Source organism: Ostrea edulis, chromosome 7, assembly GCF_947568905.1.
Source record: "Ostrea edulis chromosome 7, xbOstEdul1.1, whole genome shotgun sequence".
Taxonomy (NCBI): Eukaryota; Metazoa; Mollusca; class Bivalvia; order Ostreida; family Ostreidae; genus Ostrea; species Ostrea edulis.
In genome coordinates this window covers 56,242,247-56,304,387 of record NC_079170.1, presented here as the reverse complement: position 1 = coordinate 56,304,387, position 62,141 = coordinate 56,242,247, and the positions used below count along the sequence as shown (strand labels likewise).

The 62,141-nt window shown below is 35.0% G+C and overlaps 2 protein-coding genes across 2 annotated transcripts; one reads left to right on the top strand and one right to left on the bottom strand.

The window, feature by feature from the left end:
* Nucleotides 1–5,211: 5,211 nt before the first annotated feature.
* On the bottom strand, nucleotides 5,212–37,985 carry LOC125653351 (actin-related protein 2/3 complex subunit 4). The gene is made up of 5 exons (XM_048882799.2): nucleotides 37,631–37,985; nucleotides 33,930–34,048; nucleotides 29,510–29,621; nucleotides 6,058–6,153; nucleotides 5,212–5,955 (listed from the first exon to the last, which is right to left on the bottom strand). Exons 1-5 carry the CDS (start codon nucleotides 37,769–37,771, stop codon nucleotides 5,779–5,781), a joined length of 645 nt encoding a protein of 214 aa, XP_048738756.1. The 5' UTR covers nucleotides 37,772–37,985; the 3' UTR covers nucleotides 5,212–5,778.
* Nucleotides 37,986–38,033: 48 nt separating this feature from the next.
* LOC125653355 (RNA-binding protein spenito-like) lies at nucleotides 38,034–44,955 on the top strand. Its single transcript, XM_056144782.1, has 2 exons — nucleotides 38,034–44,369; nucleotides 44,483–44,955. The coding sequence occupies exon 1, from the start codon at nucleotides 39,011–39,013 to the stop codon at nucleotides 41,159–41,161; it is 2,151 nt and encodes a 716-aa protein (XP_056000757.1). The 5' UTR covers nucleotides 38,034–39,010; the 3' UTR covers nucleotides 41,162–44,369; nucleotides 44,483–44,955.
* Nucleotides 44,956–62,141: the final 17,186 nt, after the last annotated feature.

Sequence of the window (62,141 nt, the reverse complement as noted above, 5' to 3'; positions counted from 1 at the left end):
ACATTGCTGGATCCAGTAAGTGCTCTACCAAGCCCCTATCTTTGCTCCTCACGAAAATGTTAACAGCTGTGAAGGAGAAACTTCAAACTTACTGTGCGACTACATATGCCAGAAGTGGTGTAAATCAAATGTGGATTCTAAAAAATTCTAAAGAACTTTTAGTAAACTTGAAATCACAGAATTTCCCCCAAATCAATAGCATTAAAACCTATGACTGTTCAACACTATACACGACCATTCCTCACGATAAATTAAAGACTAGACTTTTTGACATCATAGACAGTTGCTTCTTCAACAAAAACGGGAAATGGAAATATTCATATCAGTGATCAGTCATTCAAAAACTTACTTTGTTAAACACCACTCTGATTCCACGCACAAGTACTCTGAAGTTGAAATAAAAAATATGCTAGAGTTCCTCATTGACAATATCTTTGTGGTCTTTGGTGATCAGGTCTTCCAACAGGTCTGTTGGAATTCCCATGGGCACGAATTGTGCTCCTTTGTTAGCTGACCTGTTTTTATATTCATATGAAGCAGAATTTATTCAAAAACTTCTACGTGAGAAGAAAAAATCTCTCGCTGTGACCTTCAATTCGACTTTTAGATATATCGATGACGTTTTGTCTATTAACAATGCTGGCTTTCATTCATATGTCGATTTGATATATCCCTGTGAGCTCGAAATAAAGGACACCACAGAGTCGTCCACTTCTGCTTCATACTTAGATATTTTATTGAAAGTAGACATTAACGGCAAACTGACAACTCAACTGTATGACAAACGGGATGATTTCAGCTTCTCCATCGTCAACTTCCCACATTTATGTAGCAATATTCCATTATCACCTGCATATGGTGTTTATGTATCTCAATTGATTCGATATGCAAGAGCTTGTTCTGGGTATAGTCAGTTTTTAAATCGAGGTAAGCTACTGACAAACAAGTTGATGGTACAGGGATTTCAACAGTCTCGATTGGAGTCAGCATTTCGCAAATTTTATGGTCGTTATAACGATCTAGTTCGTCAATACAACCTCGCATTGGGTCAAATGCTGTCTGACGTGTTTCATACCAATTGTTAAGCCATTCTTGGCACACTGATTTTGACTGCGGATAACTCCGTTTACCTGATCGGGATATGGGGCTCACGGCGGGTGTGACCGGTCGACAGGGGATGCTTACTCCTCCTAGGCACCTGATCCCACCTCTGGTGTGTCCAGGGGTCTGTGTTTGCCCAACTATCTATTTTGTATTGCTTGTAGGAGTTATGAGATTGATCACTGTTCGTTATCTTCACCTTGCATACAGTCATAAGCAAGTAAAACAATTTCAGTGTTTTATTTCTGGTTTAAGGTGGACTTTTGCAACAGTTTGCAATTTTTTATGCCCATTACGTTACATCTACTATATACTCTATATAAACACGATGATGTTTATGCTTATCAAATAAAGATACTATCAACATATTGATATCTTTATTGAGTAATTTGGGTAAACACAAGTATAAATTGACATTGTATAGCAGAATATTTGTAAAAAAAAAAATGATATTCAAGAAAAAGGTATTTATGTAGGCGAAATTGCATACCAAGTGCGCTATACCCCTTTGACTAGTGCACAAGGAAATAATGTTAATGTGATGGGACTCTTTCCCAATACTCAAAGACGGAAACGCAGTCATGGACATCGTTCATATATGTCCACATCATATTCGCACAAACTCTACTTTGTTCCATTGAGAGTTTTACATACGTTATTTCGAGAAGCTACAGCTAGTCTATACTTGGATTTTTCAACACCTGAATATAGACTGAAAGTTCTATATGATTATGGATGTTGCCAATCACAGGCTTTTTAAACCAACAGGGGTCATGGATGATATTCCTTCCAAATCATGCCGCCAGTTCCGTAAGCTAAAATTTACAAACAAAGGAATAGATACCGTCAACCTAAGCAACATTCTTCGTTATAAAAAAGTCCAGTCGTGTATTCCAACTTATTTCAGGTTCAAGTCTACACCCAGTATTTCCTACAAATATACTACTACTATTGCATCCAAACCTTTTAATTATAAACAAAGTTTGCATTGCCTAGATATAGACCATCTTATACTTAATCCACTTATGTGTTCTTGTTCTTCATCTTCTTTCAACTATAGTCCAGCTGGACAATAATTACTGGTGATGTTGATATAGTTGAAAACGAGGACCTCGAATCACTTATTCTAAAAGGTCCTAAATACAGAGAACCTCGGACTTTCAATTGGCGACAGAACTTCATTTCTATTATGAATGCTGTCGAGGATTATGCCAGACGATGGGCTAAATACGAAAAAGAACTTGATACATTGTCAGAATGGATCAAAAGTATAAGAGGAATATTACAATCCCGCATTAAACATATGAAAACAAAAGTACGTACCATCTATCCTTCTGTGTTTAGTACACCAGAGGCGATAAAAGAATTAGATAGGTTACATGAGGAATATGTTTTGGTTCCAACTGACAAATTTTGTAACAACATTGTCTTTGTTTGTAAGGCTCGTTATTACAACTGTATTTTAAACGAACTTTAATTCCACTTTTGGTAATCGTACTTATACTCCAACTGCTCTTTCAAAAGATGAAATTCTTCAAAACCATGCCTCATTTAGTATCCCAGTCATTGGGTCGGATGAATATGAGTTACCGTACCTATACTGGATTCCTAAACTTCATAAAAACCCTTACAAAGATACATTGCTGGATCCGATTAATGTTCTACCAAGCCCCTATCTATGCTACTCACGAAAATATTAACAGCTGTGAAGGAGAAACTTCAAGCGTACTGTGCGACTACATATGCCAGAAATGGTGTAAATCAAATGTGGATTCTAAAAAATTCCAAAGAACTTTTAGTAAACTTGAAATCACAAAACTTTTTTGAAATCAACATCAAAACCTATGACTTTTCAACTCTTTACATGACCATTTCTCACGATGAATTAAAGACTAGACTTTTTGACATCATAGACAGTTGCTTCTTCAACAAAAACGGAAAACGCAAATATTTCTATCTAGTAATCAGTCACCCACAAAATTACTTTGTTAAACGCCACTCTATTCCACGCACAAGTACTCCGAGGTTGAAATATAAAACATGCTGGAGTTCCTCATTGACAATATCTTCGTGGTCTTTGGTGATCAGGTCTTCCAACAGTCTGTTGGAATCCCCATGGGCATGAATTGTGCTCCTTTTTGTTAGCTGACCTGTTCTTGTATTCCTATGAAGCAGAATCCATTCAAAAACTTTTATGTGAAAAGAAAAAATCTCTTGCTGTGGCCTTCAATTCGACATTTAGATATATCGACGATTAACAATAATTTTCATTCATATGTCGATTCAATATATCCCAGTGAACTCGAAATAAAAGACACCACTTCTGTTTCATACTTTATATTTTATTGAAAGTAGATATTAATGGCAAAGTAACAACTCAACTTTATGACAAACGGGATGATTTCAACTTCTCCATCGTCAACTTCCCATATTTATGTAGCAATATTCCATTATCACCTGCATATGGTGTTTACATTTCTCAACTGATTCAATACGCAAGAGCTTGTTCTGCTATAGTCAGTTTTTAAATACGGGTACCATCAATGCCGATTTTAAACTCTCGATTCCCGACCGGTGCCCAATCATGAATAGGCTTAATGTTCGGCAAGTTCATCCATCTTCTTTCTGAAAATCAATTGACAGCCACAAATACACCCATGTTGCTGATGCTGCACCATGCCTGTTTAATTTTATTTTCGACCAATTATAAAAGCCCATGCATAATTGGCTCCATGCCACAACACCAATCATATCCTCCATCTCGAGCCCATATTTTGAATGGTGACTGATGTCAAGATATAGTGTGAGGTAACAAATTAAGAACCCTTGACTTGTGGAGATGGTTTTAAAATAACACATAAACACTACATACCAAGTTTGGCCCCCGCCCTGGAGTCAGAACCTCTACCCCATGGATCATGAAATTTACAATTTTGGTAGAGACCTTCCTGCCCTACATCACTATGCATTTAGATTTTCTTTCAGATGTGTGGTTGTAGAGAAGATTTTTGACAATTGGTCAATTTTTGTCCTGCCCCCAAGGACCCAGGGTGAGGAATACTACATTTTGTAATTTGTCACCCTTGTACCAAAGATGCTTCATACCAACTTTGAAAAGAATTGGAATGGCAGTTATCAAGAAGTTAAATATGTTGAATTGTTAACACATTTAATCACTGACCATTTTAGCCCCACCCTAATACGTTCAAACCCCTATATCTGGAAATCATCAAATTTTACAATTTCTGTGAAGGACTACCTGCTCCTTCTAAATATCCATTCAGTTTCAGTTTATTATCATTATGAATAGCACTACAAAGGATGTTATTTAAATATTTTACACATAAACATATATTATATATACCAATTTTGGCCCCACCCTGGAGTCAGAACAGCTACTCTGGGGATCATGAAATTTACAATTTTGGTAGAGGCCTTCCTGCTCTACATCACTATGCATTTAGTTTTTCTTACAGATGTGCAGTTGTAGAGAAGAAGATTATGAAAATTGGTCAATTTTTAAAAAGTTTTTGTCCCACCCCTATGACCCCCCCCCCCCCCCCCCGCCGGGGGGGGGGGGGGGGTTGAGAGTCCTGAAATTAAAAATTTATGCCCCCTTATCCCAAAGATGCTACATTACCAAATTTAAAAAGAATTGGAATGTTAGCTATCAAGATGTTAAAAATGTTCAATTGTTATGCACAATGATAGCCACTGACCAACTGCAATAGGTCACCCAGTTTATTCCGGTGACCTAAAAATAGATCAAGATGGTTGTTTCAACATTGATATGGTGTGCTTTTTTACAGTCATACATATTGGAAAATTTGCTGGCAACAAATTTCATAAAATAACATTGAATATATTCTTTCTCTTTCCCCTCGAAATTCCAGTGAAAATTATGTGTCATGTTATGAAGTATGACATTTTCATCATACAGATCTTTGATGCAAAGCATGCCAGCCTTAATTCAATATTCTGAGTTTCCCTTTGTTGATCTCGTGTATTGTGAGGCACAACATATATTTTCGTATACACACAGTGAATACAAATATTAAAATCCAAGGTAATCAGAACCAACTTCCTTCAATAAAATAAATCAGACATAGCTAATCTCATAACAAAATAAATTTAATACAGTATCTTTTTCATACCAGATATCCTATGAATTATTGCAAAATGACAAGGATAAAAATGATTATTCACCCCACTAAGTGCCCCTTTATTTAATATATAACAAATACAATCCCTTACTGTTATCATACGAAATGTTTATCAATAACACCCACAGTATGGTTATCTGAGAATCAAGCAACAAGACAATGAATCTGGATGTGTTGCTTGAAGTATCTCGGAACTATGACCACCTCAAGACCTCAATTTGTTCCTCTCAGCTAATTCTGATTTACACTAAAATTGGTAAAATTAAAACTACTAGTCTAGTACTTGAGGTTTAAAGACTGGGAACATGTTTCCAAGAAAAAAGGCAGCAGATGGAATATCACAATAGGTCAACTGAGTGAATCGGGTGTTCTAAAAATGTATCCCTTTCTAAAATACCCCCGCTCTTAAATTTTCCAAGCACTCTTGGCACTTACTAGGATGAATATGGTAATTATTCACATTTTGTGCTATACATACATATATGCATAAAATATAGATGCACAGGATTAGAGTTTAGAAACGCTTAAGGAATTCTTCTGCACTGATTCGGGCTCTCGAATTCACTGCTAATTTCATAGCACTAATTTCTTTGTCTATTTCCTCCATGAAATGAATGATAAAATCAACAAGCTTGTGTTTGTACATCTGCTCTGTGTGCGTATTTGTGATGAGAAAGCTTATGTCATATCCCTGAAAAATCAACAGAACACATTTCTTAAAATTCATCACGAAACTTAACCATTCTTTCAGTCAATGTTACTTTATACAGTTCATATTTTGTTTTAGCATTACCTCTACAGGTTTTCTTCGAAGCACTGTGAAATGTTCAGCTCTCATCATCATGAACCGCATGAATTTGTGACATAAAATCTTTTCAATATCATCTGCCTGTAAATATAAACATTTATAAAATTACTAAATTGATCAAAATTCTAAACAAGAGGCCCACAGGCCATAATAGTAACTAGAGTATCACACACTACTGGGGTAAATCCTTTCATGTATGTATGAAGTGTTGCATATTGATGATGCAAACTGGTGCAATGAGTACATTTTTCAAACATGGATAGAGAGAACTTAAGATTTTGTGATCGGTCAATACACATCATCAGGTAATAAGCCACCTTTCTGCAATGAATAAGCTTCTAATGTCTTTTTATTACAATGTTGAAGTCTAGAAGCAAAGTGAGAGAGAAGGATAGGAAATGGACATGTAGACAGACAGACATGGTGATTTCTACATACCACCCAAATCTATTGCTATCAATTTTATTTGAATGCTATATAGTCGGGAGTCAAGAATTTTTAAAAAAAAAAAAGACAATCCCCCCCCCCCAACACACACACAAAATGATCAATATAGCTTTATCCTTGGGTACTGAATTTAACTCTTGCAGTTTTTGGTGGAAGTATAACAATGCAGTCTATCTCTGTGCTAAATGTTTAGTTTAGTTGTTTGGTGTCCTGGGGCTCATTTCATAACACATCGCTCACCTGAGTCACCTTGGCCTTGCTGTTGTGATTTTTAATAAAAGATTTATCAATCTTTATTCCCAAGAAAAATTTTGACCCCATACTGTTGTCCTAACAGATCATAATTAACATAAATGAAAATGAATTCACATAATACAGATGCCTCAACACCAATATGACTAACATGATCTTGCTGTTCTGGATAAGACCAAGGTCACAGATCATGGTATGATATGACAGCTCAACATTAAAGAGGTTCGCACCTGAGATTTGGAGTAATGTAAATTTTTTGCGAATTTTTTTTTTTGATTTCTACATTAAAGGAGAATTAGGAAATTAAAAAGAAAAACTGGGGTCGTAATGCTTGTTATTGAGCTACACACTCAAAGTCAATAAAAGCGTGCAATCGATGTCGCCGGCACTTTATTAGAAATTAAGCTATATCAAATCATATATTTTGTGTGCTATACATTCATGGACCCATAGCCTCCCTAGGCATGGTATACTTTTTATTTCCCCCTTTACTTATAAACTTGGTAGGAAGCGTAGATACCCTAATTTTGTAACATACGTGACTGTCGCCGACTCAATTTTTAAAACTGAACAAGCAAATATAAAAATCTGAGAGCATGTTTTTTAATTTTCTTTGCGTTAATATCATTTGTATTTCCTAAATTTTCATTCAATAAAAGTTTAACACCTTTTGCGTATGATTTTAAGCAGTGGTGTATATATTACTCCATGTTGCCAGATTATAGGGTCAATTAAACACCCAATGCATGGACAAAGATTTCGTATTATCTTTATGTTTTTTTTATCTATTTTGGCGCTAAAATATTAAAAAAGTTTGGGAAAATATTCATCAAGCGATATTTGGATGTGGCATTGAGAAGAAGTTATCATTATTCTCAAAATTTTGCATTTCGATTTTAGAAATGTAACATACGATACAATAAACTTTTTATGAAAACGTATTTGCAGAGCAAATGTTATCCCTTTTGTGAAAATCTCGTAGTGTACAGAGAATGAAAATATAAACATTTCTTTTGCAGAAGTCATTGGTTGGTCTGAAATTTGACAAACGTGTCAAGATGTAACATTCGTTACCGAGAAATTGATTAAAGGGAATGATATAACAATTTCCCGCGTATTTTTGCTCTCTGTCTGCATGATGTGGTATACGACATGAACGTCTACTATGAACATTTGAGTTTGAAAGTCAATACATGTTAAACTTTGAGAATTAGGATTAATTTTCTCTTACGGTAAGTACTGTTACAACAACTGCAATGTTTGATATACAATATTGATTAAGCAGATGGAATGTTTTGGTCTGAATTTGTTCTTCTGATATCAAAGAATGTGTATCGTATTCCAAATATCTCGAAATTCCACTGGTGTAAGAATTACATTGAGTAGAACGCTGGTAAGATACGTTACTCAAAGTAACGTATGTTACTTAATGAAATGATTGCATGATTAGACATCAAATATTGAACTACATCATAATTGACAAAATATCATCATTAACGATATGTTTATTGAATATCAACTATGTTATGAAGAAACAAATGTGTTATTGTTCCCGTATTCACTAGCATATACAGATATCCTTTGCAAGAAATACAGGCCATGCTTTTCTCTGCTACTATCTTATTTATGATACAATAATTTGTAACTATATGCAACTCTACATTTATCAATTTTCTAAACTTCAGCATCTTTTCATAATATATCTTAGAAATGAAGGGGTTAATCTCTGATGATTGTTTTATGCAATCTTATAGAGAAATCATTTAAAAATATTTTATTTGAGTGTAACGTATGTTACCAGAAATTCCATTACATAATATTATTCTAATTGTTTTTAATTTTTTATTTATTTTTTCAGAAATGGCGCTTGTGAGAGCAGAAGTACAGAATAACTACCATAAAAAAAAAAGTATTAAAATATAAGAACCATGAAAAAATGTTTTAGAAATAATATTATATGCTCCCTGTGTGGCAATACTGAAAAGGTAGAATGTCTGTATAGACAGTGAAAATAAAGGTTTAACTACCGGTCAAAGGCTACCATAATGATACATGTAAGTTGATCTCTCAAAATACTTATAAGCAACTGGTCATTTGAGTAATTTAGTATGACCTTTGACCTTCTGACTTGAAATCCAATGGAGGTCATCTATTCATAAGGGGGCACCACCCTTACCAAAATGTAAAGTTTGCTGCAAATTTGCCGCAAGTTTGCGGCAAACAAATCAGTGTGCCAGAGCTGTTTGCCAGAGGTGTGCAGCTAATGCCGCTAGCGGCATACAGTGTGCCACTAGCAGCACACAGTGTGCCACTAGTGGCGCAGTGTGCCAGAAGTGCACCACAAATTTTCCTAAATGAAACAGTGTGCCAGAAGTGCACCACTTTTTCTTTGGTATTCAGAATCAAAACTGTGTGCCAGAAGTGCACCACAACTTTTTCTTTGGTATTCAGAATCAAAACTGTGTGCCAGAAGTGCACCACAACTTTTTCTTTGGTATTCAGAATCGTATGCCAGAAGTTCACAACTTTTTTCTTAAAATTTTAGAACTGAAACAGCAAGGGCACCAAAGTTCACGACTTTTCTTGAATATTTAGAATAAAAGAGCCATTTCAATATATCCATCACAACATTTTCTATAATAGAACATATATGCAACATTTCTTGCGTACCCCTTCCATCTTCTTGTCTTAATGGGAATTAGCGGTCATTTTGTCACCAAATATTGAATTCAATGAAAGTTTCCCTATAATAGTTATTATATATTAAAGTAATAATTACACTTGTATTTAATTATTTCAAACACCTTTTAACCTCTTGAAAATGAATATGTGATTTTGGTGATTGAATATTATTGTCTTGCAAGACAGTATAATTATTCTCTAGTTACCTTTGCATGCTGTCAGCAAAATGTAAATGCTGTTTTTGTTTTTATTTGAGAAATGATTTGATTTGGGTGCAGTGAATACATCTTCCGTATATATTTCTTTACATTAAAAGCGGTTATCTAACGTAGTTTTATTAGGGTTAATTCTCTTGTTTTTGTACATAATAAAAAATAAATGTTCTTATTAGTCATCAATATGTATTTCAATATCATCGAGAGATTTTGAGAAGAAAAAAAGAAAATGGTTGTCATCACTTTCACAACTAATGCCCCTTTAAAATAAGATGTAAGTGCACAGGTATCTGAATTTTAATCTAATTAGAAAAAAAAAGTGAAGAAAAAATATCTATATCTAAATAAATGGAGAGAGAGAGAGCGAGAGAGAGAGAGAGAGAGAGAGAGAGAGAGAGAGGGAGAGAGATTTTTTTTCTTTTCTTTATATTTACATGTATATCTGAACATTGATTACAATTCAGATACTGGGTTTGTGAGTTGAAATTAATCAAATGAGAGTGGTAAAAATTCACCTTTATATCGTATAATTTATCCAGGTACGTTATTCTGGTTTGTGGAATGCTAATTGATACTAAGTTAGAATAATCTAAGCTGTATACCAAAGTAGGTCTTCATGGGGCTTTACGGCTCTATGCATCGCAAATAGAGATCGGGTTCAATGCGTCGGGTGTGGGATTCACTCAATATTATATGCTGAGCGCGAAAGTTGATATCAACAGACGCCATGATGTTATACCGGTAAACATCTTGAACATGAATCGAGAACAGGAGTTGATGCAGATATTCTGAGGAGAATCTTCCAATCATTGAGTAAGTGATTTACTGTGTATCTTATAGTTATAAACTCTCTAATATATTGTTCAAAACGAAACTGACCATCGCTCATTGTATGTTGTTGCGTCAAATCTTAAGTCAGTGTTTACGTTTATAAATTTACATTCTTCATTCAATTCTTTGAAATTATGTGGAATTTATTTTTTTTTTTTTAAATTTCCTTTGTATGAGAATAGATTAGACTCCTTCTAGTTGCATTATCGTAGCCATCGCGGATTTTTTTTTCTTATACATTTGGACAGGACCATATAGGCACTTAAAAAAAAAATTGAGAGAGAGGGGAAAAGGCCGAAAAACAAACAAATAATTAGGCCTATTTCCGTAATAATTATGCTATTTTTTGTTTACTTTCTACTCGGGTTATATTTGCAAAACTGAATAGTTTATTCAGTAAATGGTGTTTTTTAATGAATGGTTGATTATTTTTTTTATTCAAATGCTTATGATCTGAACCCAGATGTCCAGTTAGAAAAGTTAAACTGCATTATGATCAGGGATGTGACCTCCAGAATCTCAATTTTGTCACTCCATCAATGCATATACGTTATTAAAATGGATTGAAGATCTTGTCTTGGCAATAAAGTTAATTTGTACCTAAAGTCTGGTCAGCATGATATTAACAGTTGTACATCAAATTTTGCATTTATTAGCCCAATGGGCTATAACGCAACATTGACTATTTCTCGGCTTTGAAAATCGGTGGCCCCAGGTGTCGGGCGACGGTAATTACATGTACACACCCGTGAATGATTTCTATGTTAGACGCCTTGCAAACTTGTATATAGGACGGCCAATGGTATTTCGTAATTATTTACAATTTTATGTCTTTTTCAGAATATATTTCATGATAGTCGTGAAGATACAGAAGTTGTGATGGTGTGTTGATAGGCTGTCTTCAACTTGCCATATCTGAGAGTTCCAACATGCAGGCCTGGATTAATGTGTATAAATCACTAATGAAGTTACTTAGTGTTATTTAGTTTTTAAAAAAGAATGACATTTCAATTTATACACACTTGCCAAGTGAATCTGATGAGAGACTGCTACATGTATTTGTGAGTAAAGGCACTCTGTCTTAACCGAAAAACTATTTACAGTTTATCACAACAAATGGATGGGACAGTAGAGTTGTTGCGGACAATATGTGATTGTGATAACCAAGTACTGAAAAAGTGGAAGATTAGAAAAAGGTCCAGAATTCAATAATGTTTTTGATTCTAAGGCGCAGACAGCATGGAGATAGTCCTATTATTCTCCCATTCATCTATGATGGAGAAACTTGTGTAAATGTTTACAGTGTTCTCCCTAATAAGTGCCCACAAGTCTGTATTAATTTATCAGAATATAAATTCCTTCACAGTACTGACTTTAAAATTCATGTAGATTGTCTCCAGATTTTTCTGAGGAAAAGTGCATAGTTTACATGTGTGAATTTTGAATATATTTCATTCTTGTCTGCAAATGTTGCTGAAACCTGTTATTGATGCACAATGCACATAGTCATGTTATGCAAATGATAGACCTCCTTTTTAATTACATGTCCTTAAGATCATGTCAACTCCTTTGTCTTAATTGTATATACAATTCTAGCATTTATAGCATCATTTGTATAGCACTTGCTAGTTTAATAAGGATTTTATTTTTTAAAAACTTTCATTTGACATGATTGATCTAAAATGGCCAAAATTCACAAATCTATTTAAATCACAACCTGACCTTAGGCCAGAAAAGTGCCACAGTGGGTTGATATTTTTCTCTTGGATCTTGAAAGAAATTCTTTATGCAGCAGAAATGTCCGGTAATTTGACTCTCGGTCCGGTAAACTTCGTTATATTTCCGGTCCGAATGTCCGGTGATTTTCCGGCAACGGTTTCGGAAACTAAGCAGCATTTTTTCCCTTATATAACTGGTTCCGATAAACGGTGCCATTCCCAATGCCAAAGCCCGTTGATTTTTCCCAATGTTGAGACGAAATGTTGTACGAGTTAACTAAAATGTTCACTTCCGTTATTAAATTGAAAGTACAGATCATGGCAGTGTGTTTTGTAGAACTACGACGATTCCTTATGTCTCACAACAACAAATATTACCGTAAAAAAGTTTGTAAAGAGATGAATACTTCTTGTTTTGTTGTATTTTTTCTTTTCTTTTAGCTGAAATCATTTGCCTATACATTGGTAGAAAATTCCCAATTTGTTCGATTTTGACGCTATTTTCCCCAATTGAATGGGTACTTGTACCAGTAGGTAGAAAAAAAATCGCTGCTACGTTTCGACTTCCAGTTCCGTTTATTTAAAAAAAAAAAACATACAAAAGCGGTAACATGTTCCAATTAAAATGAAACAATAATGCAGTCCCCGGTAAACCTTTAAAATGAAAATCCAATGACCAGGAGCCAGGCTGAAAGTCTTTCATGTTTTGATATAAAAATATTACTTTTTTTCGGTCTGGTAAAATGTGATTCGGTCCGGTAATGTTCCTGTGTTTACCAGACCGAATGTCCTGTAAAACATTTCAACATTTCGCGATCACTGGTACTCTCATGGCCAGGGTGGGACTTCACCGAGAACTTTTTAACATTGCACAATGCAATATTTGTGGATTAGAAGCTGTTGCAGTTTTTTTAAGTTTTCTCTCACATCTTGTTATAATTATATTATATATTTTTGGTCGGGTTGCACAATGTGCAAACAGTTTATAAAATGCTGAATGACTGGTGGGCAAGCGACAATAGCGTCCCTGTAATAGTACCTACTTTGTGTAATCAACTCCTTTCACACCTCTCACTTGATGTTCCTCAAACTTTGTACATTTGTTAGGGATACATTGAAGATGTGCGTGTACATTTTTGAAAGTGATCAGACATTTTTTTGAAAAATTTACATGTAGTTAAACTTCGTCATTTTTTAAGCATTTCTTTAATCGACAGTATCCATTTTGTGTAATCAATTCCTCGTATACCTCTAATTTGACATTCCTCAAACTGTGTACAGTTGTTATGAATACATTGAAGATGTGCATATGTGTTTTTGAAAGTGATCAGACATTTAAAAAAAAAATGTACATGTAGTTGAACTTAAGTCATTTTAAAGCATTTCTTGAATAGATGGTAACTATTTTGTGTAATCAAATCCTCATGCACTTCTAACTTGACATTCCTTAAACTTTGTACAGTTGTTATGAACACATTGAAGATGTGCATGCTTCTTTTTGAAAATGATTAGACTTTTTTTTTTTTTTTAATTACGTGTAGTTGAACTTGTTATTTTTTATCCAATTTTTGTATAGGTGGTACCTATTTTGTGTGATCAACTCGTGCACATCTAAATTGATATTCCTCAAACTTTGTACAGTTGTTATGGACACATTGAAGATGTGCATGTGTCTTTTTGAAAGTGATCAGACTTTTTAAAAAAAAAATTACATTTAGTTGAACTTTGTCATTTTTTTAAAGCATTTCCTGAATAGTTGGTACCTATTTTTTGTAATCAACTCCTCTTACAGCATTTATTTGACATTCTTCAGACCTTGAACAGCTGTTATGGAAGCATTGTAAAAATGCATGTGTCTTTTCGGAAGTGATCAGGCATTCTTTGAAAAATTTACATGTGCATGGTGAAGTTGAACTTAGTCATTTTTTAAGCATGGTGCTTTATGTAACCAACTCAGCTTTTACTTAACATTTTCCAAACCCTGTACATTATAGATGTTATAAAAACATTGAAGATATACATGTAACATTTTAAAAATGCTTCTCTTGTTTTTTTTCTTTTTTTGTTGAAAAATTCTACCTTTAATTTGTCATTTTTCCAGTATGTTTCTACTGTTGTTCCTATGATAGATAACATATTTTACAAGAACCTGGTCATTTCTGTTTTTGAATCTCTCTTTTTTTTAATTAGTATTTTTGAATATGTTAATTACTTGATATGTCATTGTTCTTGAAATTATATTAATTGAATTATTATTGTGTTTTTGTTTTGTAATATGACAGTTTATATAGGATCCCTTAATTTCGAGCAGACAGTGCCAGAAGTGTGCCGCAAACTGTGTGCCAGAAGTGTGCCGCAAGTTTGCCGCAAACTGTGTGCCAGAGGAAAAATTTGCATACGAAAAGTATACTTGCGGCAAATATGCCACACACTGTGTGCCAGAAGTGTGCAGCAAGTGTGTGCCGCAAGTTTGCTGCAAACTGTGTGCCAGAGGAAAAATTTGCATACGAAAAGTATACTTGCGGCAAATATGCCACACACTGTGTGCCAGAAGTGTGCAGCAAGTGTGTGCCGCAAGTTTGCTGCAAACTGTGTGCCAGAGGAAAAATTTGCATACGAAAAGTATACTTGCGGCAAATATACCGCACACTGTGCCAGAAGTGTGCAGCAAGTGTGTGCCACAAACTGTGTGCCAGAGGAAAAATTTGCATACGAAAAGTATACTTGCGGCAAATGTGCCGCAACTAGTTGCGGCAAACTTGCCGCAAATGCGCTGCAAATTTGCAGCAACTGTGTGCCAGAGGGCTTATATTTTGGTAAGGGCAGTGTTTCAAGTTTGATGTCTATCAAGAAAAGACTTCTCAACGAACAATAGCTTATGTCCAGAGTAGTTTAACTTTTGCCCTTTTGACCTTAAAATCAATAGGGGACATCTATGTCTTAAGGTTCACGTTAAATATTCATTCATAACACTGCGTGGTGGATTATACTGACAGTTTCTATGGAAAGGTATTCCAAAAGAAGCAACAAAAACATAAGATTCGGTATACATTTAATCAAAGTGTTGGGAAATTAAATATTTACTTTATATTATTATTGTAAACAGATTGCTAAAAATGTGTAAATATGTTTCTTTCCATTTTTTAAAAATAGAAATGATGTGTTTATAGTAATGAGAGGAAAAATAAGAAACATACGTTACTTTCATTATTTATTATAACAAAGAGCAATCCAGGTTTCAAAATATGTGTCTGTTAGGCCAATTTTTTTTTTTAAATTGGTTTACGGATTTCAAAATTTTCAAATCCGTTCAGAGGAGGTAAAAAAAAAAAAAAAAAAAAAAATTTCAAATGACAAAATGTTAAGTAATAAAAATGAACTTGATTTGAGGTCAATGTTTTATTATCAACTTTAATATTCTCATCACTGTCAACTTAAGACGGTGGTATATAGCGACTATTGTGCACCATGGCAACAATGCTGTTTCCTTCAAAAATGTTATTTGTTTATTAAGGTCTTCCGTAACAACGGAAGACCTTCTACTGATTGTGCTGGTTAAGATTATTAAGGTCTTCCGTCTCCTGCGGAAGACCTTACTATTATTGTTCGCGTTCTTCTTCTTCATTATTATTAAGGTCTTCCGTCTCCTGCGGAAGACCTTACTATTATTGTTCGCGTTCTTCTTCTTCATTATTAAGGTCTTCCGTCTCCTGCGGAAGACCTTACTATTATTGTTCGCGTTCTTCTTCTTCATTATTATTATTATTAAGGTCTTCCGTCTCCTGCGGAAGACCTTACTATTATTGTTCGCATTCTTCTTCTTCATTATTATTATTATTTTCCTTGGTATTACACGCGTTTTTCTCAGCCATTTCTCGATTGATTTTCACGAAATTTTCAGGAAAGATGTCTTTTGGTGACGAGACTTTGCTTGCAAAATTTCGTGCTTGACGTCACTTCCGGTCAGGAGTTATCTCTCTTTTAGTGACTTTTTGAAGGGCCTTGTTGTCCACACATCTCCTCCGTTAGTTTTGAAGCTAGAGTCTTGAAATTTCTACACAAGATAGAGTAAACATTTTAGAAGATTTGTGGGGGATTCGATTTTACCGGAGGCGATTTGCCTAAAGGCTCGCCTGGACCTGAAAAAATGGATGCCAAAATTTTTCGCCGATTTCAGCGATTTTTGACCTATGATCTCCAATATCTTTTTTCTTGCAAATATTTTGTTAAGACATGTAGAACAAAAGTTGTGCACATTTACGAGATCTTTTCGAAAATATCAAGAGTTAGGGGCTAGCCCCTTAAATTAGGGATCTAGAAGGACTCAAAGTCTAGATCAAATATCTCAAAAATCGTTAATATTTTGCTATAAGTCAAAGAACAAAAAATGTTCATCTCAACAATCCAAATCTATTCATATAAAAATTTAGGTCATATGTTACGTAATAAGGGATTTTAAGGGCCAAAACCATAATTTTTTTACCCCTTGTATCTCGAAAACGACAAATATTTTGAAAAGCAATAAAGAACAAAAGTTGTTCAGAATGATGATCTGAACAATATGCATATTTCGTTTTTACACTATGTGGCCCCATTAGGGAGCTACAGTTTGGCCCCTAAAAATTACTTCTAGAAATAACTCGAGAACGATAAAGAATTTCTAAATACTTGTTGAACAAAAAATGTTTGAAATGTCATGACCTTTCTTACGATATCAAGCAAAAGGGGCTGACCCTTTAAATTAGGGGCCCAGAAGGGTCCAAAGGTTTATGAGAATATCTCAGAAACTATTAATATTTTGTAATAAGTCATTGAAGCGGAAATGTTCATCTCAACGAGCTTGTTCTTATCAAATCAAAAAGTAGGTCATATGTTACGTAATAAGGGATTTTAAGGGCCAAAATCATAAATAATTGACGCCTCATATCTTGAAAACGACAAATATTTTGAAAAGCATTATTGAACAAAAGTTGTTCAGAATGATAATCTAAACAATATGTACATTTCGTTTTTTCCCTATGTGGCCCCATTAGGGAGCTACAGTTTGGCCCCTAAATATTTCTTGTAGAGATAACTCGAGAACGGTAAAGAATTTCTAAATACTTGTTGAGCAAAAAATGTTTAAAATGACAAGGCCTTTCTTACAATATCAAGCAAAACGGGCTGGCCCTTTAAATTAGGGGTTCAGAAGGGTCCAAATGTTTTTGAGAATATCTCAGAAACTATTAATATTTTATAATAAGTTGTAGAAGCGGAAATGTTCATCTCAACGAGCTTGATCTTATCAAATCAAAAAGTAGGTCATATGTTACGTAATTAGAGATTTTAAGGGCCAAAATCGTAAATATTTGACGCCTCATATCTTTAAAACGACATATTTTTTGAAAAGCATTATTGAACAAAAGTTGTTCAATGTGTCATAACCTATCGATCAATATCAAAAAATGGGTCTGTGGGCCTCATGGCTCGCCTGTAGAGTCTATTTTTGTCGATATCAGTCGATTTCAAAAACTTGTAACTGGTAAATATTTTGTAAGGACATATTGAACAAAAGTTGTTCAGTTTATCGAGATCTATCGATTGATATCAAGAAATAGGCCTATGGTCCTAATGGCTCGCCTGTAGAGTCGATTTTTTGTCGATATCGGTCGATCTCAATAACTTTTTACAGGTAAATAATTTGTAAAGACATATAGAACTAAAGTTGTTGAGTCTATAGAGGGTTAACAAATGACATCAAGAAATAGGCCCGCGGGCCTTATGGCTCACCTGGAGAGTCGAATTTCAAACGAATTTCACCGCAACTTTGCTTCAGAAGCTTATGATATGAAAAATTGATTATATCTAAAGTGTCTTAAAGTCGGAAACTAAATTGGGACTCATTTGTTTTTTTTTGTTTTTTTTAAACTCCGAGTGCATCAACAAATCGGACGGAAGACCTACTCGTTGCTCGCAACGAGATTGTGTCTAGTTCTTATTATTCTTTTTTTTCTCTTTTTCCTAGACGCTAACTTTGAAGATTCATATCTCGCTCATTTCTGCATGAATTTTGCTCAAATTTTCAGGGTTTATAAACTTTACAGAACAATTTTAAAATCATGTACTACATTTCAGAAATTCCCTTCTGTTCACGAGTTATTCCCCTTTGAATAAAATTTTAGGGGCTTTGGTTTCCAGACAAAGGCTCCGAGACTGTATAAGCTTGAGCAGAAAATGCATTGAAAATGAAAAGTAGGAGCATTGTAGTTGTGCACATCGTTTTTTGTTTTTTGATTACAGCGTTCGAAATGGTGGTTGACAGGGTTCAAAAATTAGGACGCCTAAAGGAGCCAAAAATGACACATATTTTCTTTTGTATCTTTTAAACTAAAAATATTTTGTTAAGACGTGTAGAACAAAAGTTGTGCAAAATGTTAAGAGCTTTCTTTTGATATCCCTAATAAGGGGCTGGCCCCTTAAATTAGGGATCTGGGGATCTTCAAAGTTTTCGCTTTATAAATCAAAAACGGTAAATATTTCGATATGGCTTTTGCTGGAAAAGTTCCTCTTATTGAGATCTTATTGATCTCATAAACATAATATTTTACTCGAGTATTGTGTTATATACGAGTAAAAAGCTTGACCCGCAAACAGGTAACCGTATCATTAAGTAGGTGAAGGAGGAAAAATATGCGTATAACTTAAATAAACTTGCTTTAATTGATAAATCTGACTTCATGAAATGCTAATATTCTTTTAAAATAAGGTTTTAACGTGATCTATGGTTCCTTTGAAAATCATCTATCGACAACTTTCTGTTTTTATTATTTAGTAGCTTTGATATAAACAATCGTTCCAAAGAAAAAAAGAGGAAAAGGTTATCTCTTCTACGTTTGTTATTAAAACAACGTTATATTTATTTGAAGAAACAAACCTTCAAGCATAGAATAACTCAGTCATTAACTACACGCATCTTACATACACCGCGGGGTTTGTTTTTGTTTACAATTACGTAACCACCTCGAGGTACCATCGCGTGTGAACCAGAGCATGTACACAAAGTAAACATTGTCGTCCTAAATATAACACAAAATGTTATGTTTTTGATCATATTGGATTTTTCGAATAATTCAGTCTTTCCGGGGATGTATATATTTGTTTATATGTCCCTGGTCTTATGTTTGATTTGTTTTAAATTCAAAACTCTAGAGCATTGAGTCAGGCATCAATTTTAAAATCTGCAATTTAATATACAGTTCGTTTCTCAATCATGTCTAATTGAATGTGTGTTTAATATCGGAGATTCATCGCTGCTGGACTAGCGATCTGTGATTTCACACTACTTTAACTGAACACACAAGCTTTACTCAAATTCTTCGTTGTGAAAAAGAAAATGGATACATTTTACAAACATAACGAATTATTTCTGAACATGTTTTGAAATCAATAGTTTATAATCATGATTAAACCAAATCTGAACATGCGTATAGAATATTCAGAAACCCATGGCCGCCCAATCTCATTTCAAATGATTTGTTGTTTAAAACAATGACTTTGATTAAACATTGGTCCAAATTATGTAACTTCGGCACGTGCCCCTGGCGTGAAATTCATACGCGACTTCTGTGCGCACTGTGTACATAATATATACCTACATGTATTTACGCAGATAGATATTAAAGTTTAATCAAATATTCAAGATTTGAGAGCAATTTATTTGATTTGTATGTATAAATAATTCAAACTCGATGAGTTTGTCAAATTGTCCTGAGCCATAAATTTCATTAATTTAAATAGTATTTTTTTCTTCATTATTGGGACTGAAAAGCTAAATGCTGAAAGAATTTAATCCCACATACACGCGCGCCTCAAAAGACTGATTTCGTGGAATGAGATCATACACGCATGTACTTGAGTAGCTGCAATAATGTAGCCCTCTCTGATTTTTTTTTTTTTTTTTTTTTAGGGAGAGGGCTACAACTCCTTAGGATCTCCGTAATGGTGCAAATGCGGGAGTGATTCACTCCCGCAACATTTGCGCTCATTCTAAACATTTCCTGACTTTCTTTACGTAAATAAAATGATATTCTATGTTTCTTAGTCAATATATAAATTTACAACCTGCAACTTTAGATTTGTGAGGCTCTATTCTACCGTTTTCAACTATTTCGATAAATTCCAATTTCTCGATTCATATTTGTGCGCCATGTTTGATGTACTGAAGTTTCAACTTCCGGTTGTCAAGTCATTTGCATATGCCATATAAGGTAGTATTTACATCAATGGACAAGTATGGAGGCGAAAGCTATTTCGTCGGTATTGAAAAGGTTTGAATTTAAAATCAAGTTAAAAACCGAACAGCAGAGTGTAAATTCTTTCTGCAACAATATGATTTTCCTTTCTTTGTCGAAGTGGCTCGAGTAACTACATTTTCGCGCTGATTGTCAATGTTTAGGCTTTTCATTAGATCCACCTCGCGATAACAAGCATGGCGGAGCAGACGAAGAATTTTGCATGCTGTACATTATATTTAATGAAAAACACCTTTATTAGACATGCCCGAGCACAAAGTTGGTACTCCTTTTGGTGTAAACAACATTTGGGACTAATACACAGAGTTTATTGTCGGTTATTCATAAAATTATTTTGCACCATTACGGAGATCCTATGGAATTGTAACCCTATCCCGAAAACGTCCGAATAAAAAAAATTGGATAGGGTTACATCAGTAAAAAAAAAAAAAAAAAATCAGAGAGGGCTACATTATTGCAGCTAGACCTTACCAAGCTTATATTTTGTCTAAAAATTTACTTCTAAGTTTTAAAGTCTTATTTATGAAGTCAAGTAAAGTTATAAATAAAATGAACCCTATAAAGATTTATTAAAAAATTCTGAATTTTTTTTATGTCAGATCAATTTATTATTGGTAGTCAACAAATTTTATACAATGAATGAATTCAATAATGTTAAATATGTTTTCAACCTCCTTCAATATATGAAGAATTACACATATTAATTATGAAGAATATTTCTCTAAAATTCATTAATAAGATTTTAAAAGTGTATCCTTGGCAAAATGTATGCATGTTAAGGTCAGGTAGGGTTATACTTGTTTTAAATAGGTGATTAGTGCAACCCAACGTACGTCATGGATGCCATCTGAAAACAAGTGTTTGTTTTTATTTTGGGATTTACATATCTAAATGGTATGCAATGCATAACTAATGCTAATTAGAAGTTAGTTTCATAAACAGATAACTTATTGGAAGCAAACAGCATTGTTACTAAGGTGCAGAATAATTGTTAGCATCGGCTGAAGTTGACTGATATTCCACATATGACACATGAATATTATGGACTGTCCCAAGATTTCAACGATTGACGGAGGCGTCTGTCCATGCAAATATCCAGTCCAGCGGAATCTAATTTCTTTTCTTTCTTTCTTTTTTTTTTTTTTTTTTTGGTGAAAAGGAAAAATTACAGCGTCGGAAATATAAAAAGGAGTGAAAAACCATTTAATTTTTTCCCCAACATCCCAAAAAATCAGTGCGGCGGATCCATAAACCAACTCAATAAAAAAAAAAGGCCTATCTCTATAAGAATTGTGAACATTTATATAGTGAAACATCAATCTTTTACTTTTGTTTTAATCACATATTTATTGCAAATTAACAAATTCAGAAGAAAAGACACATTTGGTCATTTGTTTTGCTTGTCTACGCTATATTTCTATTAAAAATGGTATTTCCATTGAATTAAGTGATGTCGTTATGATTTTGCAACATCAATCGTAAAGAATAACTGATGATGACATCATTTTGGCATAATATTTTCATGGATGTTGAAACATACGTTACATAATTATAGCGCTACTTCATTTACATACAAAAAAGCTATTGTTCTATATCTATTGCTGTCTTTTGTTTTCATGTTTCATACATATTGAACTGTTCGAGAATATTTGTTAATCAACTTTCTGCCATTTCAAAGATATTGAAAGTGATATCTAGTCGTTTATTTTGTGCTCTTAAAATCTTATTGCTGACTTTTACAGCGGATAATTATGTTCCCCAAACAAAGTTTGGGAACATATTGTTTTTACTCTGTTTCTTATTAGGGTCTTCCGTCTTCAGCGGAAGAACCTTCTATTATTCTATTGTTGATTTTTCACTTTTCTTATTATTATTTTTATTCTTTTTTTTTTTCCTTACCGATTTTGTGCAGAGGATTTCTCAGAGATGGCTTGACCGATTTACTTCAAATTTTCAGGGTTGATGCATTGCTATTTGAAGTTTATATCTTTTTTTGAATTTTTGAAAATTCACTTCCGGTTGGAAGTTATCCCCCTTTTATCGATTTTCAGATGACCATTTTGTCCAGCCAAAATCTCAAAAACGATAAAAGCTAGAGTGCTGAAATTTTCAGTGATGTTAGACGACATGTTGTAGTTGTGCACATCGGTTTTAAAAATTTCCGGAAGTGCCTAGTATGGAAGCTCGGTAGGGGTCGAAAATGGAGTTTAAAAAAGTGTCCATTTTTTTCCACGTTTTAAATCATAACTTTTTACTCGTAAATATTTTGCTTGGACATATATAACAAAAGTTGTACAGTTTATTGAGATCTTTCGTGTCATATCAAGAAATGGGCCCATAGGCCTCATGGCTCGCCTGAACCATTGCATTTCTGTTACAATGATCTATCTAATGACATCAAAAACTAGGCCTCAGGGCGTCATGGCTCGCCTGAACAGTCGAATTTGTATCACAATTAATAACATTAATAACTTTTTTCTCGAGAATCTTTTGATAAGACATGTAGAACAAAAGTTGCTCAGTTTCGCAAGCGTTAACTAACGATGTTAAGAATAAGGCCTGCAGGTCTCATGGCTCACCTGAACAGTTGGGTTATTGTTGCAAGCTATAACATTTTTGTCAAGAAACTTTTAATAAGACATCTAGAACAAAAGTTTTTCAGTTTTGCAAGATCTTTCGAACAACATCATGAAAAAGGCGAACGGGCCTCATGGCTCGCCTGAACAGTTTGATTAGTGTCACAATCAATAACTTTTTTCTCGAAAAACTTTTGATAAGACATGTAGAACAAAAGTTGTTCAGTTTTGCAAGATCTTTCAAACGATATCAAGAAAAAGTCCCACGGGCCTTATGACTCGCCTTAACAGTCTCATAAATGTCACAATCAATAACTTTTTTCTCAAGAAAATTTTAATAGGACATGTAGAACAAAATTTGTTCAGTTTTGCGAGGTATATCTAGAATGATAAAAAAAAAAAGGCCTCCGGGCGACATGACTCGCCTGATCAGTTGACTTTGTATCGCAGTAAATAACATTATTAACTTTTTTGTCGAAAAAAAGGCTGACCCCTTTCATTAGTGGCCGAGCGCGGCAGAGATTCTTTAATTCATAGCACTTAAATGATCAATATTTGTAAAACATTACCGAAGCTAAATTGTACGTCGAGACAATATATTTGTATCATTATTTATGAACGAAAATCTCAGTCAAATTCTTATCTCCTCACATCTAAAATTGGACGGAAGACCCACTCGTTGCTCGCAACGAGATTGCATCTAGTTATTATTATTATTATTATTCTTTTTCTCCGGTACTTTTTTGTCCGGTAGTGTTCTCAGAAACTACAAAAGGGATCGATATGAAACTTTCCAGGATGATAGTATAGCGTTTGTAGATGTGCATAGTGATAGTCATTTTGTTTGCACGTGCATGCACGCGCGCGCACGTGCATTGCAATTTTGGTACAAAAAATGGAAAATCAGAATATTGAAGGAAGCGATATAAAACCTAAATAGGATGATAGTATATCATTTGTACATATGAAAAATAATAGTTATTTTGCCAGCACGCGCACGCATGCCCGTCCACGCGCATTACAAAATTTGTACGCTAACTTTGGAATCAGTCCAACTTTTTTGTTGTTCATTGAAATGGCTTGAAATTCATATCATAGGTAGATATTGAGACCCTTAACTGATTTACATGGTCAAAATTACCAATTTGCACGCGCATGCACGTGCGCTTCATTTTGATTGGATAATGCTAAAACGTTTGTAACTATCTTATTTATGAAGCGAATGAGATGATATTCACAGCATATGTAGACAATATGTGTATCTATATGTTGGTGTAACAAAAAATGCCAACGCACACGCGCATGCGCGTGCAACATTTTTTAAATGTTCAATTTTTAAAGGACGATAATGTTTTTGTTTTTCATCAAATTCTATTCATATTAGGGGTTTAGATGTATCTTGGTACTCCTTACAAATTGCTGTGGTTAGAATTACAGCTCAGCACGTGCATGCACGTGTGCTGATTTCTGATTGGACGATTTTAAAATCGCTATAACTTCCTTATATTTGGTGGAAACGTTATGAAATTCATACTGTGGGTATATGATACAAATGCCTGTTGAACGACATCAACAAAAATTCGGAATCATACACGCGTGCGCGTGTATGCACGTGCAACGCTTTCTTTCATTTCTTGGTACTGAAATGACCATATTGAACGTACTACATGTAATTAAAGGCTAAAATAAAATGATTTTTTCCTATAGATTCACAAGGACATCACTTTTTAATTGGGGGAGGTTTGGGGAACATCTGTAACGGTCCCCGTTACAATTAGAACTAGTTTCTTGTGTTGATTAAATATTTTCTTTGAAAACCTGTTTTTATTGTCTTTCGCAAATTAGAAAAATATATGATCAGTCAATTCCAATACAAGTTATGGAATAATACATGGAAAATTAATGTTTGTCTTGCATATTATCATGTCAAGGAATCAGTAACGAAGGTTACATGTGAGAAAAATCTCGAAAAATATACCATACTTTGACCTTCTGTAAAAAAAATAATCTGTCATACTTAACTTGAAACAATTTGAGGTGAGTGTTCAACAGATATTTACCATTAATAAACGCATGTTACCATATATATTTTGAATGGTCGATAAAACATGATTTTGAAACCCTCAATTGCACGTTTTTATTGACTTTGGGTGTAGTGTTCTAATCATGACCTTTCTGCACTTAAAGATTTAATTAAACTTGATTTGTCTATTGGTGTCAACACAAAATAAGCAAGACAAATCTATCATTACATAAAATAGATACATAATCATGTCTTCTAACAATACAGATTAAAAAAAAAAAGTTTGACAAAAGTTATGGAAATAATAAATGACCTTTTTGCACTTGGTTTCAATTTATTACCAATAGCACTAAATAAAGATGCTATTTAAGTGTTTTACACATAAACACAATATACCAAGTTTGGCCCCACCCTTGGCCTTGGGTCAAAACCCCTACCCTGGGGATCATGAAATTTACAATTTTGGTTGAAGCCTTTCTGCTCTACATCACTATGCATTTAGTTTTTCTTACACATGTGCAGTTCTTGAGAAGATTTTTAACAAGAGGCCCATGGGCCTAGGATCGCTCTTCTGATACATTGTAGAACAGGCAAAAATTCTAACTAACCAAGATTCAACAATTAACAAAGTTTGATGATGTTAAGTCAAATAGTACCTGAAAATTTAAATGTAACTGTCCAAAAGTAGGTCACGGTAACCTACTTTTGGTCGACACACTGAAGACTCAAGATGCATCCACTGACAAGTCAAATAGTATTCAAATATAGCCATCAAATTCCAAAAGAAGGTCACAGTGACCTACTTTTTGGTCGACACACTCTGAAGACTCAAGACCCATCAACTGACAAAGTTTGATGATTGTAAGTCAAATAGTATCTGAAATATTCAAATATAGCTGTCAAAAACCAAAAATAGGTCATGGTGACCTACTTTTTAGTCAACACACTCTGAAGACTCAACATGCATCAACTGACAAAGTTTGATAATTGTAAGTCAAATAGTATCTGAAATATTAAAATATAGCCGTCAAATTCCAAAAGTAGGTCACAGTGACCTACTTTTTGGTCAAAAAACTATGAAGACTCAAGATACATCAACTGACAAAGTTTGATGATCCTAGCTTTCAAAGTGTCCAAAATATGCATCTAAAATTGAAAATGTGAAATTTGAATATCAGCAAAATTAAAAAAGTAGGTCACTGTGACCTACTTTTTTTTTTTATAAATATGTTTTGAGGCCTCTAGACACATCAACTTACAAGGTTTGATAATTCTAAACCTCTCGGTATCTGAAATAACAACCTAAAATGTATTCATAAATGATTAGCCATAAAATTCAGAAAGTCGGTCATGGTGACATACTTTTCACATGACGCACTTCAAGGTCCCATGACTCATCAACTGACAACTTTTGATGATCATAGGCTCAAAAGTGTCCAAGATATGGATCAAAATTCATTTAATAATAATTACCTGCGAAATTCAAAAAGTAGGTCACCATGACCTACTTTTGAGACAACATGATATTAGGTCCTAAGATGCATCAACTGACAAATTTTGATGATCCTAGTTCTTATACTAAGCAAAATATCAAAGTTTTAACAAAACAAAATTTAAGGTCAAGGGGTTCTGGAGATATAGCCCTTTTTCCAAAAAATTGATGCACACCGCACGCCAGACATATGGCCATATGATTAGCTCTTTGAGCCTTCGGCTCAGAAGAGCTAAAAATTGGTCAATTTTGGGCAGTTTTTGCCCTGCCCCTAGGGCCCCAGGTGTGCTGGTGTCCTGAAATTTACAATTTATGTCCCCCCTTGTCCCAAAGATGCTTCATACCAAATTTGAAAAGAATTGGACTGGGAGTTATCAAGAAGAAGTTAAAAATGCTCAATTGTTAATGCACAAGGACGGACGACAATCAATTGCAATAGGTCACCTGAATTTACTCTAGTCAAATTGACCGGTATGTTAGAGAAAGGGTTAAATAAGTTCATGAGATTTTTTATAAAACTTTCATCCCTTATTGTGGCCCCACACTACCCCAAGGAAAGGGACAATGATATTTCCACAAACTTGGTTTTAGTCCTTGTCAGAAAGCTTTCATGTATATTTGAACTTTTCTGGTCCAGTGGTTTTTGAGAAGAAAATTTTTCCTATATATTTGCATGTAAAACTTTGATCCCCTATTTTGGCCCATCTTACCCCTAGGGACCAAACTTGAATAAGTACTATGTCAGGAACCTTTCATGTAAATTTGAACTCTTCTGGTCCAGTGGTTCTTGAGAAGATTTTCATTAAAGATTTTCCCTATATATAAAGCACCTTTGAGCGTACATAGTGTATGAAAAGGGTGCTATATAAATATGGTATTATTATCATATATTCACATGTAAAACTTTGATCCCTTATTGTGCCTCATCTTATCCCCAGGGGCCATGATTTTAACAAAATTAAATTTGCAAGGAAGCTTTCATGTAAATTTCAACTTTTCTGGCCCAGTGGTTCTTGAGAAGGTTTTTAAATGACCCCACCCTATTTTGGATTTTTGTGATTATCTCCCCTTTGAGGGAGGGGGAGGGGGGGGGGGGGGGAGGCATGGCCTTTCATTTGAACACACTTGAATCCCATTCACCCAAGGATGCTTTTTGCTAAGTTTGGTTGAAATTGGCCAAGTGGTTCTGGAGAAGAAGTCAAATATGGTTAAAAAAAATTACAGATAAATGGACAGACAGATGATGGACAACAGGTGATCAGAAAAGCTCACGTGAACTTTCAGCTCAGGTGAGCTAAAACGTCTAAATTTAGGACGTAGATTAGGCTGACTAGCAAATCTATGTCAAAAATTAGTTGGACTTTAATTGCATTTCAGAGAGCAGTACAGATGTGGATGTATCTGTTCAAGACTTTCACCCTTGACAATCATGTGTTGATACCAATGATTTTTTGTGATGTTATTTGAAGTCCAGTGACCATTTTAACAAAAAACCGTATGACTAAGGTAAAAAAAAATATTCTGCTTTATACTCAACTAAGTGCAGCTATGTCCTGAGTAAGAATACAGTTCCATTACTGATGTATATACTTATTTGCTTATTCAGAAATAAAGGAGCAAAAGAATTATAATGTTTTTAAATTTTCATTTTAATCACAAGATTTTTTGTGTGAAATAGGCCACAGGAGTTAAAGAGTTCACTTTATTTGCCATTCAGCCTGCCCTCGCAATAAGCCCGTAACCCAGGTGTCATGAATTTCACAATTTGAGTAGAGGATTCCTTGCTCATCATAACCCTACACAGTTTGTCAACTATATTTGTAGATGTCCCTGAATACAGAGTTGTGGAAAACATTTTTAGATTGCCAGTCATTCGGACTGACAAGAAGGCAACATAAGCCAGTCCGAAATAATTTAAGCCAGTCCGAAATTTAAAGTCACAAAATTAAAAAAACAAAACAAAAAGTACACAACATTTATTTCCTTTATTAAACATCGATATACTTCATAATTACATTTACTCAGTCTCCATTTCTATGCTTGTGAAATCCCCACAGCTCCTCAGTTAAGGACAGAATTTTCATTATCTCTTATAGAAGAGTACCTGTATTTTAATGAGGCGACGATAAAATTTTGTAAGCGGTTATTTGGTACGCAGCCGGCAGTCTGTCAATGCAAATATTGCATGCCATTTTAACACCATCGAATTTCAAACATTCCCGCCCCTCTGTCCAATTGAGTTTGAATTCTCTTTGTTGAGATCTTTCGTATTTAACCTTGTCTTCATCTGTTAGTTTACATTTTTTACCTGGTTTCGCTCCAGCTGTAAATTTAATGGGCCACGCGGCCATGCTTGTTTCGCTTTCATCAGCCTCAAGCTCGTTTAAGGAAAAAAGTATTACGCAATCACATTTTAGTTTTACAAGATAATTGCGCTGAAAAATGCGCCGATGCTTGCAGGAAACAAAACAAAAACAAAAAACCAGGCCGGTCATTTCGACCGACATCAATGGTGTTTATATCGGTCGCAAGCATTTTTAATCGCTTTTGCCGGCATGACCGGCAGTTTTCCACAACTCTGTGAATATTCAAAAAGATTTTTGAGTATTGTATCATTTTTTAGGCTTTGGCCCTAACCCTCAATCCCCAGATGGACAACAGATCTAATGAGCCATGAAATTCACTTTTTTGTTCCCCTTACCCCAATGTGCCAATTTTGATGATGTATTTGAGAAGAAGTTGAAAACAGATTGTAATAGGTCATCTGAGTATATTCTGGATGATATAAAAAAACATTTTTTATGGGCTATAAACTCTGTTTGTGACTGTCAATCAAGCATTTTCAAACAATGTGAAATCTTGACAGAATAAATTTATTCCTTGAAACAAATGGTTGACATATAACCATACCTGCTTTATCATAATACTGATCCTAAGAGAATTAATGGATCCTTCTATTAGAACCTTTTCTTTTTCATTTCTGCTTATTGTGACAGGAGTAAGAAGAAGTTCTTTACTGCTTCTACAAATTAAATGTATAGCACATTAAAAAGGACAAATCATACAGAATAGTTTCAATACATGTGTCATAGTGTTGAAATTTAGTCTTAACCTGGACTCAGAGCCTCTGTCAAACCAGACCTATATAGACTAATAAATGACGTATCTGTACACCTGGTGACACATGTATTACAGACATATCTCATAATGGGTAATAAAGGTAAGTTGACATAGAAGCGCAATATATATTATACAAATATAGCCCTTTCATGAGAACGATCCATAGATTTATTATATACCCATCAATGTATCGTTCTTTGATACTGTGGATTTCACAGCGTGTGATCCGGTTTTCCGGATCACCACACTGTGGTTTTCTGATTCCGTATCAGTATCCTCTGAAACTGATGCCGTCACAATGACGTCACAATGCAACAACGCAACGTTATTTGTGGAAAATGTTGACCACGTCACAAACGAACCTGCGTATACAAAACATAATTTCATGGTATGTCTGTGTTTTTGATCATTTGGGTTACATTTATTATCTTATAAATGTGGATTTAAAATGCACAAGAGGGTATATAATAAATTTATCATTACTACAGTAACTTGATCCGAAGAGTTGGATCACGTCTCGTTGACAGGCGCGGATCATCAGATCAAACTCGACGCTTCGCGTCTCGTGTGATCTGATGATCCGCGCCTGTCAACTCGACGTGATCCGACTCTTCGGATCAAGTTACTGTAGTAATAATATATATATATCGACTTCACAGAAAAGCATATCGACTGAGCACGAAGTGCGAGGTCGATATGCTTCTCTGTGAAGTCGATATATCTATGGATCGACCAATTGAAAGAGCTACATTTGTAAGATTATTTTTCAAAGAATGCTTGACAAAATTAGGGAACATAAATTACAATTTTTTCTTCTTTTTTTAACATATTGAGATTAAAAAAATATGGTAAGCTGTTTTAATTTCAGTGTGGGTTCTTTATACTGACAAAGTAATTTTATGAAACATGTAATGAATATTGAATAGAGTATCTTCCCATTTCCAGAAATTATAACAATTTATTAATAAATTCAATTCCCTAATCTATTATTAGAAAGTACAGGTCAATTGGATTTTTTTTATGTTTACAATTAGAAAGACCGGAAAGAGAATTTGATTGGTTGGAATGACATATGTCAGCGAATCACAATCATTGTTGCATGTAGCAAAATTTCCCTTATCTATTATTAGAAAGTACAGTTCAATCCTGAGTTTTTTTAATGTTTATAATTAGAAAGACTCGGTCATTTCTATACTTTGACACGTAATATAAAACGAACCAATGGTGAAGTGCATTACAATACATAAAAATAATATTGTCCAATATCATTCTATATGAACCCAATTCACGAAAGAATAATACTATTAGTTACACAGTTAGTTAGTGACTTGATATGGAAAAATACATGGTGTGAAAAGAAAACCTTATCACCTTGCCTGATATGGGTTTTCTTTTCACACCATGTATTTTTCTGTATCAGGTCACTAACTAACTGTGAAACGAATTTATCACGTCAAAGACCTCTAACTGTATATGTGGGGGTCTATATCATACAACTTAGTCAAATGATAATTTTGTCACAGCTACAAGTCGAACCTGCCAATAAATTACTTGCTCAATACGGATTTTTCTCGCACGATACGTTTTTTCCACAGCGTCATGTGACCAAGATCTGACCAATTAGATTTCAACAATTTTGTCTGAAGCGTGATAAATGTATATGATATAAGGATTCTATTTGCCCACACATTTCTAAATGGCACAACAGTGCAATTGAACCATTATTTTGATTTCACTAAAATTTAACTAAAATGATCTACAATTTGTGAGTACGAGTCCCCAAAGTACACATTTGTAGTACCCAAAATGCTAGAGACCAATACAGCATCATAAAGTACACATATGTAGTCAGTGTTTTCCCTAAGAACCGGCCGCCGGCCAAATTCACCGTTTCAAACGATTTTCTGGCCGGTTCAAATATAAAAAAAAATAAAAAAATAATATGTTGTCAATTTCAGTGATGTTGATTTACACGATCGATCTTTGCAAAGAATGTATGCGGTAGCAATTGGTTGGCTATAAATATCTTTCATATTTCTTCCTTGTTTATGTTTTTATCGAGAGCTTTTTGAAACGGCGATTTTGATTGGACGATATTTTAAACTCTCACCTTGCGCGTGAGAAGCACATGGCAGTGAAAAATAATGAAGCGTCGAACGAATACATTACATGATTTCTTCCAGTCAAAACATCGGAAAGGTGTGTATTTAACACCATTGTGTCTAACTTGTCTGAGGTAAAAATGTTCAACCCTTTGGTATAAATTTAAAAATGTAGGTTAAAAAGTGGCATATGAACAAGGGTCATTTTGCCCCCTGAAATGCCTCAGAATGCAGGATTTTGCGTCTAATTTTCCAAAATTTCATGTGGGGAATCTCCCCCATACCCCCCCTGGCCTGTTACAATTCCAAATGGGCCCGTTCAAATGAAATGAATGGAAAACACTGTGTAGTACCCAAAATGCTAGAGACCAATACAGTATCACAAAGTGCACATATGTAGTACCCAAAATGCTAGAGACCAATGCAGTATCACAAAGTACACATATGTAGTACCCAAAATGCTAGAGACCAATGCAGTATCACAAAGTGCACATATGTAGTACCCAAAATGCTAGAGACCAATACAGCATCACAAAGTACACATATGTAGTACCCAAAATGCTAGAGACCAATGCAGTATCACAAAGTGCACATATGTAGTACCCAAAATGCTAGAGACCAATGCAGTATCACAAAGTACACATATGTAGTACCCAAAATGCTAGAGACCAATGCAGTATCACAAAGTACACATATGTAGTACCCAAAATGCTAGAGACCAATACAGTATCACAAAGTACACATATGTAGTACCCAAAATGCTAGAGACCAATACAGTATCACAAAGTACACATATGTAGTACCCAAAATGCTAGAGACCAATGCAGTATCACAAAGTGCACATATGTAGTACCCAAAATGCTAGAGACCAATGCAGTATCACAAAGTGCACATATGTAGTACCCAAAATGCTAGAGACCAATGCAGTATCACAAAGTGCACATATGTAGTACCCAAAATGCTAGAGACCAATACAGCATCACAAAGTACACATATGTAGTACCCAAAATGCTAGAGACCAATGCAGTATCACAAAGTGCACATATGTAGTACCCAAAATGCTAGAGACCAATGCAGTATCACAAAGTACACATATGTAGTACCCAAAATGCTAGAGACCAATACAGTATCACAAAGTGCACATATGTAGTACCCAAAATGCTAGAGACCAATACAGTATCACAAAGTGCACATATGTAGTACCCAAAATGTAAAAGAACAATACAGCATTACTATAAATCACTTTTTACACGTGAAAATGTCATTTTTGTTCAGATTCATGGGATTGCTTTCACATGAAAATATGGTTCTCATGAAAATACTTGTATATATATGTGTATATATATATATATATATATATATATATAAAGCACAAACAAACAATTATAACACCCAACCTTACGTTTACCCCTAGGATCTAAACGATACATGTGAAAATCAATTAATTAATATATAAAGCACTAAATAATCACAACTAGGTATTGAAAATTTTCGCCCCAGCCTGGGGTCGAACCAGCGACGTACGGCACCCACTGCCTAGCAAGATTGTCAAACCAGTGCGTAGGTCCACTCGGCCACAACGACTTCCCTAAAAAAGGAAGCTTTGTTATGCTCCTAAAGCGCTACTTATACACACTGATGCAATCCCACACAGTCGCTGTGTCATTCAGTGTTTAAGATATTTTATAAGGAGAGTGGATCTCTCAATGCAATTGTATAGAATATTTAATATAAAGCACAAACAAACAATTATAACACTCAACCTTACGTTTACCCCTAGGATCTAAACGATACATGTGAAAATCAATTAATTAATATATATATATATATATATACACACATACTGAAAAATAAATTGAAGGTTCACAAAAATTCAATCTAATTAAAATTAGATGTTAGATCTGCTCGCGTACTCGCATACATAACACGCGAGCGGATCTAACATCTAATTTTAATTAGATTGACAAAAATTCAATTGTTCATCAATATTTCTACATGATGATTTTGCAGAAATAAAGTTTTGTGAAATATAAGTGATCTATAGTATTACATATCATCATGCAATATTAGTCCTTGTATTTCCTGTACTAATTATCAGTAATACTCACTTCACTTCTACCTCAGGTTTGTTGTGCCTCTCTACCACTTGTGAATCAAAATTCTGCAGACAGAATTCAGCAGTCAGTGTGTGCCGAATAGCATCCAGATAAGGTTTCAGTGTAGCAGACTGCAAAAAAGAAAAGTCGCATATCAAATATATTTGGTATATGTATGTGGGGTATAATGTTACAGCCAGTGATTTTTCAACATTTTTCAAAAGGGTTCTGTGGCTTTCGTACTGGGGAAAATTGTCAACATTTTGATCAAATTGGGAAAACCCAGTCATTATTGTAAATATACTAAATATATCATATATCAAACAAGAAATCGAACACAAATTGATGTCATTCTTCTTTTATTTTACATATTTAACTTTCTTTTCTTTCAGCTCTTAAAATTTTTGACTGTTCTTTCTAAATCATCTATAATTGACGAGTCTTTGTCATGTCGTACATAAACTATTCACATTGAACTTATTTTTTTTAACAAATACGTTTTTCACCAGTTTTTATTATTGGGAAAAGTGCAAGTTAAATTGGGAAAAAATTGGTAATTTTTGGGAGAGGAAAGGGCCGATATTCCGACCTAAAATGGGTCTTAAAAAAATCACTGACAGCATACATAATTCTACATCTAGTATGTGAGGTAGGGTACCTGTAAAGTGCAAAATGAAATCAAAACGAAATCTACCGAAACGAAACCCACCAAAATGAAACAAAACTTACTGAAACAGATTGTATAACCGAATTCTTTCAATCATAATAATTAAAAATGGTATCTTAGGCCCCTGTAAAAGTTCCCACATATAAATAAAATTCATCTCCCCTTTGATGTAGGCTTTCGGCTTGACTGATACAAAGTTTTAAAAGTTGGAAAGGGGGGAGGGTGAGTAAGCACAAAGTTTATATTTGAAGTCAGGGTTTTTTAAGGTCGGCCAGGGCCTTTCCAATTGGGAAAAATATAGGAAACATTTGCTTAAAATTGGGAAAAATGTTTCATACAAAGAAATAGGGAGAAACCCAATTCAGAGTGCTTTAACAGTCTATGCGAAAGACATCGGACCGTCGGACCTGACCGATGTGCAGTGCCTCAGGTCCGATGCATCATTTTTTTACACCGGACCGGAATGTCCGATGTCTCAGTGTCCGGTTTTGAGCTTTACTATTTTGATGCGGAGTCATTTAAATGTTTGTTATAAGTGAAAAATAGCACACGAATCCAAATACGTAAATGAATGTGATTAAAACTGCATGGACTGTCTAAAGTATTATATGGGAGGGATCCCTGGTATAGTATTACTAGTAATATGTATACGGTGTGACCGTTGGACCGAACGAAGCATGTAATGGTCATTGGAGTGTCCCAAGTGGTAATCATAATTCCGTTAAGTACGGTAGATTATGATTCATTTAAAAAAATATATTTTTAATGAAATTTTTCTTGCGCTAAAAACCCAGTAAGATCTCAATATTCAAGGGGTTTATATGGGGAGAACAGTTTTACAGGATCCGCCTATTCATTAAACGCGGGAAATAAAACACAAGGCGACGTCAACTGTGCATTGTGACGTCACATTTAGCCTCGACTTTTTTCTCTTTTTCAAAGCAAACAATTATAAACAACAATAATACATTCCGTATGCAATGAAAAAGGCCATTATAAAACTAAACAAAATTAACCAATAAATTCAAAATGGTAAAAAAGTAACCGTAATTTTATCGTATATTCTTATTCAAAGAAACTCATGAACTCGTTCATCTATTTAGTCGTATTACGGTGTTATATGTAATTATTTGCTAAAACCTGTTATAATGATAATTATACTATTCATTTTGAACAAATTGGGTGTTTAAATTACGAATTGAACGTCAGAGTCTTCTATTATTGGCATTCAAAATAAAACACGAATAACTGTTGAAGCAGGTAATGAAAAAATAAATGGCGGCGCCCATATGGATCACGAAAATTTCAGTGAACGTATATAGAGATTATCTCTTTTTCTTTTGCTGAATTTGACTTTTTTCTTTTACATACGTGTTACCTTTAGAGCCTTGCTTCGCGGACGGGCCCTCGGCCCGTCCGAGCTTTGCTCGGTATAATAAACAAGATTCCCTTGGTTTTGCATTTGCACATGTTTCACTTTTTTACATTAGGTTTTTCGGTCGGACAAAATTTGGTTCGGTCCGGTGTGTTCATTGATTACACAGGACCGAATGTCCTGTGTGGTCCAAAAAACTTTCGCATAGACTGCTTTAAGGTATAATTGGACTCCTGACTTTCAATTTGGTCAAAGCTTACCTCATTCAAATAAGCAGAGACCAAAAAATTAGGTTTACTTAAGAATTTTGAAGCAAAAATTGTAATCTGGGGCCTGTGAAGAAGATTTATGAACGATTTGGCTACCCTGCATGATTTGTTTTCATTGTTTGGGAATTTCAAAGCAAAAACTGGGAAAAATATCTGCTTTTTAGCATTGGGAATGGGGCCTTATTTCGCCCCCCTACAGACCCTAAAAAAATCTGTGGAAGTTGATTAAATACCATGTACAATTAGTTTTGGATCAATAAATTTCAGAAGAAAAACGAAATTATTAGTGACAGAGAGCTAGTTTAAAAGTCAAGTGAATGGCAGTGTCATCTAAGTGCACATTAATTAAGCTGAATGTAAATTTCCAGACTTCCATTTTGAAGGACTGCTCCGAGATTCAGTGAAGGCATGGATCCAAATATCCAGCCACACCAAATCTCAGATAAGATTAGTATTTGGGGGTACTTGTCTCATGTTGTGAATTGACTTTTGTGGTTTTGATGCACTTTTACATCATCATTTACTGCCACTCTGACTCAGTAAATCGATAATATGTTTTACAGTGTAACCGTTGAGTTGAGCGAAGACACTTTACATCGTGCAACAATGAATTAGTCATTTAATCCACCTTATTCATTTAATACGGGAGATATGATGCAGTCGATGTAAACAGTACATTGTGACATCATATCAGCAGTGACAGTTTTCCAGAGCATTATTTTTCTGCTGATGAAGAGTAAATCACGCGACTCATATATATGTGTAATCGTTGGAGCGAGCTCGTCACGTCGCTTCGTGAGCGAATCTCGCTATCAATTAATGGTGCATGTACACAAACTCATGAGTGTGACTCCTTTCCCAAATGGTCAAATCAAATGAAAAGTCAAATCGAGATAACAGTTTCATTTAAAATGTGATGTACATCATCCCTACATTTACATGTGATCATTTTATTGGTAACTTTTAGGTATTTATAATGTGCCATTACCTGAATAAACAAACTAACTATAACTATTCAAAAAACCCATTAGTAACAAAATATCACAACTGATGAAGCACAATTTTAAAAAAAAAAATAAAAAATTCTCCCCTCTTGGTATACCTTAGTGAGATATCTAGAATTTCTGTGAAATCAGCACCAAAATTACAATTTTAAGGTACAGTCTGCAGAATTTTGCTATTTAAACTAAATTCTTCTGAAGAGGATTTAAGGTTGAAAGGGTGTGAACAGGGAACTATGTACTGTATACTATAGGGTGTGAAGAATCTGCATTTAGTATTTGTTTAAATCATAATTCTGAACAGATATTTGAATCTAACATGATTAAGAACGCGTTGCTTTTAATGCAAAAATGTTTTTATAAAGTGATATTGAAAAAACTCTGATAAAGTTGACACCCACCATGTTCTGAGCGTTGTCCGGCCTTGTAACACGGAAGTGGGAAAAATACCAGGAGTTACTCGCCCTTTGCGGAAAAATCCTGTCGATCACACTCGGCACACCTCGGTGATTTCCGACTTCCAGCACTCGATGCTCATACATTAATTAAGCGTAGCGAAATTATCCAAGAATTGACTGTTGGAGCAATGTCTACCAATGCCATCTCAGTATGCGGAAAAACTTTTAGGCCGGAAATGCCCGAGAATTTACGAATGGTGCACTTCATCACATTCGGCCAACCTCGGTTAATTCCAAGTACGAGGTTGGCTGAGTGACTTCAACAGCGCGACTGCGCCGACTTAGGGCCTACATGATGCCGATGTTATCATATATTTTTTAAATCATGACAACAGAACACGTTTTGGTATAAAATATTTATATATATATTTAAAGATATGAATATATTTATTGCTGTCTATATGTAATTTCTGGACTACTCAACATATGCCATATGGCTCGATTCAAGCGGTTTCGATATAATTCGGTCTCATGAAAATTAAACCCCAACCATGTTACAAATTGCGATATTGATCGCTTATGTAGGCCAATACACCTTCCACCAAAACCTTGAGAATATTTTCCTTTTCAAGGTCTGATCTGTCTTTAAGATTGTTTTGATATACATATATATATATAAATACATAAAAGCACTAAAGTTCCAACAACACCCGATACCTTAATTAAAGTGTCGGATCCAAAACATGAATACAAGGTCAAATACAAAAAAATATACAAAGCACTAAAATGACAAACGACACGAATAACCAGATTGTCAAATTTTCGGGACGACCCGTCCCTTCTTCTGGACAAACGAAAAGAATTACATAATGTGGCCAATATCAACAGAGAATAATAACAAAAACTACATATAAATACATCTAGGCTAGCACTACAACTACACTAGTCTACAAATTAACGTATTTACAACGCAGTGGAATCTCCTCTAAAAATGAAGAAAAAAATCACCGAAAGATGTCCATCTTGGGGTGAAAAAAAAATCTTATTTTTCTACGTTGGCCTTCGTAATTTCTTGATCTATAGCTTTGAAAATCTTGGTCAAATCCGTCCATACACGTTGTTAGACTTTTATTAAATTTTCCAACCATGATGTTTCTGATGATACGCTTTTCAGAGGATGTAAATGGCTAATGCACGCTAAAATAGCAGTGAACAACACAAAATTTTCGCCTGAAATATAGCAATTTGTCCGGTTCCGAGTTTGTAGATGACGAATAGAGTCGTTACCGTTAAAGGAAAAAAACAGGTGCGCTGCATTCCAATGGCGTCGGTTTTTTGTGTGTACTTGACCATTTTCAGCTGTTAAACTAATAGAATATTAGCATGAAACGTTCACAGGAGCGTGATTTGTCACCAAGAGCATTGAAGAGATCTCGATATCCAGGTCCTGATTATGAAATTATGAGAGAGAAATCGCCCTTGCCAGAGTATGATCGGCGGGATCTTCGCCTCAGTCCTCCAAGAAACCGTGAAATGAAAATGAAGTATTATCACGATGAAGTAAGGACAAGATATCGCGAAGATGATTATCCAATAAGTAGGACAGAAGTGAAAACTCCTGAATATAGATCCCTTTGCTTAAGTAATATTTCAAGTAAAATTCCAGACCATGTATTAAAGGACGCGTTGTACAGAGAATTTAAAAAATACGGTGAATTCAATGTAAACATCACCTACAGTGGTGAGATGCGAGTAGCATATGTAAATTTTCGATATCCAGAGGATGCAAGGGAAGCAAAGCATGCAAAGCAAAACAAACTAGTACTGTTTGAAAGGTTAGTAGTAATTGATTCGGTGTATCCTAAAAAGCATCATACGACACCAGGGACAATTGCTACCTCAAATTACAGTCGTTCAGGTGAACTATATACTTACCCAAGTGGTAGCAGAAGGAGCTCACCCCCATTCCAGCCAAGAAGAAACTACCATCCAATGCGGTCTCCAGAAATAGATTTACCGCCCCGGAAAGAATTCAATTCAAATTACGGTTCGGCTGGGAATATGAGAAGAGCTCCAAATGAAAAGTTCCCATACCACTTGGATCACATACCACCAGAAGAAGACGAAAAATCAACTCGTACACTCTTTGTTGGAAATCTTGATTACAACATAACTGATGAAGAATTGAAAGATGTGTTTGAAAAATACGGATTTCTTGAAGAAATTGATATCAAGAGACCCCAGCGGGGTCAGGGAAATGCATATGCATTCATTAAATTCATGAACCTTGACTATGCACACAGAGCAAAAGTAGAAATGTCAGGACAATATATTGGTAGATTTCAGTGCAAAATTGGGTATGGAAAAGTGACTCCTAGTACCTGTGTTTGGGTTGGTGGCTTGGGGCCATGGGTCACTCATCAAATGCTAGAACGTGAATTTGATAGGTTTGGTATTATTGAACGTATTGAATGGCCACAAGGAAAAAGTTATGCATATGTGTTGTATGACAATATAGATGCTGCTCAGGCTGCATGCTCAGAAATGAGAGGAGCTCCACTTGGGGGACAAGACCGGCGTCTGCGTGTTGACTTTGCAGATGTCACCCATATATCAAATACACCAAAGCCCTTAGAAATTAAAACAAATGAAGGTGGTAGAGGATATCAAGGAAGCAACTGGAAACCACCACATGAAAGGAGGGATGAAGTTAAAGGAGCAGATGGAACTGTGGTCAGAAATCCAGACAATAGAGATGAACGTAGAAAATTTGAAGATTTTGATGCTCGGATTCCTGATATGCAGTACAGAAGACCAAGAACTCCAGATGGATCTGAGGAACGCAGACGCAGGAGAAGCCCCGATAAATATGATGCGCACTCTCAAAATAGAGACGGTAGAAAAGGGGCCAGAAATTCAGATGAAGAATTTGATGTAGATGGATGTAGACGAGATGCACGGAGGCTATCAGTGGAAAAAGAATATTCAGATTTGGAGGAAGTTGAAAACATTAATGAAATGGTCAAGTGTCTACCAGTGGCATGGAATGGTGGAATCCTCTTAAAGAGCAGTGCATTCCCAGGAAGAATGCATGTTGTAAGTGGGGATGTCATGATTGTTGATACTCTGATGAGAGATCCAACAACCACAGAAACACCAATGCTGAAGATAAAACAAAGGCTGCGCTTGGATCCATCAAAATTGGATGATGTAAGACGACGAGTGTCTGCAGCTGGTCGAAATGGTCATTGTATTCTCCTAGCTATGCCAAGCACACTTCCAAACTGGGATGATTCGGCTGTTCAGCAAAGACCGCTCAAGAATTTGGTGACTTATCTTCGACAGAAAGAAGCTGCAGGAGTTATATCTCTTCCACCATATGAGACAAAAGACAGGGACAACCTAGGCGTTCTTTATGCTTTTCCACCATGTGCATTTGGATATGATTATCTACAGAAAGCAGCACCCCGTTTGCCACTAGAACCAATTCAGGATGACTACTTGATTGTTGTCGTAATAAGAGGAACAGTATAAAATCTTGTATATATATATATATATATATATGTTAATCAACTGATTTTTAATACTAGGCAAAATAAAACAGTTGTGTATAGGGTTGCATGCAAAAATTTATGATGGGGTCATTAAGTAGGAATTTAATTTTGATCAATTTCAATATATTTCTCTTCAAATTGATTTTCTTAAACACTGTGTAAGTTTGACCTTTATGTTGTGTGTCTCAAAAATTTTTCATATTAATCATGCCAAGTTTACAAAGTCTCTTTAAAGCTCTAGCTACAATAATGTAGCCCTCCCCTATTTTTAACATGTTGATATTGTAGGGGAAGGGTTATAACTCCCAAAGGTATTTTCTTTGGTGTAAATGTAATTGATTCATTTTAGGGAAGACAAAACATAGTGTAGATCTGGGATAAACCTAGATGTCAGATGTGAAATTTTAATTTATTTTTTACCATATATTCCTCTGCAAAATTGTTATCTTTCAAGTTAAGCAAACATGATGGAGATACATGATTTGTAAAGTTAACAACTGGGAAAAATTCTATCTTATATTACTTATTTCTTCAATTTTGGAGCTCTTTGTATCATACACACCAAAAACTATTGTTTGAAAGTAAGTGATGCAAATGAACGTCTGTGGATTACAAACATTTAACAAGAGATGCTGTGGTTGGGAAATGCAATTGCACAATAGAAAAGACTAGGAATTGTAGCCTAGCCCCAACAATGTTGGAATGATAAATTATTGCAACAAATTTCTCTATATAGGAAGTCAAGTACACAAAGAATTTTCATAGAAGAAAAGTGCTATTTCAACTTTCAGCTTTATTTACTGAAAAATTAAAAAACAATTCAGGAGATTGGGGTCAGCTCTTTGAGTGGGATGGAACCCTAAACACAACCTCTTTTTGGTCTTGGTAAATTATTGTGTATAGGGTAGTTCAAAGTATGTTTGCTTATGAGCTGATACGTTATGAATTACCATGGTTAGACAAAATCCATTCTAGTGTTAACAATGTATGCCTGTGGTTTTAATTTACTTACAAAGTTTATTACAAAGGAATGGTTATGGGTTTGTTTGGGTTTTTTTTTTTTTTAGCAAGTGGAGTCATTGTAAATTACTAGATAATCAACTATACAGTATAGTGTGCTGAAAACCAAATGTACAAAGAATTAGTTTATATTATTTGGTCAGATTAATTTTTGTTTTATGGCTACAATTAGTACATTGTTTTCAGAAATTTCCAGTGAACAAAAAATGATTTCTAAGATTCAGTTGTTTTAAAAGATATGTTGAAAGTATATTTTTACATGATAACATTGTCAGAAGACAAGTTCTTATCTTGTGACATACATTTATCAGTTTTATATTGTATTTTATTTTCGGAACATTATTATAGTGTGGTAATTAACTAAAGTGTTTAGATTAGGTGTATGTCAAATTTACTATACACATTTTAAAAAGTCTTGCATACAAATATTGTGGATATCTTTCTTTTTTTCATGGCTTTTCTAATTTACTGTGTAGTTACCTCTTGGTTTTTTATGGGAAGGAGAGTGGTGCATAATTACCTTCACATATTTGTATTGTTGATGATTGATGTCACCACATGGCAATTTTGGAAAAACCCTGGAGACCTTAGTAAATAATAATCATTGTTATACAAATCCAAAGCATTGAGATAAATACCCCTTTCTGGATGAAATATGCGCTTAATTTTTAATTATTATTAATTTTTAGGATTTGGGAATATGCCATCTTGTAGATGTACAGATTTTTGATGGCATTATTATTCTCCCACAATTTATTGCAAGAGGGGATATAGTAACAAGCCGGTGTGTAAGTGTGTGTGTAACATTGAGCTTGTGGACACTCTACAGGCCACATTGTTTGCTCCATTAATTTCATACTTCTCATGTAACTTAGTTATGCAGAGAAAATAGAAAGAACCCTATCGATTTTGGAATCAAAATGTCAAGGTCACTATGGTACTTTATGTTATATCACTACCTGAATCTTTTGCATTTTGGTATTAGATGGCCAATTCTTCATTTTTATTAAGCATTGATTTCTTTGCAAAATGTAAATTTACATTTTCTTGTTTTTGGTGAAACATTTCAACAGCAACAAGTTGCAGATTTTCTAAAAAAAAAAAAAATAAATAAATAAAAAAATAATGTTTTGTTAATATTTTACAACCAGTAAATATGATTAAATAGGTGTACATTCGCAAATTCGTCATACCATGTTCATTCCAGGTTCAGTGTTTTCTAATTGCATGTTGATATGTTGGGAATAAAGTACAAGAGACAAATACAGTTCTGGGCAGGGATTATGATGCTGATAAATCAGAGCATTCATTTATTTGATATTTGTATGAGTGTATACATACACACTATGGTTTCATAAATTTTCATTGAAAACCAGTTTTTTGTAGTTGTGCCAGACCATGAAATCAGATGTTCAACAAAGTACAATTTTTATTGATAAATGAAGAACATTGAGAAGCTTTTGATGAAACTGTCAGTAAGACTATTTTCATGCCCTCGAGATCAAAGATCAGGGGTCATATTGTTTTTGTCCAGTCTTTTGTTTTGTCATTCTGACTGAAACTTTAACCTACCTAATAACTTTTGAACTAATGAATTAATATTTAGCAAAATGATAGAAAAATATGAGAGGATTAATATTTTTTGTCATTAACAATGAGAATAGAAGTTTTGTTTACTTCAACCCCTTTAATTCAAGTATCATCATAAATGGTCACTCTCAGGGGGAGGTGGGGGGATCATTTGTGTTTATTAAACACACTTCTTTTTTTGAAAATGCACTAAATATGATGTCCATGAAAATGAATGAAACCATGGTATGTGTTATATAGCAGTACCTGTATGATACACAGTTAGCATCAAGTTCAGTTTGTAAATTGTACCTTTTTGTTGTATATTTTGTTTACTTTAAAGATGTTGATAGAGAAAAAACTTTAAAATAAAGGTTTTATTGTAATATTCTTTAAAGTAGATTCACAGGAGAATGACATGTAATATTTTTGCAGCTCTTTTTGTGTGGAAGTATGTATCATTTGAAACATTGTATGAATTTTTTTCCCCATCAGTTATATTTTTTTTTATATCAAAATCAGAATCTGATTTTAATTGTAACTGGTCTATTGAGTTTTTATTTACAGTATCAAAAGAACAGAGAGAATTTTGTAAGTGGGTGAGTATTATTGGCACATATAAGGATTTTATTTTGTATAACATGCAGATGCTCATATAGTTCTTTGAAATGCATGTTCAATAAAGGATTTTGTTTTATTTTTACCATTTCAGATTGAGCCAACTTACAGAAGTTTAAATCAAGGAGAAGGCCATTAACCATGGATTTTATGTAGTGTTGTGGTTTACAATGTGTGCAATAGCTGATGGTACATTTGACTTGTACAAAATATCTCTCTTGTGCATGATGGAAATGTGTTGTGAATAGATAATATGTTGCTTTATTAAGTGATTTCAAACGCAGATTGGCACAGGAAGTGGAAAGTGAAGTCTGGAAATATTGGATGTGTCATGTGAATTCGAAGTAATTTGGAAATGTGTGAGAAGAACTATTAAAGAGGTGTAAAGATTTTGCTTTTCAACATATTCAATTCTAATGCTTGAATGCCTAAAGGACAACATTTTGGAGTATATCGTGTTATTTTTAATCTGCAAAATGATGCTTTCAGTGATGTGTCATGTGAGACTTTATTTTGCAAACCTTATGATATAGTTGGTAGCAAGAATAAACCATGTGAAAATGAAAATGGACATTATTTTTCAGATACAAGCAATTAGTATTTTGAAGTGTGTGATTTTCAAAGTTGTGCAGTTAGTGAAAGCAAACACATTAATTATTATTGTATGGAAGATTTCTAGGAGGGCATCCCAGTTCATAGTGCGATGTGCTTGTGGTATTAGAATTGATGAAGTTGTGGTGTTGTTTTATGCCTCATATAAGCTGTAAAATTGCATTCAAAATTCCGATTAATTTGTGCAAATAGAAAATATTCTGAAGTGGAATTCATTTTGTTCCTTCAGTGGGAGTGGAAACTGTTTCGAAGATAGTGTACAGTAAAATGCTTTACGTGTGTTATTTGTGCAATATGTTGTAAAGTGGGACACATTGCAGACAACTTGGTGATTAGTGTGAATTGTGTTTTTAAAGGTTAACATATAAAGCATACACCCCTTTAATTTGGTGACAAAAAATAAAAAAAGAATTGCTGAATTACATTCAGAAAGGAAAAGTTTTAAAAACATGATGTGTTTATAGTTGAGCAAGTCTGTGAAATCATTAAGTGCTGCTACAGCAGAGGAATTCAAGTTAATGGATGTAGCAGATGTGATGCACTTTAGAATGTGCAATTTACTGTTATAACCATACGATATGCACATGCAGCTCGTCTATAGGAAGTCGATATTCTCACTGGTGTTTCTGATGGCATCTCAACACAGAAGAAATGAGGAAAGTTGTTCATTTTATCTCGCGTGATTGTCACTACACATCATTATCGTTTCTGATTGAAATTGTCGTCTGGTTGCTAAAATATTTGATATTTTGTAAACCTAACCTAGTACTAGCTTAATATCAATCTAATTAAAATCAGACTTCTTAGATCTGCACCATATACCCTGCGTAAGAAGAGTTGACATAACCCGACTAGGGGTCATGTTCATTTGAACTTTATGTCAGCCAATCAGCGTGTCGGCTGTGGAATCATCAGTGTTCACAATTCAAGGAAAATGGATGCGATTGTTTGGTTTAAAAGAAAATGCATCGCAGCTAGATGTGACGTCACAATGCACCGTTTCCTTCGACTGGCATTATATTCCTCGCATTAATTAAGTAAACCATCTTGAAAACTATTCAAATCGTACCCATTCCTATTCAGACATAAATCGGAATTCACAATTAATTTAATTTGGGCGTATTTTATATCGTACGTTTTTGTTGTTGGAATGAACGGAATAGATTAGGCATTATTGCAAAAGTTTAAAATTTGTTATGCGAGGATATACAATTTTACAGTGTGGAATAAACTTCGTGGGAGAGTGATTACAGCAACTTGTTTACGAATTGCCAGGAACCGCCTAAATAGCCTTCATTTTCATTGTCTGTATGGCGCAATCTGTCTGGCTGATAGTTCTCATAAATATTCCAAGCAAAAGGTCATACAGACATGATCTCCTATGGGGTTATATCAGATCCTATTGTAGCGATTGTGAGCGTATTCTAGGATCTGATTTTAATATTAATTTTAATATAAGAGGAAATGTAAAAAGAAATCATGTAAGTGGGAGGGGGACACTTTTGGGCTTTAAATTGAAGCCGAGTTTAGTGTAAAAATTTAATATTTCATTTTCTTTTAACAATTGGTCCAGTAAGAAGTTTGAAAGAAAAGTGGGGCATTGTCTCGGGTGTAGCTTTAATGCGGATAAGAAATCTGAATTAGAATGATTAAAGTAGATGAAATAACACCAAAAATCAGGCAAATATGCTTTATTTTTATTAATATCAAAATTTTAGGGAATTGTTTACAAGAGGTAAAACAATTTTATCTTAAAATTCTGCACCCTAAATTGATTTAGATAATCTGAACATTGTATAAAAGTTTTCAAAGTGTTTTGCAAGAATCTTGTAATTTCGGCATTGACAGAGTGTAGAAAATGGAAAGAACATACATGGTGTATATGTCTCACCTCTCACATGTATGATTTACACGGAATACAGTGTATACTGCTGTATTGCATTCTTGACGGACGTTGTGATGTAGATACATATTCGGCATTTAGTGAAACTTATCTTAGTATGCATTGATAGGAATATAACAAGTCTTGATGGTTGGTTCAAAGGTCAGGTGCACTGCGTTGACTTAGGGAGCTGGGCTGTGTTCAAGATCGTAGTAGCTACATAGTGCTATGAAGTTGAACGAAAATTTAGACTAGCCCTACGAAGGGATAACGAGCATTAATTCACAGGGTTATCACTAACTCCTAGACACAGAAAATTCATTTGGGACCTAAGTTTGTCTGATATGGTGAGTCCCGCGGACACGTCAGTGATGATCACGGACTCTGAGTAAAAATCATAATTTTTTTTATAAACCCTGATATTGTGTATCAATTAAAACTCGTAGTAGGAAAAAATCTAGGTAAAATGTTTCACTCTAGTGAACCGAAATAATACCACCGAGTTCACAGTGTCCCAATCTGACTTGTTTGTTTAGCATCATGCAGTCAATTAGGTGCGAATTAGAATATAATATTCAAAAGATAATTAGATAACATGCAAAATGAAGAACGTTTTGCCACTGGCAGTTATATACTCTTATTACTTCATTTATTTGTTTGTTTCACAAATCGGGATCTATATTTATAAATACAAATGTTTGTCTTCCGGTAACCATATTTTGTAAACTTTGGTAGGTTTTTCAGATCGTCGGCAAGCAAAACTAGTACGCATCTATTTTATCACAATAATAATTTGATTAAAATGCTGTTTGATATTGTGTTGTGATGATAGGAGATTCGGGGAAATAATTCTGTTGGCATGGACAATTAGTCGTCCAAGGCCAAGTTGCGAATGATTAAAAATAAATCTTAAAATTGATATGTTTTGTACTGCTTCCATTTTAATTATCTTATATAAAAAAGACTCATTAGATGTCCATGGGACTCATCAAATTTTTGTGGGACTCAAGCTGCTTATAAACCACGAGTTTGGGACTCGTCTTCAATAATTTCTAGGGACAACCTTGATTCATACACTATCACTGGCTACCAATGATGTAACAATGAATAGTAAAGGGGGAGCATATCATCGCTGTCCTGTGTGTCCGTATTCCTAGCTCATATCATCTATTTAAGCCTTTGCCAGAAATTGATATAATTAATCACAAATCAAAGGCGGATCCAGCGCTCCCCCGTTTGAATTTTTTTTTTGGTTGGTTAAATTCTTTTGTGTGTCTACATGAAATGGTAACACCTTTATTTATCCCCCGGATATAGTTATCATATAACTATGTGTTATAGTTAAAGCCTACAATTATATGTTTTATTCATTACCAAAATAAAATTACAAACGCCCACAAAAGAGCAAAATATACGTATGTAGACGTTATATGTTCATTTATATCTAAATGAAAAAGCACCCACTCTCTTATTGGCACAATTTCGTTAGCTTCCGGGGGCTTTGCCCCTTGCACCCCCATCAGTGCAAAGCTTCAAGGCAACCCCAGCCTTCTACTGTGCCCCCCCCCCCCCCCCCCCCCCCCCCCGTTATGAAATTCCTGGATCCGCCACTGCAAATGTTCCTTGAGACAAGGACTTGTGGACTAAGGTCTCTCATGGTCATTTTGTCAAGGCCGCTCAGAATGTGAAAGATTCTTATATCAACAATTTTTTATACAAAAGTTCCAATCTCCTAAACCTTTCTTAAGAAATTGATCACAGATATTCCTTGGGGCAGGTGACTTTTGGACCAAGGTCATTTTAGAAAGGTCTAAGTCACTCGGAATGTTTATAATACCTTATATGAAAAAAATGTTCCTTCTTTCAACAGTTTTTGAACAATCATTAGGGCTGAAATGATTCACTGAAATATTGATACTGTGCAATATAAACACTTGATTCAATATTCGATTCATTGCCAAGATCTTCAGTTAGACACATTTTTATTAGCCAGCGATAGTGCAGGGTATTGCAATCGGTTGTCGTGGTGCGTCATACCATCTTGCGTTAACAATTGAACATTTTTAACTTCTTGATAACTACCAGTCCAATTCTTTTCAAATTTAGTATGAAGCATCTTTTGGACAAGGGGGACATAAATTGTAAATTTCACGTTTCCAGAACCCCTGGGGCCTTAGGGGCGGGGCAAAAACTGTCCAAAATTGACCAGTTTTCAAAAATCTTCTTCTCAAAAACCGCACATGTTTAAGAAAAACTAAATGCATAGTGATGTAGAGCAGGAAGGCCTCTACCAAAATTGTAAATTTCATGATCCCCGGGTAGGGGTTCTGACCCCAGGGTGAGGCCAAACTTAGTATATATAGTGTTTATGTGTAAAACACTTAAATAACATCTTCTTTAGTGCTGTTGATACTATATTGAAACTAAGTAGATATTTAGAAAGAGCAGGTAGTTCTTTACCAAAATTGTAAATTTCATGATCCCCGGGGTAGGGGTTCTGATCCCAGGGCGGGGCCAAACTTGGTATTACTATATAGTGCAAAATGGATAGAGCAGGTAGTCTTTTACCAAAATTGTAAATTTGATTTTCTCTAGAATAAGGGTTCTGACCCCAGGATGGGGCCAAACTTAGTATATAGTATGTATGTGTAAGGTTGCTGATACTGTATAAAATCTAAATGCATACTTTGAAATAGCAGAAAAGATCGATGTACAAAAAATGGTGAATTTCATATTAACCCAGGGATTAGTCATATCTTTTGATGTTTGTAAATACACCTATTATTTAAAGCCTTTCATCAGTGTATGCACTTTTGAGGGCAGTGAAGTTTTAAGAACACATCTTGTTTATACTGTTGCTGAACATTGGAATTTAGCTTATACAGTATAATCTGTCTAAACCGGCTATGTGTGGTTCCAAAGAAATTGGCCGGTTTGCACAGAGTCCGGAGTGCAGAATGTTGACAAGAATGAGAGTTGCTTCCCTTGTATTCACTATCTATGCATACGTGTGTAATGATTGCTAACATAATATATTACAAAAGAATTCAAAATGTAAAAATATACATGTCAGTGTTTTATTGTCGTGCTCATTTGAAAAAATTTCAATTTTTATTAAACAGTTTAAAATCTGGGAATTATTCGCGCAATTTTCTGTTGGTAAATTGTCGATTTCGTCTACATCATCGCCGTTATCAAGTGCTTCATTATGTACGTTCGTCAAGTTTGTGTTGTGTTCATTTAAAATTTGTCTTTCCCAGCTTTCATTGTAAATGTATCGCTTTCAACTGTCTCAACTTGTGAAACGGAAACTAATGTAATGCCGAGTGATTGACCGGACATGGCGAGTTGTGCTAACTAACTGCATATCATCACTGTCTGACTCGCCGTAGAGCTCCGAGAAGTCCACGAGGGGAAACCTTGCTTTTGGAAAATATAACGGGATTGTTGCCGATTTTGTTTTATTCCAAGAATGTATCGAATTCATCGATTAATTGAACTTTGTCTTTTAATGTCAGTTCTCGTCTCTGTCGTTAGGGGGAGGGCGCCATTACCTCGTGCGTGGTGCTGTCATATATTGAAAAGTGCACCCCTAAAAATCAAGTTTTATTTTAAACTGATCGCGACTCATCGCCAGTTGCACTCTTGTACTTACCTGTGGCTTCCCTTGAGACACCCTTTGTATACACCGCGTGTGATCGACCGAATACCGACAGGTTGGTCATCGTGGGGTGGCTGGTTTAAATGCGATAATTAGAGCTAATTACGAGCAGTTGGGACCTTGTGTACACCGAATACCATTGACTGCAACAATTAGGGTGGTGTATCATCGAGGGGCGGTTTCCACAGGATAATTAAAGTTAATTGATAGCAGTTGGGACTGTGTAAGCCGGCCGATATACAGAATACGCAGTATCCGGAGTACAGGGAATTATTGATAAAGGATTTGTTAAAGAAATGTTAGGGACTATATTTTGTGGCCGGAATTGACAGAGCGCTGGAGTACTCAGGGGCCGGTTTGGACAAATTATACTGTATATTCAGAACAGGAAATTTTTTCTAGATTTCATAGCCCATTGAAGTATAGTGATATTTTTTCACTAGTATTCAGGTGACCAATAAGGCCTGTGAGCCTCTTGTTTAAAGGAGTTGTGGTCCCTGGATTTCATTTTTTTCTATTTAAAATAGTCTTCGCAACTCCACTTAAACCCTTTAGGGGATTTTGATGAAACTTGGTACAAAGAAAGATTACAATGTGGAGATGTGCATATTTTTTAAGGAATTTAGGGCCCTTGGACTTGGATTTGTTTTGTCTTCGCAACTCCTCTTAAACCCTTTGGGGGATTTCAATAGGGCTGGGTATCGTTTGGAAAATTTTTATATGATACGTATTGCAATACAGAGAGACGATATGCGATACGTATTGACGATACAATATAAGTACATTTACACTTAATTTTGAGGATTAAAATGATTTTAAAATAATAACAAAAACAAAGCTTCACCTATTCAGCTATACTTTTTGTTTCATTTGCATATAGTGTTATGTTAGCTTGATTTAATCTATCATAAAAGACAATTGTGCAAGAAATTATTATCTATTTGCATATTGTTAACATATTTTTCTCTTCATGAATACAAGGGCATCCACATTCTCTGGCTTTAAACAAACCCTAATTGCTGATACAATATCTTCCGCTCTGAGTCTAAGGCAGCAGAGGAAATTATTTTAAGGATGAATATTCACAAATGAATTATAACTTCATTTATTTGTTCATATATTTCTTCATACAAAAATTGCGACTGCAGATCATGTTCGACTCTGATCACTACATACATCATTCATCAATAGATTTCTCGCCATTTTTCCGACAGCTTTATGATGTAATCGCAAATGTGTTAAATTACTTGTACCACCAGAGCTTACGACCTCTGTTCCACAAATGTTACACTTTGGTTTTTTCAAGCTACAAATATGTACATGTAATATTTGAAAACTGAGACCACGGTATCATCACCACGTGCACACTTTCGACACATGTTTGCATTGTGTGCAGTCATGGAGCAAATGGCATTTAAATAGTTCGTTCGTATATTTTCAATTTATTTGTTAACTCGTTCATGAAATCTCGCTGTAAGATACGTTGAATAAGCACTCTTGATATATTAAACGATAAGGGACTCACTGTAACGGTTATATAGTATCGCTAAAAAATACCGATGTGTATCGATAATTGATATATTGATCCAGCCCTAGATTTCAATGAAACTTAGTACAAAGGAAGATCACAATGTGTATACATGTGCATATTAGAAGGGGAATGCTAGCTGTCCCACTATTTTTGAAGGAGTTACAGCCCTTGGACTTAGATTTGTTTAATGCAAAGTACGTTGATTGCAACTCCGCCGAAATCCTTTCTTACTTGTTCAAATTCTTAGGTCAATAATGTATGCGGGTGTATCATGTACCGGTTTTAATAGCTGCGTGCCCTATTTTTTCTATTCAAAATACTTTGTCTTCGCAACTCCTCCTAAAACCTTTGGGGGATTTTGATGAAACTTGGTACAAAGAAAGATCACAATGTGGAGATCTGCATAATACAAGGGGAATGCTGCACCACTTTTTTTGAAGGAGTTGTGGGCCTTTGGACTTTGATTTATTTTATGAAAGTACCTTGTCTTTGCAACTCCTCCTAAACCGTTTGGGGGATTTTGATGAAACTTGGTACAAAGAAAGGTCACAATGTGGAGGTGTGCATATTGTAGGGCTGAAACAATTTACAGAAATATCGATACTGTTCAATATAAACCCTGGGTTCAATGTTTGATTCATTGCCTTGATTTTCGGTTCGATATGTTTAATACAAACTGGTTCAGTAAAATACATCAGGCTTGGCTTGTATACTTATAATTTTTATCTGCATGAGGAAAACAATAATGTCGAATAACGTTCAGACTGTTGTTTGCTTCGAGTCTTATGAAAATAATAATGAACTTCATCAGTTTAAACTACAGAGCCAATAGGCATCTTACCGTTTGGCAATTTGGAAACGTTTTGATTTTAAAATTATGAATGTGAATCTTGGGCCATGCCAATTTGTAATCTAGTTCGTCGGATTCGCCGCTTCTATTTGTAACAAATCCAAATTATAATATTATCAAAAAATAATATCCGCCCGCGTGTTGAAAAATATCCGTAAATATTTTTTTTTAGTTTTTACAATAAGCGCACAAATAACTTTGATGTATATGCTGACAAACGACAGAAGCGCGGGCTCTCGAGAAATTTCCTAACAGTGTAATTACGGTTAAGTTATTCATGGTGTCTATCTTAATATGTACGATACTTCGTAACACTGGATTGGAAGTTGTTCGTTATGCTGGAATCGAACTGGAAGCCGATGAAACTTTTGAAGTGCTATTCGATGCCACTATTTAGAGAGTATTGATAGCATATGATTGATTGTTTGATTAGCCTATATATTGACTGAAGTCTCTCTTGAGAATATTTCACTCACATGAAGACGTTACCATTGCTGGTGAAGGGCTGCAAAATTTAGGCTTATGTTCAGCGCTTATGGCACTGAGGGATCTTTATCGTGCCAAACCTGCTGTGACAAGGATCTCAGTTTTTGCAGTCCTATCTGAAGGACCGCCCCATTTATTCGCCTCTTACAACAAGCAAGGGGTACAGATCGATGACTATTTTAAACTGGACCGACAGTTAACGACAAATTCACAAAAGGTTTGGTGATGTCATATCAAAATTCAAGAAAATGCTCAAAGCGATGCAATGGATATTGCATTTGCAATGAATGTCAAAACTGGATGTGTCCCTAGCAATATGCATATCTCTGAATCGAAAGTTTGTAGAAATGAAACTTAAATAAAATGCTTCAAAAAGACCTTATCAGTTAATGTTGCAAAGTACATGTATTAGGTATAAAGAAAATAAGTCTTTGAAACCTGAAATACTTCTTATTTATTGTAAACTATATCAACAAAGTTGAAAAATATTAAGTTTATGTGGTAAACAAATGATATCTGATGATTTTAGATCTTTATTTTTAGGCGCCCGCTTTTTAAAATCACACTTAATTCAATTAAAAATATTTATATTTCTTGTATTCGCTCGCCTCATAATTTTTATCTCCAAAATTAAAAATAACATTTGTAAAATAATTTCGCCCTCTCGCCTCACTTTTTTTGTTTGAAAATCCGAAGAACTATTTTACAATTTGGTGTGGCCTTGGTAATTAATTTTTTCTCTCAATGTTATCATTGGTTTCTTCTGTAAATTGAATCGCTGCATAAGTATTGCAATATGTATCGTATGGTTTCAGCCCTAGCATATAGCAAGGGGAATGTTGTCCAATGTTTTTATGCCCCTAAGATCCGGGGGGGGGGGGGGGGGGGGGGGGTTATCGTTTTTCTCCTGCCTGTCATTCTTTCAGAAACTTTAACCTTAAATTGCTAATAACTTTTGAACTCTTATTATTATAACCAAGTATGGAAAAAGATAGAAGACAAAATATTTCAATGTAAGATGTATCTTCCTTAAATGAATTAATTATGCATATTTCATATACTAGTCTCTCTTTATCTTCAAGTAATTGTACAATATTGCTATTAATTTTCACACAGTGTTTAACATGTTTGTTGAAATATGGAGTTGCATGTAACATCCTGTTTATATGATAATATATGTCCAAAAAGAGCCAATAAAAAAAAAAAAAAAAACAACTTTTGAACTCTTGAGTAAGAGCTAGAGCTTTGATATTTCACATGAGCATTCCTTGTGACAAGACCTTTCTGTGGGTACCAACATTTTTTACCCCTTGACCTTGGAGTTTGACCTACTTTTCAGCAAGTGCTAGAGCTTTGATATTTCACATGAGTACTCCTTGTGACAAGACCTTTCCCTGGGTACCAACATTTCTGACCCTGTGACCTTGACAGGGTTGGGAGGTTAAAACCGCCCCCGGTATTAACCAGTGGTTTTAACCATCCTGGTCAATACTCCCCAAGTAGTCAATAATGGTCAATTGTGATTTAAACTGTCCATTTTCCTATTTTTGTACATTTCTTGCATAGATAAAGATAAATTAAGTCTTTGCATTATATGGATCAATTGTTGATTAATATTTTTCATTAGATAATCAAATGTAATTTCATAAGTTTAATATATTTGGTTTGCTGAAACTGACCGCAATATCTTCAGTACCTACCAGAGGGTCACAGTTCTATAACATAGCTTGACGATTGGAGACAGACCTCTTAATACATGTACCTGGACAGATTAAGAATAAAAGGTAGCTGGACATTACCTGAGCACAGTGGACAGGTGTTGATAAGCATAGGCTGGGACCAGAGATGACCTTTTCTTATTTCTTAATTCCTTCTCTCCTCGTGGAGAATAGGGCCATGAACAAGTCCTCTCCATTTACTTCTATCCTGGGCTGATCTTGCTGCCTCTGTCCATGACCCAAAACCTAGTTCTTTCCTCTCTCTTTCTATTGTTCTTCTCCACGTTTCCTTCGGTCTTCCTCTCTTTCTTTTTCCTTCTGGTGTCCAACTAAGGGCTACATATGGGTGTGTTCTTTTATCCATCTGTAGCACATGTCCAATCCACTGCCATCTGCGTGTTTTTATCATAGTGCTGATCTTTGCTACTCCTGCTATCTCTCTAACTGCTACATTTGATATTTTCATTGGCCAGTAGATCTTTAAGATTTTCCTAAGACATTTGTGCTGGAAGGTATCTACAAGTTTTTCGTCCCCTTTTGTCATTTTCCAGGTCTCACTGCCATACAATAACACAGCTATTACATTTGAGCTGAAGAGCTTCATTTTTGTTTTTCTGTTGAGTTGGTTATTGCTCCAGATCTTGCGTAGCTTATGGAATGCTACTCTTGCATGACCAATTCTTCTTCTTATATCTTCATTAGTACCTCCTGTCTTGCTTACTGTTGCTCCTAGGTAAATGAACTCATCCACATCGTTTATGTTGTTCCCATTGATGGTTATTGGTGTGATGTTTGCAGCATTTAGACGCATAACTATGGTTTTTCCTGTATTGATTTTTAGACCTGTTCTAGCTGCATATCTGTTTAGAGAGTTCAGTTTTTGTTGTATTTGATCTTTGCTGCTGGATAATAAAGCGATGTCGTCTGCAAAATCTAGATTGTCTAATTTTGTTGTCATATTCCATCTTATGCCTGAGTTGTTATCTGCTGTTGTCTTTTTCATTATCCAGTCAACTACCAGGAGGAACAAGAAACCCGACATGTTGCATCCTTGTTTGACACCAGATTTAACATTAAACCATTCTGTTGTACCATTCCCATCGACAACTGCGCATTCACTGTCTTCATACATTAATTTAACCATACTGATTATTACGTCTGGTATTCCATAAGATTTCATGATCTTCCAAAGGGTTTCCCTGTGTACGCTGTCGAAGGCTTTTTCAAAATCGACGAAGCATAGATAGAGGTTGGAGTTCCATTCTATAGCTTGTTCTAGAATATTACGTAGGACAAATATCTGTTCCGTAGTGCCTCTTCCTGCCCTGAATCCAGCTTGTTCCATTCTCAAATGTCTGTCTACACCAAGTACAATTCTTTTTATTATTATTTTCCCCATTATTTTGGCAGTTGTTGCTATTAGTGTGATTCCTCTCCAATTTCCACAGTTTGTCAGGTCACCTTTCTTTGCTAACTTTATTATAAGTCCCCTTCTCCAATCTTTGGGAGCTTTTCCAGTTGTCCAGACAATGTTTTATAGTTTGTGTAGTTCCTTGACAGTTGTTTCTATGTCTGATTTCAATATTTCTACAGTGATGTTATCTACACCTGGGGCTTTGCCTAATTTCATTTCTTTCAATGCTCTCCTTATCTCATCTTCTGTTGGTGGACCTGTTTCTATGTCTAATTCGATGGACTCCCCTGTTAGTATTTCAGCAGGATCAATAGGGTCTGGTCTATTTAACACTTCGCTGAAGTGTTCCATCCATCTTTTTCTTATATCTTCCTCTTTAGTCAAGAGATTTCCTTCCTTGTTTTTTACTGCCTCAACAGTTTTTGGACGTTCGTTGCACAATAATTTGGTTACATCATATACAGTTTTCATGTTTCCGATGTTTGCTGCCTCTTGTGCCTCATTCGCCATGTCGTCTACCCATTGTCGTTTGTCTTTTCTAAAACTTCTTTTCACCTCTTTGTCTTTGTCCCCATACTTTTCTTTTAGTCTAGCTCTTAATCTCTCTGATCTTGCACTTTCTACTTTGCCCTTTAGAACTCGCCTCTCTTCTACCTTTTCCAACTGCCCTGGCTTATCCATTCCTGGTTTTTCCTTTTTCTATACCCAAGTACGTTTATGGCAGTTTCATTATATGCAGTTTTATTGTTGTTCCATCTTTCCTCTATATCATCAGGATTGGGACCTATGGTGTTGTCTTCACTAAGTGCATTAAATCTATTCCTCAGTTCTATTTGGAATTGTTTCCGAACTTCTGGTACCTTAAGTTTGCATGTCTCGAATCTTGTTGAAGATGTTGGTTTCTTTCCTATTTTGTGCAGTTTAAGCATTACTTTTGTGATGACTAAATTGTGGTCAGATCTGACATCTGCACCTCGGTGTGCTCTGACATCCAATACAGATCTTTTAAAGCGCCCATTGACTGCTACATGGTCTATCTGGTTCTTGTGTTGACCATTTGGTGAAGTCCATGTCTGCTTGTGTATGTCTTTATGTTTAAACATTGTTGTAGATATTGCCAAGTTGTTGATGGCACAAAATGATGCAAATCTTTCTCCATTGTCGTTCCTTTCCGAGTGTAAACCATACTTTCCAACAATTCCATCCTCTCCTTCCTGTTTGTTACCTACTTTTGCATTAATATCGCCAGTTAGAATTATAATATCATGGCGTGGAATGTTGTCTATGACTCCCTGTAGTTGTTCGTAAAAATTATCTTTTGATTCCTCGTCTGCATCATTGGTAGGTGCATACAGAGATGACCAGTGTGCCTGTTATTGTTATGAAAACATCACCAACCCACCCCCTCAAATGTTTATTCAACAGAATTAAAATGAAGATTGATGAAACAATACTTATAGGTAGTTCTTGTTAAACTAAGGAATTTGAACAGAAACTTTTACATCTTTCCCAATTCAACAGAGTCATTTGTACATTATTTATTTTATTATGACTTATAAGTATATTATAAATTGATAGTGCATGTTATGAATTACAGTATTTACCATAATGGTCACTTAAACATTTAAAATAAATAACACAGACTATAATGACCAAATAATTTTCAATTGACCGGTTTTAACCAGTATTGACCACCAGCCCGGTCAATACTCATATTGTCCACTTTTTTGCCAACCCTGGACGTTGACCTTGGAGTTTGACCTACTTTTTAAAAACTTTAACCTTGCTAATAACTTTTGAACAGTGAGTGTTAGAGCTTTGATATTTCACATGAGTATTCCTTGTGACATGACCTTTCCGTGGGTACTAAACCTTTTGGCCTTGGCATTTGACCTACTTTTAAAAAATTTGACATTGGTCATAACTTCTAAGGCCATGCCAATTTGTAATCTGGTTTGTCGGATTCGCCGCTTCTATTTGTAATAAGTCTAAATTATAATATTATCAAAACATAATACCCGCCCAATGTGTCCAAAAATATCTGTGTAAGATATTTTCGACTTTTTACAACAAGCGCACAAAGGACCTTGATGCATGTGGCTGACAAATGACAGAAACGCGGGCTCTCGAGAAATTTCCTAGCTGTGTAATACGGTGTTTTAAGTTATTCATGATCTCTATCTTAATATGTACGACACTTCATAACACGTACTGGATTGGAAGTTGTTCCTTATACTGCAATCGAACTGGATGCTGATGAAAATTTTGAAGCGCTATTTGATGCCACTATTTAGAGAACATTAACAATGTATGATTGATTGATTATATATTGTTTAAAGTCTCTCTTGAGAATATTTCACTCGCATGAAGACGTTACATGATTGTCAGTGAAGGGCTGCAAAATTTAGGCCTATGCTCAGCGCTTATGGCCATTGAGCAGGGAGGGATCTTTATCGTGCCACACTTGCTTTGACATGGGTCTCAGTTTTTGCTGTCTCCATCTGAAGGCCGGACCACCCCATTTATTCGCCTCTTACAACCAGCAAGGGGTACTGAGGATTATTCTAAATCGGAGCGATAGTTAACGACAAATTCACAAAAGGTTTGGTGATTATTGTTTGATGTGTGTTCTATTAAAATTCAAGAAAATGCTAAAAGCCATGCATTGGAGATTTCAAAACTGCCTGACAACGTGGCCAAACTTACTATATATAGTGTTTATGTGTAAAATCAGGGTTTGAAATTAACTTTTTCAAGCACTAGTCCGTACGGACTTTTGGACTTTTGATATTCACTAGTCCGCAAAGCATTTCATTAGTCCATCCAGTATATCATATGAAATGATCTTCATTTTATTCAATAGTAATTAATCAAACCATGCGAACACATCACATTTGCAAACATATTCAGACCACCATACTTTATTTTGCATTCAAGATCTTCAGAAGCATACATTAACCTCCGAGTTAATTAATCACTGTAACCCCTTTTATAAATGTCCATAAGTGCGTTCGAGATTGACGTTCCTGTTGTTCTTGTGCTCAATTCTTAGAGTCACGGGAGTTCAAAATTTTATCAATGAAGTCGATAGAATTCACTCGATTGACCAAGTCATGTTATATCTTATGAACTCCTGTGTTAGAGTCGCTATACGCGCTAATGACTAGAACATGTCCGCACGAACGTGTTCTTCGACCACACTACTTACAGAGGTGGTGTGATTTCTTGCCCGCGAACCCGTTCTCGTTATGCGTACTCGGCATTCGGAATTGGCAGGAATTTGTACTCGTGTAAAGAATGGCAGTCTCAAACGCACTCCATGTGTTTGGAAGATCAGCATGTCATTGTCACGCAAACACTTGCAGGTAATCGACCATAACTTCAAACATCTAAGAGACTCGGACAAATTTGCAAAAATCTTAACCATGCAATTCAAGATTGATTTCCGGATTTTCACTAGTCTGTACGGACTGGTGCTATAGAGAGTTTACTAGTCTGACATGTTTTTTACTAGTCTCGGACTTACGGACAGGAGGTAATTTCGAACCCTGTGAAACACTTAGATAGCATCTCCTTTAATTCTATTGATACTAAATTGAAACTAAATGGATATTTAGAAAGAGCAGGTAGTCCTTTATTAAAATTGTAAATTTGATGATCGTAGGGGTTGTAAGTATCAGGGTGGGGCCAAAGTGGTCAGTTATTAATTAAATGTGTGAACAATAGAAATTTTTAACTTCTTTTTGATAACTATCATTCCAATTCTTCAGAAATTTAGCATGAAGCATCTTTGGAACAAGGGGTGCACAAATTGTAAATTTCAGAATTCCTGGGGCCCTTAAGGCGGGGCAAAAACTGCCCAAACTTGACCATTTTCAAAGATCTTCTTCTCTACAACTGCACATGTTTAAAGGGAAAGGTAACCCTAACCACATTGTTGCCTTTATGAAGAAAGTATTACTTACTGATATTGTAAATGACAGTCTTTAACAACAAAAATCCTTGCTTAACAATTAAATCAATATTAATTTATCTTATATTTCAAATTACCCGCCGTTAAGAGAGCAGCCATCGAAGTTTAATTTATTACATCACACCGTCGGTTCCGGTTTATTTCATCAGCAGCACTGTAAACATGTGACAAGTCACAAACAGTTAAGTTTGGAGTCGTATTGATTTGAGCCCGTTCTTTTGCAAGAGGAATTTAAGAAAAGAAGACGTTCAGTCGAATCGCAGACCAGGCAGATGGTACTCGTTTCTTTGTACATGTACATGTCTCAAACCTCAACTTGTCATTAGACATTACGCAAATGATGGATCCACAGTTTACATAGTATTTTCTTTTCAAATAACCTTGTTGGGTCAGGAATTTCAGCTAGGGAAAAATGTTCACATCTCCCCTTCGAATTATTACTGTAATTAATGCTTGACAGGAAGGCATCCACCTATTTAGAATGAATTCTTAAAATCTACCACATGCATGCGAATCTTTGATGATCTTAGAATCTCATCAAAACCGGAATAGACGATGTAACGTCAAAATGATTGATTTTTTGTGGTCTTCAATACTTCATGAAATTCTATAGAGGCTCATGCAATGATGGCAGGAATTTCAATTTTTAACGTTTTAAAATTAGTACTGGGGCTCATAGACCGAGTCTATGTCAAATGACACTGGTCTATGTCAATTGTGATTGAGATAGACCATATTGTCTATGCCGATTTTCTAGATTTTAAGCAATAAAATTATCCCAATTAAAGGACCTTGCATGGTCAGCCGACATCTGATAAACGTTATGAGGAAAGGAGGATATTATAGAAATGGAAAGAAAATATGCTTAAAGTACATTAGAAATAAATGAAAATGTTTTAAATTTGTGTTATATATTTTTTTCAATGTTGCGGTTTATGTCAATTCGATGAAGTCTACGTCATCTTGTTTTCGTATAGACCAGTGGTCTATAACAAGTTTTAAACCAATTTCGAACACTGTCTTAAGGCCATGTATCAACAGAAAAATATGACAAATCTTTATCATATAATTAATCTTATCATTTATTATGTAAACAAAAATTTGGATTGCCTTTCCCTTTAAGAAAAACTATATATGCATAGTGATGTAGAGCAGGAAGACCTCTACCAAAATTGTAAATTTCATGATCATCGGGGTAGGGGTTCTGACTCCAGGGTGGGGCCAAATTTACTATTTAGTGTTTATGTGTAAAACACTTAATAGCATCTTCTTTAGTGTTATCGATACTAAATTGAAACTATAAATGGATATTTAGAAGGAGCAGGTAGTCCTTTATCAAAATTGTAAATTTGATGATCCCAGTTGTAGGGGTTTTGGTATTAGGGTGGGGCCAAACATAGCATTTATATGCAAGTTTGCGGATACTGTATAAAATCTAAATGCATACTTAGGAATAGCAGACAATGATACACCTATTATATTATGTAAAGTCTTTCATCAGTGTATCATGCACTTTTGAGGGCATTGAAATTTTACACATCTTTTATACTGTTGTTGAACATTAGAATTTAGCTTAGATATTCAGAACAGGATATTTTTTCTTGATTTCATAGGCCTTATGAGTAG

Excerpts from the sequence above, each read along its gene's own strand:
- LOC125653351 (XM_048882799.2), bottom strand. The coding sequence starts at position 37,771 with ATGTATGAGCATCGAGTGCTGGAAGTCGGAAATCACCGAGGTGTGCCG. Across the intron at positions 29,622-33,929 it reads AAACCTGAGGTAGAAGTGAA|AAGCAGTAAAGAACTTCTTC; the intron begins GTGAGTATTACT and ends TTTAATTTGTAG. Across the intron at positions 5,956-6,057 it reads TTCGAAGAAAACCTGTAGAG|GGATATGACATAAGCTTTCT; the intron begins GTAATGCTAAAA and ends TTGATTTTTCAG.
- LOC125653355 (XM_056144782.1), top strand. The coding sequence starts at position 39,011 with ATGAAACGTTCACAGGAGCGTGATTTGTCACCAAGAGCATTGAAGAGA.